The sequence below is a fragment of the Somniosus microcephalus genome, unplaced genomic scaffold, assembly GCF_052327205.1.
Source record: "Somniosus microcephalus isolate GS21.2 unplaced genomic scaffold, FLI_Smic_1.0 unresolved_chr5, whole genome shotgun sequence".
Classification (NCBI taxonomy): domain Eukaryota; kingdom Metazoa; phylum Chordata; class Chondrichthyes; order Squaliformes; family Somniosidae; genus Somniosus; species Somniosus microcephalus.
Window position 1 is genome coordinate 39,850,533 of NW_028225183.1, and position 72,089 is coordinate 39,922,621.

Consider the following 72,089-nt stretch of genomic DNA (forward strand, 5'->3'; position numbering starts at 1 on the left):
AGACATTCTGTTAACTACTCAGGCCCTCAACTCGTTTTCAATAGATTAAAATCAATTTTTGTACAGCCCAGGTACCTGTGGTTATATTCCAGTAAGCCATCCTTGAAATTTACAGGTAGTTCCATGGGAATGGGAGATAAAAACCTGGACTGTGCCAATAGGGTGGTCCCATTCATGGTCCGGTGCTGGCTTTGGGTTGTGTCTGGATGCTGATAACTTACTATAGAACCGTCCAACACAGCTGGTGTAGAGAATCTGAGTGCCGCTGTACTGCAGTGAGGTCAGACAATGACACTGTTAGTATCACGGTTTCTTCTCTCCAGGTACTTTACTTTATTATAAATAGACACATTAATTATAACATCACTTTTATATTCTACCCGCAGCTGTCCATAACTTATAACTAATATTGTTCTCATATTATTATTCTCGTAGCAAGATACTTCAGTGAGGCAGAATAAATGAGATAATTGCTCCAACCTGAACAAAAGGAGCATTGCAGGCAGCTCCTTCTCACACACAGTAAGTACATTATCACTCACAGAACGACAGATTGAGAATGAAACATAATCACTTCCAGTAACAGATTGATGACTGACAGATGCAGAGGAAAACCCACACTCCCACAACAGAGGTAGAAGGTCACAGAGTGAAATCCACACTCCCAGACTACACACAGACAGATAAACAGAAACTTACACTCACATACCAGATACAGACAGGTAGAGAGTGAAATCCAGTCATTCACCAGAAACTCAAAGGTACAGATAAAACCCACACTTGCATCCCGGTTAATGACAGATCCAGAGTGAAATCCACACTCACACACTTGTATAAAACACAAATTCTGACAGAATCTGACAGTTACAGAGGAAAATTCGCATGCACATTCCAGAGACTATATTAACAGAAATAAATCTTCTCTCACATCCCAGAGATTGAAAGCTGTAGAGTCAAACACAACCTCACACAGCAGTGACTGACAGACACAGAGTAAAATCCATATTCTTGTAATAGAGATTGACAGATACATAAAAAACCCACACACACGTACCAGAAACTGACAGATAGAGAATAAAACCACACTCACATCCCAGAGTCTGACAGATAGAGAGTAAAACTCTCACGCACATCCAAGAGATGAGCAGAAATGGGATAACACACACACTGATATACCAGAGAGTGACAGATAATGACTAAAATCTACACTCCCTTACCAGGAACTGGCTGGTGCTTTACTCATATAACACAAACTGAGAGCTACAGCACAAAACCCGCACAAACATACAATAATCAGACAGGTACAGAACAAAATCCACACAGATACCAGAAACTGACAGGTACAGGACAGAACACAATTCACATAGCAGAAATTGACAGGTACAGGACAAAACCCCACTCAGATACCAGAAACTGACAGGTACAGCGTAAAATCACACTCACATGCCAGAAACTGACAGGTACAGGTCATAACCCAAATCACATACCAGAAGCTGACAGGCACAGGATAAAACACACTCACTTACCAGAAATTGAGAGGTACAGGATATAACCACACTCACAAACCAGAAACTGACAGGTACTTGATATAACCAGACTCACAAACCAGAATCTGACAGGTACATAAGAACATAAGAAGTAGGAGCAGGAGTAGGCCATACGGCCACTCGGGCCTGCTCCGCCATTCAATAGGATCGTGGCTGATCCGAATCTAGACTCACGTCCACTTCCCTGCCCTCTCCCCCGTAACCCCTAATTCCCTTATGTGCTAGGAAACTGTCTATCTCCATTTTAAATTTATTCAATATTGCAGCTTCCACAGCTCTCTGGGGTAGCAAATTCGATAGATTTACTACCCTCGGAGTGAAGAAGTTTCTCCTCATCTCAGTTTTGAATGCGCAGCCACTTATACTTGGATTATGCCCCCTAGTTCTAGTCTCACCCGTCAGTGGAAACATCCTCCCCGCATCCACCCGATCAAGGCCCCTGACAATCTTATATGTTTCGATGAGATCGCCTCTCATTCTTCTGAACTCCAATGAGTAGAGTCCCAACCTACTCAACCTTTCCTCATACGTCAACCCCCTCATCTCCGGAATCAACCGAGTGAACCTTCTCTGAACCGTCTCGAGAGCAAGTATAACTTTTCTTAAATATGGAAACCAAAACTGCACGCAGTATTCCAGGTGTGGCCTCACCAATGCCCTGTATAACTGCAGCAAGATTTCCCTGTTTTTATACTCCATCCCCCTTGCATTAAAAGCCAAGATTCCATTGGCCTTCCTGATCACCTGCTGCACCTGCATACTAATTATTGTGTTTCATGCACCAGAACCCCCAGATCACTTTGCAGTTTCTCTCCATTTAGATAATAACTTGCTCTTTGATTTTTCTGCCAAAGTGCATAACCTCACACTTTCCAACAGGTACAGGACAATACCACACTCACGTACCAGAAACTGACAGGTACAGGAAATAACCACACTCACATACCAGAAACTGACAAGTACAGGGCAAAATACCATTCACATACCAGAAACTGACAAGTACAGGGCAAAATACCACTCACATACCAGAAACTGACATGTACGGGACAAAACCCCATTCACATACCAGAAACTGACAAGAACAGGGCAAAATCCCACTAAAATACCAGAATCTTACAAGTACAGGGCAAAATCCCACTAACATACCAGAAACTGACAGGTGCAGAACAAAACCCCACTCACATACCAGAAAATGACAGGTATAGGACAACACCACACTCACATACCAGAAACTGACAGGTACAGGACAAAATCCCACTCACATACCAGAAACAGACAGGTACAGAACAAAATTTCACTAACTTACCTGAAGCTGGCAGGTAGAGGGAAAAAACACTGACATACCAGTAACTGACAGGTACAGCACAACATCCCACTCACATACCAGAAACTGACAATATAGATTCAAATAGACACTGACATACAAGAAACTGAAAGGTACTGATTAAAACCCACTCTCACATAACATAAATTGACAAGTACAGTGCAAAACCTCGAGTAACTCACCAGAAACTGAAAGGTACAGAAAAAAATCCCCCTCAAATACGAGGAAATGAAAGTTGCAGTGTACACACTCACATCCCAGAGCATGAACGATACAGAGGAAAACCACACTTACATACCAGAGACTGAGAGGTACAGAGTGAAATCCATACTCACATACCAGAAACTCACAGGTATAGGGTAAAATCCACAATCACGTACCAGAGATTAAGAAATAGACAGTAAAAACCAGACTCGCATACCACAGATTGAGAGATACAGAGTAAAACTCATACTTACCTAAAAGAAACTGAGAGATACAGAATGAAACATACACTCACATATCATAAACTTACAGATACAGGGAAATAGCCAATCTCACATACCGGAAACCGGCATGGACTGATTAAAACCCACATTTCATAACCAAAACTGACAGATACAGAATAAAATCCCACTCACATAGCAGAGTCTGAATGATACAAATGAAAACACCACTCACTTGGCAGATACTGAAAGATACAGAATAAAGCCACACACACAACAAAGACTGACAGATACAAAATAAGATCCACACTCACATGCCAGAATCTGAAAGAATTTAATACAGAGACGTGTGAGGTGATGCATTTTGGCAGCAGGAACAGGGAGAGACAATATACACTTCACGGCACAGTTTTAAAGAGTGTGCAGGGACAGAGGGACCTGGGAGTTAACGTGCATAGATCCCTCTGAAGGTGGGGGGGGGGGGGGAGACATTTTGAGAGAGTGGTTAGCAAAGCATATGGGGTCTTGGGCTTCATAAATAGAGGTATTCGTACAAAAGTACAGAAGTTATGCTAAACCTTTATAAAGCGCTAGTTAGGCCCAGCTGGAGTATTGCGTCCAGTTCTGGTCACCACACTTTATAAAGGATGTGAAGTCACTTGCGAGGCTGCAGAGGAGATTTACCAGAATGGTCCCCGGGATGGGGGATCTTAGCTACAAGGACAGGTTGGAGAAGCTGGATTTGTTTTCTTTAGAGCAAAGGAGGTTGAGGGGTGAATTGATAGAGGTGTGCAAGATTATGATGGATTTGGACAGGCGAGACGGGATAAGGCTGGTCCCACTAGTTCATGGTACAAGGACTAGGGGACACAGATTTAAGATTTAAGGTTTTGGGCAAGAGATACAGAGGGGATGTGACTAAAAACTTTTTTACGCAGCGATTGGTGAGGACCTGTTACTCGCTGCTGACAGAAGTAGTGAAAGCGGAGGCACTCAGTGTATTCAAGGGGAGACTGGATAGGCGCTTGAGGGAAATAAACTTGCTGGGCTACGGGGATAGAGCGGGGGAATGGGACTGACTGATTGCTCTTCAGATAGCCGGCACGGACTCGATGGGCCGAATGACCTCCTTCTGTGCCGTTTTGACTCCATTAATTTATGACAGCTAAAAACCGCATTCACACACCAGAGACTTCTAATACAAAATAAACCCACACTAACATACTAGAGACTGAGAGCTACAGCATTTTACCCATTGTTCCATGCCAGAAATAGACAGGTACAGAATAAAACCCACATTCACATACCAGAAACTGAGATACAGAAAAAACCCGCGCTCACATTAATGTTCTGTGATTACGATGGCCCGAATGAATTATTCGACTAAATTAATGCTGTTTCAGAGCGTTGTGAAATGTATTTGCAATGGCCTCCGGCATTGTCCCTTCCGACACCCCGTGCTTGGTCAGCTCCCCGGGCAGCACCAGACTCACGGCGGTCTGGATGTGTGGACACAATCCGCACACTCCAAACTATTAGTGGTTGGTGCCATCTCCTGGCTGCCAGCCTGTACTGCAACACGATAACCATTCATCAGCAACTATTTTAAATTGGAGAGAAATAACCTGAACATCTTGCTTACGATCAGATTAAGATGATTGCAAGTGTTCTTCGTCCTGACTAAAGCTCCAAAGACCTTTGGCGAGTGATCTGTAAATACAGAGGCTTTCAATTTAAAATTAGAGCGATGGTGGTACAGTGATGAGCCCAGCTGCCCTTCCTAGCGAGCTGACTCGGGTTCGAATTCTCGGTATCATGGGGTGAGGGCTCAGTCCAAGTGGAATGAACCTCACTCTCACACACAGGACCAGAGACTGACAGATACAGAATTAATTTAACTGTCATACACTGGATCAGAGACTAATATATACCGAATGAATCCCACACTTTCATACAACACCAGAGACAGACAGATACTGAATTAATCTAACTCTCACATATAGAATCATAGACTGACAAAGAGAGAATGAATCTCACACTCATATACAGAACCAGAAAATGATTGAGACAAAGTGAATTCCAATCTGATACAGAGTATTAAAGACATCTGATACAGAATGAATCTCACTCTCAAACATAATACCAGAAACTGACAGCCACAGAATGTACCTCACTGTCACATAGAGCATCAGACACTGACTAATACAGAATCAATCCGCACTGAAACAGATTGTCAGAGACTGACAGGTGCAGGATAAATCTCACACTCACATACTGTATCAGAGACAGACACACAGAATAAATCTCACACTCACATACTGTATCAGAGACAGACACACAGAATAAATCTCACACTCACATACTGTATCAGAGACAGACACACAGAATAAATCTCACACTCACATACTGTATCAGAGACAGACACACAGAATAAATCTCACACTCACATACTGTATCAGAGACAGACACACAGAATAAATCTCACACTCACATACTGTATCAGAGACAGACACACAGAATAAATCTCACACTCACATACTGTATCAGAGACAGACACACAGAATAAATCTCACACTCACATACTGTATCAGAGACAGACACACAGAATAAATCTCACACTCACATACTGTATCAGAGACAGACACACAGAATAAATCTCACACTCACATACTGTATCAGAGACAGACACACAGAATAAATCTCACACTCACATACTGTATCAGAGACTGACACACAGAATAAATCTCACACTCACATACTGTATCAGAGACAGACACACAGAATAAATCTCACACTCACATACTGTATCAGAGACAGACACACAGAATAAATCTCACACTCACATACTGTATCAGAGACAGACACACAGAATAAATCTCACACTCACATACTGTATCAGAGACAGACACACAGAATAAATCTCACACTCACATACTGTATCAGAGACAGACACACAGAATAAATCTCACACTCACATACTGTATCAGAGACAGACACACAGAATAAATCTCACACTCACATACTGTATCAGAGACAGACACACAGAATAAATCTCACACTCACATACTGTATCAGAGACAGACACACAGAATAAATCTCACACTCACATACTGTATCAGAGACAGACACACAGAATAAATCTCACACTCACATACTGTATCAGAGACAGACACACAGAATAAATCTCACACTCACATACTGTATCAGAGACAGACACACAGAATAAATCTCACACTCACATACTGTATCAGAGACAGACACACAGAATAAATCTCACACTCACATACTGTATCAGAGACAGACACACAGAATAAATCTCACACTCACATACTGTATCAGAGACAGACACACAGAATAAATCTCACACTCACATACTGTATCAGAGACAGACACACAGAATAAATCTCACACTCACATACTGTATCAGAGACAGACACACAGAATAAATCTCACACTCACATACTGTATCAGAGACAGACACACAGAATAAATCTCACACTCACATACTGTATCAGAGACAGACACACAGAATAAATCTCACACTCACATACTGTATCAGAGACAGACACACAGAATAAATCTCACACTCACATACTGTATCAGAGACAGACACACAGAATAAATCTCACACTCACATACTGTATCAGAGACAGACACACAGAATAAATCTCACACTCACATACTGTATCAGAGACAGACACACAGAATAAATCTCACACTCACATACTGTATCAGAGACAGACACACAGAATAAATCTCACACTCACATACTGTATCAGAGACACTATTCACACCTTTGATTGCTGTGATTATCATTCTGCCGAGGTGTAATAAAGGGCAGTTAGAAAGATTACCTGTAATCATCTGGCAGTATTCTCTGACTATATATGCTGTGTCTATATGCATTTCTCCTCTTCACCTGACGAAGGAGCAGCGCTCCGAAAGCTTGTGATTTCAAATAAAGCTGTTGGACTATAACCTGGTGTTGTGTGACTTCTTACATTTGTATCAGAGACAGACACACAGAATAAATCTCACACTTACATACAGTACCAGACAGTGACAGACAGAATTAAACTGATATTCACATACAGCATCAGAGATGACAGATACTCAGCATGAATCTCACACTCTCATACATAGAAACTTAGATTTTGGAGCAGGAGTAGGCCATTTGGCCCCTCGAGCCCGCTCCGCCATTTAATGAGATCATGGCTAATCATCCAAATTCAGTACCCTGTCTCTGCTTTCTCCCCATATCCCTTGATCCCTTTAGCCTCAAGAAATATATCCAACTCCTTCTTGAATATATTTAACGAATTGGCCTCAACTGCCCTGTGTGGCAGAGAATTCCACAGGTTCACCAGCTCAATCCCTCCTCAGCTCAGTCCTAAATGGCTTACCCCTTATCCTTAGACTGTGACCCCTGATTCTGAACTCCCCTGTCATTGGGAACATCCTTCCTGCATCTAGTCTATCTAGTCCTGTTAGAATTTTATAAGTTTCAATGAGATCCCCTCTCATTCTTCTAAACTCTAGCGAATATAAGCCTAATCGACCCAATCTCTCCTCATACATTACCAGATAATGACAGAGACAGAATTAATCTAAATCTAGCATACAGTACAGAATAAATCCCGAACTCACATGCCATACCAGGAAATGACAGATATAGAATAAATCTCAAACTCACATACAGTATCACAGATTGGCGGAGAAAGAGAATGAATCTCACACTGACACAGATTATCAGACGGTGACAGACCCAGAATTAATACACACTCCTACACAGTACCAGCAAATGATAGAGACAAAGTGAACCCCACATTAAAGACTGATTGGTGCAAAATGAATCTCACTCTCACATACAGTACCAGAGATTGACAGATATATAATACTCTAGCACACACATACAGAACAGAGACTGACAGACAGTGCATCAGAGGGCCTGGCAGATACAGAATGAGGCCACAATTACATGCAGTACAATTGATTTACATGTAGATTTAGTCCCACACTCACATACAGTACCAGGTACTAGCAGAAATGGAATGAATCTCAAACTAACATCAAGTGGCAGAGACTGATAGATGCAGTACGATTCCCACTTTCATAATCCGAGTGAGTAGCAGATTCATGCAGAATTCTTCGCTGAAAGACAGTACAAGAGACAGACTGATTCCGAACTAATTGGACACTAACATCCAGTACCAGAGATTGACAGATCCAGAATGAGTCCCACACTCACAATCAGTACCAGAGACTGACAGATCCAGAATGACACACACACTCACAATCAGTACCAGAGACTGACAGATCCAGAATGACTCACACACTCACAATCAATACCAGAGACTGACAGATCCAGAATGACTCACACACTCACAATCAGTACCAGAGACTGACAGATCCAGAATGACTCACACACTCACAATCAGTACCAGAGACTGACAGATCCAGAATGACTCACACACTCACAATCTGTACCAGAGACTGACAGATCCAGAATGACTCACACACTCACAATCAGTACCAGAGACTGACAGATCCAGAATGACTCACACACTCACAATCAGTACCAGAGACTGACAGATACAGAATGAGTCCCACACTCACAAGCAGTACCAGAGACTGACAGATACAGAATGAGTCCCACACTGACAATCAGTACCAGAGACTGACAGATACAGAATGACACACACTCACAATCAGTACCAGAGACTGACAGATACAGAATGACACACACTCACAATCAGTACCAGAGACTGACAGATACAGAATGACTCACACACTCACAATCAGTACCAGAGACTGACAGATACAGATTGACTCCCACACTCACAATCAGTACCAGTGACGGACAGATACAGAATGAGTCCCACACTCACACACAGTACCAGAGACTGACAGATACAGAAGGAGTCCCACACTGACAATCAGTACCAGTGACAGACAGATGTAGAATGAATCTCAGACTTGCACACCGTCCTAGTGACAGGCAGATGTAGAATGAATCTCAGACTCACACTCTACCAGAAAATGACAGATTCAGAATCAATAACAACACTGACACACGGTACAAGATAGAATCCCACCCTGACACTTAGTCATAGTCATGGAGTCATAGAGTTATACAGCACAGAAAGAGGCCCTTCGGCCCATCATGTCCACGCCAGCCATCAAGCACTCTCTATTCTATCGCCGCTCCTTCATCGTCACTGGCTCAAAATCCTGGAACTCCCTCCCTAACAGCACTGTGGGAGTACCTTCATCACACGGACTGCAGCGATTCAAGAACCTGTCTCACCAAAAACTTCTCAAAGGGCAATTAGGGATGGGCAATAAATGCTGTCCTTGCCAGCGATGCCCACATCCCATGAACGAATAAAAATAAAGTGACGGACAGGAAACTAAAGGATTCCACACACACATACCTTAACAGAGACTGAGATTGAGAATGATTCCTACACTTACATAAATCAATTCTATTTCAATTTCATTTTATTTGTCACATAACCAAATACAACAAGTGAAATCCAGTCAGTGAAATGTTTTTTTCTTAACGAGCCGAGCGCACCAATCAACAAAGGACACTTAGCTGCCTGGGACGCACGGAGCCCGCAAGGACGGCAGAGACTGAGTGATACAGAAATATCCCCACACACACAGTATTAGAGATTGGCAGATGCAGAACTAAAGTGGCGGAGACCACACCGCAATGCGTGAATATAGTGCACAAATTGGAGGAAGTCTATCTAACTGGCTGTCCCGTCCGGAAGGAGTGTTTGCGGCCATGGAAGATGGTCTGGGAAATGGTGAATGGGCAGATGTCACACACGCACTTGCAGGGGGCGTACTGGTGGCAAACACTCAGTCTGATTGGAAACCTAAAGAAGCCAATCAGAGATATGCAGAAGAATGGAAATTGACATCATTCCTAACCAGCCAATCACAATCATTGCCTTCACCCATCCCTCATTAGCATAGGACTGTGGGGTTGCCTATATATTCCGAGCGCGGAGCATGTTTGAGTCATTTTGTTGCTGAAATCTAGCTTAAGAATGGTGGACGCAAAGAAGACAGCTGCTAAGAAGGGCGCTAAGAAAACCGTCACTAAACCGGCAGCGAAGGGCGGCAAGAAGCGCAGAAAGTCGAGGAAGGAGAGTTACTCCATCTACATCTACAAAGTGATGAAGCAGGTTCACCCTGACACCGGCATCTCCTCCAAGGCCATGAGCATCATGAACTCGTTTGTGAACGATGTTTTCGAGCGAATCGCGAGTGAGGCTTCCCGCCTGACCCATTACAACAAGCGGCACACCATCAGCTCCCGGGAGATCCAGACCGCCGTGCGCCTGCTGCTGCCCGGGGAGCTGGCCAAGCACGCCGTGTCGGAAGGGACAAAGGCGGTGACCAAATACACCAGCTCCAAGTAAAACTCCACGCTGTCCTGAAAGAAGAAACTCCAAACACAACGGCTCTTTTAAGAGCCACCCACCATCTCTCTGAAAGAGCTACACAACGCATCGCCTTGTAGATTCAATTTACTGAAATTTTTAAGAACGTTTGAAGTTCCAGCTGTAGATGTAGTTTTTAACTCTCAGATAAGCAGTTTCATTGACCGGATCGCCCTTAGCGTCGATGTTGTATTTCCCGCCCACTAAAACACAAACACGGTCCTTGGTCGCACTTTGCCTTTGCTCTCAGACCCGTTTATTTGCAGCGCCAGCCGACTAATTAAAAGTTTGTTTTAGGTGCGAGATTCCGATTTCAGTCACCTCGTTCTCTGTCAAGACCTTTGCATTTTTCTAAAGCCAGTTGGGAGTCCATCCGTTTATTAACCGGAGATTTGCTGCATTGTAACAACCCGGAATGGGAGTTCTTAGAGATTAGAACGGGGTCAGTTTGAACACTCTGTCCCTCTTCTCACAGCAGGACTCCCAGATCTGGTTTCACTCCCGCAGCAGCGCCTGTGCAAAGGATCGATCGATAATCTGTGAATCCTCACTTTTACAAAGATTGAGCTGGAATGTGTCCCGTTACAGAATCAATGGGAATTTATTCAGTCACCTCAATCTCTGTAAAAACATTTTCATTTTTTTTCAATGCCAGTTGTGGTCAATCATTTTATTAACCCGAGACTTCCTGCAGTCTAACAACCCAGAATGGGGTTTCTTAGAGACCAGAACGCGGTCAGTTTGAACACTCTGTCCCTCTTCTCACAGCAGGGCTCCCAGATCTGGTTTCACTCCCGCAGCAGCGCCTGTGCAAAGGATCGATCGATAATCTGTGAATCCTCACTTTTACAAAATTTGAGCTGGAATGTGTCCCGTTACAGAATCAATGGGGAATTAATCCCGCCCGTGAAAGTGCGATATTCAACCCGAAATTAATCCTTATTGTAACAGCCTGGAATTTGCAAGGGAGAGATGAAATAAGATAAAATGAATTTTTAAAAACATGGTGAAAACTTTGGCTAATGGTATATTTATTAACTTAATTCGCTCGTTTAGGAAAATAATTGGCGGACTTTTCGAATTTTAAAAATGGTTGGCGGTCTGACTGTTGGGGACAGTTATTTCCACACACTTATCATTGCTGGGAAAACCAGACTGTGATTGGTCACCGGAAAACACCAATGAAATTCACCACAGAGAGACCAATCACAAGTAGGCTGTCTTCATTCCTCCAGAAGGTATAAGAAGGGCCGATGTGGGAGGAGACTTTCATTCTTTCTCTGAACGTGTTGATTGTGAAAATGTCTGGCAGAGGAAAAACCGGCGGTAAAGCTCGGGCCAAGGCTAAGTCTCGCTCATCCCGGGCCGGACTGCAGTTCCCTGTGGGCCGGGTTCACAGGCTCCTCCGAAAGGGCAACTACGCTGAGCGTGTGGGTGCCGGAGCTCCGGTCTACATGGCCGCTGTGCTCGAGTATCTGACCGCTGAAATCCTGGAGCTGGCCGGCAACGCGGCCCGCGACAACAAGAAGACCCGCATCATCCCCAGACACCTGCAGCTGGCCATCCGCAACGACGAGGAGCTCAACAAGCTGCTGGGAAAGGTGACCATCGCTCAGGGCGGGGTGCTGCCTAATATCCAGGCGGTGCTGCTGCCCAAGAAAACCAGCACTGCCAGCTCCAAGAGCAAGTAAAGCGGACAAGATTCAATCTGATAACCCAAAGGCTCTTTTCAGAGCCACCCACAGTTTCCAGGAAAGGGCTGGTTCCTGTTCTTTTCTATGGCTCACAATTATCTCAGATCTAATTTAACATGTTAAATCTTAAATTATACTTTGAAATTCACAGATTTGCCCATTTAGTTATCTATCCACCACTCACCTGACAATCAGACGCTGCCACACAGACAGAGTGACTGATACAATTGCTATCCTGTATGAACGAACACTCCCTCACTCACATGCAGTACCAGTGAGTGAGCGCTAGTGCTTTTCCTATATTCACCTGTCAATCCCACACTGATACAGTACCAGTGAGTGACAGATAAAGTTTCTAGTGTAGCCTCACCAGACAATTAAAAATGTCACATTGTACTAGACAGTGTCAGATACAGTATCGATCGTTTTTCACCAGCCAACCTGCCACTGACAATACAGGCAGTGACAGAGGCGTTGTCTATCATAGGCAGTTTTGTCAATCCCACTGCCACACTGTACAAGAGAGTGACAGATATAGTATCCCATATTCAGCAGTGAATCTCACATTGGCACCAAGAGCCAGAGTGACAGATACAGTATCTATCCCACAATCAATGATCAACCACACTGTTCACACCGGAATCGGGTGAGCGCGTCCATCTGCTTTTAATGGTTCTTTGCAGTTTTCAGCTGGACCAATAAACTATTTGGCAATGGATTTAAGCTGAACATAAACACGGTGCTGAAGTATCTTCTCTCCAAATTAAAATGGTTTCTGCTGAATTATTGTCTCTTGTTGCAGCACTCACTGTCAGTTACTAGATGGCAGAGACCTTTAATAGTTTGGAAAGTGCGGATTGTGTCCACACATCCAGACCGCCGTGAGTCTGGTGCTGTCCGGGGAGCTGGCCAAGCACGGGGTGACCAAATACCTCAGCTCCAAGTAAAACACTACAATTTACTGACAGAAATATAGAAATCACAACGGCTCCTTTAAGAGCCACCCACAGCCTCTCTGAAGGAGCCGTCGGTTTACTGCACTGATTTCGTCAGTTTATTCATTCCGGCTAACGTCATTTCAATCTGGTGAGGAAATGATCAGAACAATAGTATAACTGCTCCAAATTAATGTCTGTCTCAGAAGAATTTTATAATTATAAATAAAAGTCTTTAATTTTAAATTAGGTGGAATGTTTCAAACTTTATTTTAAAATTGATCAATAGAGGCCAATAGTTAGTTCTGTTAAGGAAATGGGATTCCAATCAAGCGACCAATCCAAAGTAGCCTCAGGATAGAGCGGGCACCGACAGTGAGAACTGGAATCTTTACAATCTATATTAACGATTTGGAGGAGGGGACCAAGTGCAACATATCCAAGTTTGCCGATGATACAAAGATGGGAGGGAAAGCAGTGAGTGAGGAGGACATAAGAAACCTGCAAAAGGACATAGACAGGCTAAGTGAGTGGGCAGAAATTTGGCAGATGGAATATAATGTTGGAAAGTGTGAGGTTATGCACTTTGGCAGAAAAAATCAAAGAGCAAGTTAATATCTAAATGGAGAGAAAGTGCAAAGTGCTGCAGTACAAAGGGGTCTGGGGGTCCTGGTGCATGAAACACAGAAGGTTCGTATGCAGGTACAGCAGGTGATCAGGAAGGCCAAAGGAATCTTGGCTTTTATTGCAAGGGGGATGGAGTATAAAAGCAGGGAAGTCTTGCTTCAGTTATACAGGGTACTGGTGAGGCCACACCTGGAATATTGTGTACAGTTTTGCTTTCTGTGAAAAGTCCATTAAATGGAAAAAGGACTCAAAGAGACAATATCGTAGAATTAGCACGAGTACTTTATTAACAACTGGGAAACACGTTTACAGACAGCCTGCATCAGCATCCTGGCATTCCACCTTGTGCTGACCTAACAGGAAGCAAACCTCTGACCTTAGTAGCAGCATTGGCTACAGCACCACCTGGTGGATAATCTTAATCATAACATCCCAGATTACTATATCCATCCCCCCTTAACATTTCAGTATGAATTTCTTAACAAACAACCATTCCTGAGGGTCACATAAGGAGTGTCCATTCATCACGTTCCATACTTGACGAATCTAACAGTTCAGTATCAATCTCTCTGGTGGCTTGCGAGCCCTTTGTGAACATCTAACAGTAAAGTCCCTGCTTGTTTGTGGTGAAGCCACCAGCTGCTCCTGAGCAGTGCTCAGTGTATCTGACTCTGCAACAATGGTTTCCTCTTGATGGATAGGTTCCTGTGGAATTATCTCTGTCCCTGGTGGTGGCACCACAGATGCACTTGGATAACTGGGGGCAACCCTGTCTTCAGTCGTTGCATCTGGAACCTTCATTTCAATTTCCCCTTGTCTGGGAAGTATCTGATCTACATATCTGCATATCTACCATCTCCCAACAAAACCTTGTATGATACTGGACCTGTCATTGAGTCTATGAAGCCAGGAATCCACTTTGGTCCATAACTGAAATTCCTGGTAAGGATCGCATCTCCTTCTCCAAAACTTCGGCTCTTTGTTCTTTTGTCATGGTTCTCTTTTTGTTTGTTTTGTCTGTTTTCCATTTTCCTTTTTAGGTCTGGGTGGACAAGGTCAAGAGTGGAGCGTAGTCTACGACCTAATAACATCTCAGCAGGAGAGAGTCCTGTGGTGGATTGAGGTGTTATTCTGTAGCTGAACAGAACCCGTGACACTTTGGCTGCTAAACTCCCTTTTGCACTTTTTTTCATCAGCTCCTTAAATGTTTGTACGGCTCTCTCCACAAGTCCATTCGAGGATGGATGATATGGAGCAGAGGTCACCTGCACTATGTCATTTTTTCCCAAGAACTATTTTGTCTCTGTACTCACAAAACAAGTGGCATTGTCACTCACCACGATCTCCGGTAGCCCTTGATTGCCGCAGCTCCAACGCAGGCAGTCTATAGTAGTAGTGGCGGAAGCGGAATTTACAGGATAAACATCCATCCACTAGGAATGTGCATCAATGATTATGAGGAACATCTTCCCCATGAATGGACTCGCATAATCTAAGTGCAATCTTCTCCATGGTTTATCCAGCCACTCCCAGGGGTGGAGAGGAGCCGCTGCTGGTGCCTTCCGGTGTTCTCGACAAGTGCTGCATGTCTAGACTAGATTTTTTATCTCCTCATCTAGCTTTGGCCACCACAAGTAACTCGTAGCCTAGGCTTTCATATGCGAGACCCCAGGATGACACTGATGTAGTTGCTCTAGAATAGACTGTCGTGCTGGCCGTGGAATAATCACTTGTGCTCCCCACAACACGCAACCATGCTGCTCACTCAGCTCTGTTTTCCTGACACTGTAGGGTGTGAAGTCAGCCCCTTCCAGATGCTGTGGCCATCCCCTCACCACATATTCTCGAACTCTAGACAGTACTGGATCTTTACCTGTCCATGTTCTTCCTTGCTCTGCAGTCACAAGTGCCGTGTCAGTGTCCTCCAACATCAAAACTCTGTCCTCTGGAGCTGCATGGGTAGGTGTGCCTGGCAGTGGAAGATGGCTCAAGGCATCTGCGTTCCCATGGTACTTGCCTGCCTTGCAGACGATGACATACTCATATGCCCTCAGCGTCACTGCCCACCTCTGGATCCGGGGTGACACCATCTGTGGAACTGCTTTAATTTCATTGAAAAGAGAGAGAAGAGGTTTATGTTCGGTGCATATGGTGAACTTCCTGCCATATATGTACTTGTGGAACCTCTGTAACCCAATCATGACTGCTAACCCCTCTTTGTCTAACTGGGAAAAAAAATTTCCGCTGCTGTTAGAGTTTGGGACATAAACCCTATTGGTCTTTCAGTTCCATCTTCCATGCAGTGTGAAAGAACTGCCCCCACCTCTTAAGGTGAAGCATCACAAGAGAGAATAATGTCTTTCTCTGCATTGTAGTGAACCAGCACATCCGACGACAGCATCAGTTGCTTGGACTGTACAAATGAAACCCCCTGCTCCTCTCTCCACTGCCACTGTGTCTCCTTGCACAGTAGTTTGTGAAGAGGTGCTAGCACAGTTGACAAGTTTGGTAAAAATCTCTTATAATAGTTCAGCAGTCCCAGGTAAGCTTTTAACTCAGCCACATTTGTAGGAGCAGGGGCGTCCTGCAGCGCTTGTACCTTCTCCTTGAGTGGATGGAGCCAGGTGGCATCCATTCTGTGTCCCAGGAACACTGCCTCATTCCCCAGGAAAGTGCACTTACTCCTCTTCAGCCGGAACCCTGCCCTCTCCAATCACTGTAGTACCTCTCTCAGAGTGCTCAGATGCTCCTGGCCGGTTCTTCCCTTCACCAGAATGTCATCCAGATAGATGGAAACAAGTGGAATCCCTTGCAGTACAGCTTCGATTGTCCTCTGGAAGATAGCTGGACAGATGAGACACCAAACGGTAAGCAGTTGTATGTAAACAAGCCCTTGTGTGTATTTATGGTGACACACTTCTTTGATTCGTCATCCAGTGTAATCTGCAAGTAGGCATGACTCATATCCAACTTTGTGCATATCTTTCCTCCAGCCAGGTTTGCAAAGAGATCCATTGTTTTGGGAATAGGATACTGCTCTAGTTTGGACACCCGATTGACAGTCAATTTATAGTCTCCACAGAGTCTTACCAAATTGTCCGGTTTTAACACAGGTACTATGGGAGCTGCCCATTCCAAACATTTCACCGGCTCCAGTATGTTCTCTCTCAATAGACGGTCAAGCTCAGCCTCTACCTTTGGCTTCCTAGCATAAGGCACAGGCCATTGTTTAAAAAACCTTGGCAGTGCCTCCTTGTCTACATAAATCTTAGCTGGGGGCCATTAAATGTGCCAAGTTCCTCCTTGAACACACTCTCATGTTCACTCAACACTTCTTGCAAAGTCAACTGTTTGCCCGTATCTATTTGATGTACTGCTCCCCAGTCTAATTTAAGTTCTTTTATCCAGCCCCGACCTAACAGGTTTGGTCCGGTACCCAATACTATAACTACCGATAGCTGTTCCACTGTGTCTCTGTGTTGCACAGTTACCTTAGCTGTACCTAATCTCGCTACTCATTCACCTGTATATGTTTTAAGATGCAGGGAGCAAGGCTTTAACTCTGGAACTTTTGCACGGTTCCATAATTTTGAGTACTCTGCCTTGTTCATTTATTCACGCCACACCCTGTATCCACTTCAAAGTTCACCTTAGATTCATTTACTCTCAGTTGCAATGTGATAGGAGCCACTTTTGGAAAGTTCTCTAACATGCCATACATTATGAACATGTCCTCTTCTTCCTCAGCATCCCCGCTGATGTGGTGTGCTCCATGTATTTTCACTTCTCTCCCTTGGTTTTGCTGTCTTCCCCCTTTTGGTTTGGATTCCACCACAGGTGATTTCACCCTGCAAGCTCGTTTTATGTGTCCTCGTTTCACACACTTGCAGCACTTTTCCTCCAGAAAACAGCATTCAGTCGCCAGGTGATCGCCCTTGCATCTATAACATGCCTTCACAATTTCACATTGTGGTCTCTGACGCATGTTCAACTTGTGCACAACAACCTGACCTGCAACATGCGTAGCATTAGCGCTTTCTGAACCCTGTACTTCTTTTACATCTCGGTTCACTGTCTCTATGGCTTGTGCAAGTTCCAATGCTTTTTCATAAGTAAGTCCAGTCTCAAATAATAATCTACGTTGCATTCAGTTGTCCATAATTCCGCAAACTAGCCTATCTCACAGCATTTCCTTCAGGTTGTTCCCATAATTGCAATCTTGTGCTAATTTACACAACACCACTACATAGTCGATTATGCCCTCTTCCTCTTTCCTGTTCCTTGAATTAAACTTGAAACACTGTACAATCTCACTAGGCTTAGGGTTGAAATGTTATTTTTAGCAAAACCACTAATTCACCATATGGTTTGTCTCCAGGCTTTTCAGGACTGAGCAGATTTTTTTTATCAAACTGTAGGCTTGGCTTCCCACTGAACTAAGCAGAATGGCTTTCCATTTACCGGCATCATTTATTTCATTTGCTTCGATAAAATAACCCAACACTTCACAGTATTCTTCCCAGGTTTGAGCTTGAATATCAAAAGCAGAAACCGTTCCTATCATGGCAGCCATGCTCTCTTCCAGCTTGTAGCTAACTTTAGCTCGTGATTTTGTTGCTTAAATATCCCGGCAGACTTTTCTTCTTTATGCAGCATCCTTAAGTTGCCTCGTCGCCAAATGTGATAAATCCATTAAATGGAACAACGACTCAAAGAAACAATATCGTAGAATTAACACGAGTACTTTATTAACAACTAGGAAACACGTTTACAGACAGCCAGCATCAGCATCCTGGCATTCCACCTTGTGCTGACCTAACAGGAAGCAAAGCTCTGACCTTAACAGGAAGCAAACCTCTGACCTTAGTAGCAGCATTGGCTACAGCACCACCTGGTGGATAACCTTAATCATAACATCCCAGATTACTATACATTCCATATTTAAGTAAAGATATACTTGCTCTCGAGGCAGTTCAGAGAAGGTTCACTCAGTTGATTCCAGAGATGAGGGGGTTGACTTATGAGGAAAGGTTGAGTAGGTTCGGCCTCTACTCATTGGAATTCAGAAGAATGAGAGGCGATCTTATCGAAACATATAAGATTGTGAGGGAACTTGATCGGGTGGATGCGGTGAGGATCTTTCCACTGATGGGTGAGACTAGAGCTAGGGGGCAGGATCTTAGAATAAGGGGCTGCCCTTTCAAAACTGAGATGAAGAGAAACTTCTTCAGTGGGTAGTAAATCTATGGAATTTGCTACCACAGAGAGCTGTGGAAGCTGCGACATTAAATAAATTTAAAACGGAGATAGACAGTTTCCTAGCTGATAAGGGAATTAGGGGTTACGGGGAGCGGGCAGGGAAGTGGACGTGAGTCTAGGTTCGGATCAGCTATGATCCTATTGAATGGCGGAGCAGGCCCGAGGGGCCGTATGGCCTACTCCTGCTCCTACTTCTTATGTTCTTATGTTATGTTTATCATTACAGTCCATCCAATGACTTTCCTGAAACCCTTGAATTTCACAATCCCCGACAGTATCTGTGCAGGAAGCAAACTTCAGAAGGAGAATAATCTCACAAGTTGGCCTCTTGTCACAGCAGCTCGGTTTAACCTATTGTGAGGTGGAAAGCCCCGGTTCCCCGTCACACCATCTGTCTGATGTATAAAAGCTGAATGGAAACAGGACACTGAGCGCATGGACATCCAGGAAGACTAAAAGAGCATTTCACTGTGAGGGGAGAATACAGGGTCCGGGCCAAAGAGTCACTTGTAACCCCATAGTCCTCATAATTCTGAAACTATTCCCCACCCCAATATATCCCCGCTCCCTTTCCCAGGGCCCTGTTCTCTCTCTGAGGCGGTGGGTGGCTCTGAGAAGAGCCTTTGTTTTGTGCGCTGGATGTTGTCACTAATTACTTTACGGTGGCGCTTGGCTCCGCCTTTTCCCAGTCCTTTGCCTCCTCTACCTCTTCCAGCTATGACGATTCCTCACAGGAATATAAACTGAATGTATTTATGAAGCCAGCCCGGGTCTGATTGAGAAAGGCAGAGTGTGAGAGAGGCTGGGAGGAGACAGAATCAGAGTGACAGGCTGAGCAGAGACAGCATCCTCTGAGCTTCAGCTCCGCCTCCAGCTTTCACGCTTCAGCATTTAAATATTTGCCTGCTCCTCCCCCTCTCCCCGCACAAGCGACAGGAAGGGCCCATGCGAGCTTCCCTCTCCCAGCTCTACCAGCGGGTGCTGTTTGCTTGGTGCTCGGCTGATGATCGCTGAACACATCATAGAGCGGAGATATCACGGGCAGAGTAAGGGAGCAAACAGCAGCCTCTTCACAGCAACACATCGCATTGGGACTGTGTCCGCAGATGGGCTTTGAGTCGGGGTAATTTCAGCGGCAGATTGGAACAGGAACGAGTTCCGCAACATGGAGTGAGTGGGGGAAGGGAGAGGCCATTCTCGGGCTGTGTGTGTACAGTGTAAGGTAACAAAGAAAGTAAATCACCTCGCTCTTTCAAATCATTGCTACTTTCTTCCCCCAAATCAGTAGTGAATGTTCCTGAATCGGTTCAAGTCTCACCGTGGCTGTTGTTCTAGGGCAGCGAACAGTGGAAAGTCAGCCTGACTGTGAGGATGTGGGCAGTTTCACAAAGTGCATTTATTTCAGGCAGCAGGTGAGATGTGTGAAAGATCACATTTCAAAAATCGGTTATTTTTTCGGTGCGTTGTGTTCTCCAGAAACGTATTGCTGGAGATGGGGAGATACATTGTGAGTCCCCCAGATACACCAGGATCCGGGTTCTGTGGCAGTCTGTTAATTACACAGGCCCTCAACTCGCTTTCAATAGACTAAAAACAATTGTTTGTACTGACCAGGTGCCTGTGGTTATATTCCAAGAAGCGTTCCTGAACTTTATATGTCGTCCCTTGGGAGTGGGAGGTATAAACCTGGACTGTGCCAATCGGATGGTGACATTCATGATCCAGTGCTGGGTTTGTGTTGTGTCTGGATGCTGATAACTCACTATAGAACCGTCCTACACACCTGGTGTGGTGAATCTTAGTGCCGCGGTGCTGCAGTGAGGTCAGACAATGTAACTTTGTATCGCGGTTGCAAATAGAGAAACTGACAGGTGCATGACAAAACCCCATTCACGTACCAGAAACAGACAGGTTCAGGAAAAAACACAACTCACATACCAGAAACTAATAGGTACAAGCAAAATCCCACTTACATACCAGAAACTGACAGAAACAGGACAAAATTCCAGTCATATTCCAGAAATTGACAGGAACAGGGCAATACCACTTTGACGGACAAGAAAATGACAGGTACAGGACAATATCCTATTCACATACCAGAAATTGACAGGCTCAGCACAAACCCACTCACATATCAGTGACTGGCAAGTTCAGGACGAACATTCACTCACATATCAAAATCTTATAGTTAAAGGTCAAAACCCCACTCATATAACAGGTACAGATAGGTACAGGGCAAAACTCCACTCATATCAGAAACTGACAGGTACACGAGAAAACCAGTCACATACCTGAAACTGCCAGGTACAGGACAAAGCCCCACTCATATACCAGTTACTGATAGGTACAGGACAAAACTCTACTCACATATCAGAAATAGAGAGGTTCAGGACAAAACTCCACTCACTTAACAGCAACTGACAGGTACAGGTCAAATCCTCACTCACATACCAGAAACTGACAGGTACAGGACAAAACCCCACTCACAAATCAGAAAATTACAGTTACACGTCAAAATCGCACTCTGATATGTGTGAGGTATTGTATCCAGTTACTGTCAGTTTCTGGTACCTGAGTGTGGTTTTGTCCTGAACCTATCAGTACCTGGTATATGAGTGGAGCTTTGTCCTGTATGTGAATGGGCCTTTACCCTGTAACTGTCAGTTTCTGGTATGTGATTGGGCTTTTGTCCTTTACATGTCAGTTTCTGTTATGTGAATGTGGTTTTTTCCTGTTCCTGTCAGCTTCTGGGATGTGTGTGGGTTTTTTTCCTGTACCAGTCCATTTCTGATATGTAAGTGGGGTTTTGTCCTTTAACTCTCAATTTCTGTTATGAGAGTGTGGTTTAGTCCTCTACTTGTCAGCTTCTGGTATGTGAGTGGGGTTTTGTGCTGCAGTTGTCATTTTCTGGTCAAGGGTACAAATTTTAATAAAATGTACTGTCTTAAATTGTGCAAATTTTTCCACAGCATTCCTTGATTCCGGTGTTGTCCACGTGCCGCCCATCTCAAAGCAGCCTTTTGCGGTTCTGGGCACGTTTTAAAACATTGTCCAACCCAGAGGCAATTTAAAAGCACGCACAGTCTCCATCCACGATGTGGATTAATATCTCCAGTATCTTCGGGGCTGAGGGATTTTGCAAACCCTTACGCACACCAAAAATTGACAAGTACAGCACAAAACCCCACTCACATACCAGAAATTGAGAGGTACAGGATAAAACTCCACTCACATACCAGAAAATGACAACTGCAGCACAAAACCCCACTCACATACCAGAAATTGAGAGGTACAGGATAAAACTCCACTCACATACCAGAAAATGACAACTGCAGCACAAAACCCCACTCACATACCAGAAGCTGACAAGTAGAGGACTAAACCACACTCTCATAACAGAAATTGAGAGTTAAAGGACAAAACCCCACTTACATATCAGAAATGGACTGGTACAGGAAAAAAACCCACACACATCCCAGAAGCTGACAGGAACAGGAAAAAACCACATTCACATAACAGAAACTGACATGTAAAGGACAAAAGCCCAATCACATACCAGAAACTGACAGTTACAGGGTAAAGGCCCATTCACATACAAGAAACTGACAGGTACAGGACAAAGCTCCACTCATATACCAGGTACTGATAGGTTCAGGACAAAACCACACTCAGGTACCAGAAACTGACAGTAACTGGATACAATACCTCACACATATCAGAATCTGAAAGGTACAGGGCAAAACCACTCTCACATATCAGATATTGACAAGTACAGGACAAAGACCCACTCACATACCAGAAACTGAGAGTTAAAGGACAAAACTTCACTCTCACACCAGAAAATGACAGGTACAGGGCAAAGCCCCATTCTCATACCAGAAACTGTTACATACAGGACAAAAAACCAACTCACATACCAATTACTCAAAGGTAGAAGACAAAACTCCACTCTTATATCTGAAACTGACAGGTACACGTGAAAACCACACTCACATACCAGAAACAGCCAGGTACAGGACAATGCCCAACTCACATACCAGGAACTGATAGATACAGGACAAAGCCCCACTCAACTACCTGAAACTGAGAGGTAGAGGACTAAACCACACTCAATTATCAGAAACTGACAGGTACCAGACAACACCACATTCACATAGCAGAACCTGACAGGTACAGGACAAAACATCACTCACATAGCAGAAACTGACAGGTAAAGGACAAAAGCCCACTCACGTACTGGAAACTGACAGGTATGGGACAAAATCCCAGTCACGTACCAGAAGCTGACAGGTACAGGACAATACCCCACTCACATACCAGAAGCTTGACAGATACAGGAGAAAACGCCACACACATAACAGAAACTGATAGGTATAGGACAAAGCCCCAATCACGTACCAGAAACTGATGGGTACAGACAGACCCCTGCTGACCCATGAGAAACTGACAGGTACAGGACAAAATCACAATCACATACCAGAAACTTACAAGTACAGGACAAACCCACCACTCACACACCAGAAACTGGCAGGAACAGTAAAAAAACACACTTATATACCAGAAAATTTCAGGTACAGGAAAAATCACAAATAACATAAGGGAAACTGTCAGGAATAGGTAAAAACCTCACTCACATTCCAGAAGCTGACAGGTACAAAACAAAACTCCACTCACATAACAGAAACTGACAGGAACAGGACAAAATCCCACACATTACAAGTCAGAAGCCCACTTACAGACAAGTAAATGACATGTACATGACAAAAACCTTTTCACATACCAGATACTGAAAGGTAGAGCACAAACACAATCACATATCAGTAACAGGCAAGTACAGGACAAAACCCCACTCACACATCAAAAACTTGCAGTTACAGGTCAAAACCGCACTCACATACCAGGAACTGATAGGTAAAGGACAAATTCACACTCACATACAAGAAACTGACATTAACAGGTAAAACTCCAATCACATAGCAGAAATTGAGAGGTACAGGACAAAACCCCATGCACGTACCAGAAACAGACAGGATCAGGATGATACACAACCCACATACCAGAAACTAACAGGTACAGGCAAAATTCCACTTACATACCAGAAACTGACAGAAACAAGTCAAAATTCCAGTCATATTCCAGAAACTGGCAGGAACAGGGCTATACCCCACTTACAGACAAGAAAATGACAGGTACAGAACATTCACATTCCAGAAATTGACATGTTTAGCACAAACCAACTCACAGATCAGTAACTGGCAAGTACAGGACAAAACCTCACTCACATATCAAAATCTTACAGTTACAGGTCAAAATCCCACTCATATACCAGGTACTGATAGGTACAGGAAAACAACCCACACTAATCTATCGGAAACTGACTGGTACTGAATAAAACCAGATAGCATACAAGAGATCGATGGGTACAGAATAGAACCAACATTCACAGACCAGAGACTGACTGGTAGAGTAAAACCTAAAATTCACGTATCAGAAGCTGCCAGTTACAGTGTATCACCCACACTCTCTCATCAGAGACTGACAGGTACAGAGTAAAACCCACATTCACCATCCAGAGACTGACAGGTGCAGGTTGAATTACAAACTGACACAGAGTATCGGAGTGTGACAGACTCAGAATGAATCCCACATACACGTGCAATACCAGAAAATGATAGACACAATTAATCCCACACAGACATTGATTATTAAAGACTGACTGGTTAGGAATGAATCTCACTCTCACACAAAGTCCAGAGACTGACAGAGAATTTACCTCACTGTCATATAAAGGACTAGACATTGAGAAATACAGAATCAATCACACAATGACAGGAGTTTCAGAGACAGATATACAGAATGAGAGGTACAGAATTAATTTAACTCTCACACACTGTATCTGAGACTGAAATATACAGAATGAATCCCACAATTAGACACTCCACCAGAGAGTGACAGATACTGAATTAATCTAACTCTCGCATACAGAATCATAAACTGACAAAGAGATAATTAATTTCACACTAACTCAGGGAATGAGAGACAGACAGATACAGAATGAATCCCGCACTTTCATACAACACCTGAGACTGACAGATACGGATATACTGAATTAATCTAACTCTCACATACAGATTCAAAACGGTAACACTAACTTATTAAATGATCGAGACAAAAGGATACTCACACTGACAGAAAGTAGAACAGACTGACTGATAATCAATGAATCTCACTCTCTCACATAGTATCAGGGACAGACAGATAAAAAAATCTACCTCATTTTCACTTACAGTACCAGACACTGACAATACATAATCAATCACACACCAGCACAAATTTTCAGAGACGGACATACAGATTGATTCTCAGTCACACACATTACCCAGACTGACAGATACAGATTTAATCTGAATCTCAAATGTTATCCAGAGATTGACAGTTCCTGAATCAATCTCTATCTCACATACAGTATCAGACTCACAGGTGCATAATACATCCCAATCAAAGATACCGTACCAGAAACTGCCTGTCTTTGGTATTGTATGTGATTGTTATATGCAATCTTTATCTCTTAGACTTTGATACACTTTGTCAGTGTTTGTTAAATTCTGGATTTGTCAGATTCTGGTTCAGTATGTGACAATGAGGTGCATTCAGTATCTGTCAGTCTCACGTAATGAGTGAGAATGAGAATAATTTGTTATTTCAATCTCTGATACTGTGTATCGGTGTGTGATTGATTCTGTATTGTCAATGTCTGGTGCTGTATGTGACAATTAGGTAGATTTTGTATCAGAGACAGGCAGTTATAGAATGATTCCCAAATTCATATGCCGTGCCAGAACTGAATGATATTGAATATATCTCAGTCTCATATACAGTATCAGAGACTGACAGATACAGAATTAATCTGACACTAACAGAGTATCAGAGTCAAATAGATACAGTACCAGAAAATTATAGAGAAAAATGATCCCCACTCTGACACAGAGTATTAAATACTGACTGATACAGAATGAATCTCACTCTCAAACATATTACCATGGACTGAGAGATACAGAATATATCTCACTGTCACATAGAGTATCAGACACTGACTAACACAGAATCAATCCCACACTGACACAGTTTATCAGAGACTGACAGCTATAGAATTTCATGCTCACATATGGTATCGGAGACTGGCAGATACATTGCATGAATCACACACTCACATACTGTACCAGATAGTGACAGAGACAGAATAAATCCCCAACTGACAGATATAGAATAAATCTCAATCTCACATACAGTATATCAGATTGGCAGAGAGAGAGGATGAATCTCACACTGACAGCGTATCAGATGGCGACAGACCCAGAATTAATACACACTCGCTCACAGCATAAGAAAATGATAGCGACAAAATTAACCCCACATTAAAGACTGATTGGTACAGAATGAATCTCCCTCTCATATACAGCACCAGAGATTGTCAGATATATAATTACTCTAACTTGCAATTACAGAACAGAGGCTGACAGGCAGAGATTGAATCTTACAGTAACACAGAGCATCAGAGGGCCGGCAGATACAGAATGACTACACGATCACATGCAGTATAATTGATTTACAGATAGATTCAGTCCCACACACAGATACAGTAGCAGATACCAGCAGAAATGGAATTAATCTCAGTGCCAGAGTCTGATAGATGCAGTAAGAATCGCACTTTCATAAACCGAGTAAGTAGCAGATTCATGCGGATTTCTTCGCTGATAGACAGTACCAGAGACAGACAGGTTCAGCTCTAATCCAACATTAATATGCAGTCCCAAAGACTGACAGATACAGAATGAATCTCACACTCACACTCAGTACCAGATACTGACATCTTAGACTTAGACTTGCACACCATCCCAGTGAATGACAGATATAGAATGAATCTCAGACTTGCACATCCCAGTGACAGACTGACACAGAATTAATGTCACACACTCGTACACTACCAGAGAATGACTGATTCCAAATGAATTCCAACACTGACACATGGTACCAGATTCTGACCGTAACAGATGGAATCCCGCACTGACACATGGTATCAGTGACGGACAGGAAACAAATGGGTCCCACACTCACATACTGTAACAGAGACTGAGATTGAGAATGATTCCCACATTTACATAAATCACCAGAGAATGAATAATACAGAACTATTCCAATACACACATTCACAGTACTAGAGACTGGCAGATACTGAACTAAAGTGGCGGAGACCACACCGCAAGGCGTGAATATAGTGCACTGGTTGAAGGAAGTACAATTAATTGCTGTCACGTCCGGAAGAAGCGCTTGGGAGCACGGATAATGGTCTGGGATTTGGTTAATGGGAAGATGAAGCTTCCTCTGCTCTTGCAATGACCTTTCTGACTGCAGGGGGCGTGCTGGTGATAAAAACTCAATCTGATTGGATAAATAAAGAAGCCAATCAGAGACCTGCAGAACAATGGAAATTGACAGCATTCCTAAGCAGCCAATGACAATCATTGCCTTCACCCATCCCTCATTAGCATAGGGTTGTGGGGGCAGCCTATTTAAGCCGAGCGCGGAGCGGGATTGCGTCATATTTGTATTTGAAATCGACTTTGAGAATGGTTGACGAAAAGAAACCAGTTGCCAAGAAGGGCGCCAAGAAAACTGTCACTAAACCGGCAGCGAAGGGCGGCAAGAAGCGTAGAAAGTCGAGGAGGGAGAGTTACTCCATCTACATCTACAAAGTGATGAAGCAGGTTCACCCTGACACCGGCATCTCCTCCAAGGCCATGGGCGTCATGAACTCGTTTGTGAACGATATTTTCGAGCGTATCGCGGGTGAGGCTTCCCGCCTGGCCCATTACAACAAGCGGCACACCATCAGCTCCCGGGAGATCCAGACCGCCGTGCGCCTGCTGCTGCCCGGGGAGCTGGCCAAGCACGCCGTGTCGGAAGGGACAAAGGCGGTGACCAAATACACCAGCTCCAAGTAAAACTCCACGCTGTCCTGAAAGAACAAACCCAAAACACAAAGGCTCTTTTAAGAGCCACCCACAATCTCTGAAAGATCTACACAAACGCATCTCACTTTGGAATCAATTTACTGTAATGTTTCTCCTTAACAAGTGTGTTTGAGAACGTTTGAAGTTCCAACTTTAGATTTGAGTTTGAATTTTCAGATAAGCAGTTTCACTGCCCAGATCGACCTTAGCGTCGTTGTTGTATTTCCCGTCCAGTAAACTACAAACACGGTCCCTGATCGCTTTCCCTTTGTTCTCAGACCCGTTCAATTGCAGCGCCTTCCGACGAATTAAAAGCTTGTTTTCGAGATGAGACTCGGATTTCATTCCCCTCAATCTCTGCAAAAACATTTTCATTTTTTTCAACGCCAGTTGGGAGTCAATCCTTTAATTAACCCGAGAATTACTGTAATCTAACAACCCAGAATGGGGTTTCTTAGAGACCAGAACGCGGTCAGTTTGAACACTCTGTCCCTCTTCTCACAGCAGGACTCCCAGATCTGGTTTCACTCCCGCAGCAGCGCCTGTGCAAAGGATCGATCGATAATCTGTGAATCCTCACTTTTACACAGATTGAGCTGGAATGTGTCCCGTTACAGAATCAATGGGGATTTAATCCCGCCCGATAGAGTTTGAAATTGAACCCGAAATTAATCCCAATTGTAACAGCCTAGAATTTGCAAGGGAGAGATGGAATAAGACAAAAGGAATAAAAAACTGTCCGGAAATCTTTGGCGAATAGTTCATTTATTAACTTAATTCGCTGGTTTAGGAAAATATTGGCGGGCTTTTTGAAATTAAAAATCGTTGGCGGTCTGACTGTTGAGGACAGTTATTTCCGCACCCTTGCCATTGGCGGGAAAAACAGACTATGATTGGTCACCGGAAAACACCAATGAAATTCCCCACAGAGCGACCAATCACAAGTTCGCTCTTTTCATTCCTCCAGAAGGTATAAGTAGGGCAGATGTGGGCGGAGTTTATCATTATTTCTTTCAACGAGTGAATTGTGGAAATGTCTGGAAGAGGAAAAACCGGCGGTAAAGCTCGGGCCAAGGCCAAATCCCGTTCATCCCGGGCCGGACTGCAGTTCCCTGTGGGCCGTGTTCACAGGCTCCTGCGAAAGGGCAACTACGCTCAGCGTGTGGGTGCCGGAGCCCCGGTCTACATGGCTGCTGTGCTCGAGTATCTGACTGCAGAAATCCTGGAGCTGGCCGGGAACGCGGCCCGCGACAACAAGAAGACCCGCATCATCCCCAGACACCTGCAGCTGGCCATCCGCAACGACGAGGAGCTCAACAAGCTGCTGGGAAAGGTGACCATCGCTCAGGGCGGGGTGCTGCCTAATATCCAGGCGGTGCTGCTGCCCAAGAAAACCAGCACTGCCAGCTCCAAGAGCAAGTAAACTGGACAAGATTCAATCTAATAACCCAAAGGCTCTTTTCAGAGCCACCCACTTTATCTGTGAAAGGGTTGTTTACTGTTCAGCCGTTCTCGGCTATGAACAGGACATGTAGAACTGTAAATCCACAAACATTACAGCGGGTTTGTTGTTACCGAATATTCAGATCAGCGATTCAATACAGAGGGGGGCTGGCTTCAGAGAAAAACAAAACACACGGAAACTTAACGTGAGACCGGCCCTATTTAAACACATTGGGAGAGCCGAATATGAACGCATGTTAAGAAGCGATTATTAAGCCAGTGAGCGGTTGATGGGCGAACCGTTCCTTATTGGGCCAATAATTCCATATACATCCTGAGCACATTGATCCATACTAACTTTTCCCCTTTTAATTTGCAGACATAGAAACATAGAAGATAGGAGCAGGAGTGGGCCATTCGGCCCTTCGAGACTGCTCCGCCATTCAACGAGATCATCGAACGAGAGCATCGAACCAGAATTACAGCTCTGGTTAATATAAAATATTCCAAATAGTAACTACCTCTCCCCGCAGTAAGAGTTGATTTTAAAAGTGAGCTTCAGACTTCAGGCACCTCGTTCTCTCTCGATGATCAATCCCGGTATGTGGAGTTGGATCAGTGCTCCCACTTATAGTTTCCGATACTGGGCGGGTGCAGTCAGTTTACTGGGCAGATCACTCACATTTAAACCTAGACCATACCCAGACATTCACTGCCCCCACTTTATAAATCCGAATTACATTAACACTGCAAGAGCAGCACGGTGTGTGCACAGTCCAATTTGCCTTGGAGCGATCGTAGCTCTTTCCTTTGCTGATTTGGTGGCTCTTAAAAGAGCCGTTGTTGTATTTGGTGCTAAATTCTGGAGCCGGGCAGGGTGAGTTTAGGCGCGCTCCCCGCGGATGCGGCGGGCCAGCTGGATGTCTTTGGGCATGATGGTGACTCGCTTGGCGTGGATGGCGCACAGGTTGGTGTCCTCAAAGAGCCCCACCAGGTAAGCCTCGCTGGCCTCCTGCAGGGCCATGACGGCCGAGCTCTGGAAGCGCAGGTCGGTCTTGAAGTCCTGAGCGATCTCCCGCACCAGGCGCTGGAAGGGCAGTTTGCGGATCAGCAGCTCGGTGGATTTCTGGTAGCGGCGGATCTCCCTCAGAGCCACAGTGCCGGGTCTGTAGCGATGGGGTTTCTTCACTCCGCCCGTGGCTGGAGCGCTCTTCCGAGCCGCTTTGGTCGCCAACTGTTTGCGAGGAGCTTTCCCTCCGGTCGATTTGCGCGCTGTCTGTTTGGTCCTGGCCATTGTCTGAACCGATCTCAACACAATCTGGAACACACGGACTGTTAATGCGGAGTCTGCTGTGTGTCCGCCTTGTTATACACAGTGAGGGACCGCCCCGAGCACTGATTGGCTGAAGACCAATTCTGACCAATCAATGAAAAGCTGGATACTCAGGCCCCGATTGGCTCAGCTGTGATTAATCGGCCATTTCAAAAAGATCGCCAATTTTAGTGCAGGAAATAAGCGTTTTGAGACAAATCGATTTTATTCTGCACATATTGAGACGATCATTACCAGAATCATTGAAGGTTTTAAATGTACCTTCCTGGGCTTGGTGCTTTAGGGCCCTTCCCATTGCCCGCACTCTGGGCTGTTGATGCTGACAGGAGCGGGGAAAGGGACCCGCGCCAATCTCCCGCTCTTCCACTCGATTCCTCTCCCTCTCCTCTCCAGCCCATTCAGAATTTCCCTCCGCCCGTCCCATTGTGACGTTAGCCGCCGCTTTCAGGGGAGAGGATCAGAATTCAGTCGCTTCTCTCTGTCCCCGTGGAGCCTGTGAGAAGGCCTTGGCCAATAATCTGTCATTGGGTAACTGTGCAGTCAGCGATCTGATACTCGGCACATTTTAGATTGCTGAATGGAGACTTATTGGCGCCGGTTACAGATAAGAGGCTGACAAATTAAACCTGTTCATAGAACAGCGCCAGGAATTACTGACGGTGAACGCAGAATAACAGAACAAAATGACGTAGATTTTAAAATCATTCCATTGAAACTAGACTTTAGATTAATTCGCTTCTTTCCAGCACTGGAATTGGCGGGCTTTTTCAAAATCAAAAAAAATTCAGACATTTCGACAGGCCGACAATGTCAACCAATGATGTGCTTACTTTCTAATCTGTGGCTCTGTGATTGGTTACGAAATGGGATTGTGGAGCGGACCCCCAATCAGAAGTAAGGTCGGGTTAGAGCGGCTCAAACTGCGATAATTTCAGGTCCCCGAATGACTGAACTGAAATTTCACAATTTCACAAACCCTGTCAGTATCAGGGCCGGACACCACCGTCTGGCTGCAAATTCACAAGTTGGACTCTTTTCAGTAACCCACTCAACGGCTCATGTCCGACCAGCCAACTAATTATTAAATTATAATCATTACAGTAAAACTGCACAATGGAGAAATGTGTAGACGCGATGTGGCTTTACACGGAGAGGGAATGTTCCGTCTGAGGAAATAACTCTCCATAAACCTGGTGCAACCGAAAGCGAAATTCAAAGATTACAGAACACGTCACATATCTGTTAATTATATTTCTGACCACAATCTATTTTTGAGAACAATCTACCCCAGCTCCCGTTCCCAGGTCACTGCTCTCTGTGAGGCTGTGTGTGGCTCTTAAAAGAGCCTTTGTGTTGAGTTTGGTTGAAAGGGTCGAGTTGTTCAGCCGCCGAATCCATAGAGAGTGCGGCCCTGCCGTTTCAGAGCGTACACCACATCCATGGCAGTGACCGTCTTGCGCTTGGCGTGCTCAGTGTAGGTGACCGCATCCCTGATCACATTCTCCAGGAAAACCTTCAGCACCCCACGGGTCTCCTCGTAGATCAGACCCGAGATTCGCTTGACACCGCCACGGCGAGCCAGGCGGCGGATGGCTGGTTTGGTGATGCCCTGGATGTTGTCACGGAGTACTTTACGGTGGCGCTTGGCTCCGCCTTTGCCCAGTCCTTTGCCTCCTTTACCTCGTCCAGTCATGATGATTCTTCAGTCAAACTTCTGCTGAATGAGAAACGAACTGTTTCTGGCTGCTCTTATATACAGCCGACTCCGACCTGACTGAGAAAGTGCAGAGTAAGAGAGGCGGGGAGGGGAGGAGACAGAGTGAGAGATTAAACAGAGAGAGCGGGAAGGGAGGAGACAATTTCAAGAGTGACAGACAGAGCAGAGAGCGGCCTCTGATCTTCCAGCTCCACCTCCAGCTTTCTGTACCCGCCAATTTCAAACCGTTTATCGACAGTAGAACAGAAGCACAGCGCTCCGCACAAACCCTTACAGACTCGGACTTCATATTCAAGGGTTTCCTGAAACCAGAATCTTTTAAATAAGGTCCTGTTACAATTAACAATCAGTAATAGTCCCGCCTATATACAGTACCTTCTATCACAAGTCGACCCGTCTCCTTCCATGTCAATCTCGGACCTTATTCCATCTCCCCACACTTCCCCACACAGACGGGTTCAGCAGTTTACAAACACCTTATTCCAGCTGATTTGGAGAATCTCATGTGTTGGGGTACGAGTTGTGATGCGGGGTATCTCCGCCAGTGTCAGAGTCTCACAGAGACTCTCACCCTGAACCTGTGAACTGAAAATGACCCTGAACTGAGACTGGAGCCGAACACACCCCAGTTAGAGTGAGGCCCGGCGCGGACATCCCATTCTCTCTGTGGGGGAGGGGTGGGTGCAGCGAATGTCAGCGAGTCACCAGGAAGCCGAGGTTCATTTGAAATGATTTCAATCTGGAATCTGAGCCCGGCCCCGGGACATGGATCATCAGATTCCGCGATCAGCTCTTTTTGGAAAGACGTGGTGGCTCTGAAAAGAGCCTTTGGGTTCAGATGTTTACAAGTTGTCCTTTTTACTTTCTTTTGCTCGCTGCTTTGGGAGACTTTGCTGATTTGGGCTTGGCCTTCGGTTTTTCCAACTTCTTGGCCGCCTTCACCATTCCGCCTGTGGCCTTCTTGGGGCTCTTGGGCTTCTTCACCGCCGCCTTCTTCCCAGCCGCCGCTTTCACTGTCTTTTTTGACGTTGCTGCCTTCTTGGTGCTCGTTTTCTTGGCTGCTGGTTTCTTGGCTGGAGATTTCGTGGCTGGAGATTTCCTGGCTGCCGGTTTCTTCACCTTCTTTCCCTCTTTCCGCTGGGATTCCTTCTTAGCGAGCCTGAAGGAACCCGAGGCGCCCGTGCCCTTGGTCTGCTCCAGGGAGCCGTTTTCCACTTTCCTCTTGATACTTAACCTGATCTGGGAACGTAACTTCAGCACATCGACGCCGTTGGCAGCCAGAGCCTTCTTTACCGCGACCAGCGACATCCCCTTGCGATCGCTGCCACTCGCCACAACCTTGAGGATCTGCTCGCCCAACGTGGGACCGGCTGGCTTGGAGCGGGGAGCCGCCTTCTTCGTCTTGCTGGGAGACTTGGTTTGAGCGGCGGCGGCAGGAGGAGCCGTTTCGGCGGCTGCAGTCTCAGACATGTCGGCGACTCTGCAGAAAATCTCTCTGACAGTCAGAGCTGGGTCAGGAATGAAACGAGAGGCGGCGGCACAGAGCAACTTAAAGGCAGCGAGCGGACGGGGCGGAGACATCCTGCTGTCAGCTCCCGGCCCCTCCAGCCTCTCTGTGTTTCTCTCTCCTCATTAACTCTCCGATTCCAATTAAACTCGGGCACTCCACATTCCCAGACTGGCCTCTTTCTGTCTCAAAGACCGGGATGTTTGCTGTCGAGAATATTTCATCAGAATCAAAGGCAGCAATTTCGATTTAAAGCCGCTTCATTGCTGCCCTGATCGCTCTCTCACCCCATCGCCGACATGTTCGCTGTTTTCCGGCTGAAATTTGAAATCAAATAAAGCTTCACGTTTAATTCCCACTGCAGGGCTGAGCAGCGGAGCAGGGCGATCCTATGACAGGGAAATCTTTGAATTTTACGCAAGAGTGCCTCTGAAATCCGGCAATGAGAGCGGACACACAAACACAGTGACATTAGTCTAACCCGCCCGTCCCTTTAACACACTCTCGCTGACACAATGTTCACTCTGCTCATTCACAGCACAATCTGTTCCCAGATTTACAGTTCACAGGACAGGTTTTCCTCTCCGCTCGGCCTGTGCTGCCGATTCTCGGGGTTAGTTGGAGTTCCTCACAGTGTCTGTTCCCCAGATTCAGGGGCAGGAGCCAATCACAGCTGTGGCTGTGTTCACTCATATCTGGTTTGACGGTACTATATTGTTTGCAGCCAGAAATATGTTTGATTTATATGAAAATAGAAATGATGATCTCACCGCCCCTCTAGCCTCTCTCTGTCTCTACTCCGAAACTGAGGAACTGAACAGAGCAACTGGTGTCTGATGCATTCCATTCTCAACACCCGGAGACAGCAATGAGAGAGAGAGAGAGAGAGAGAGATGGTGTCAGTCTTAATGTTCTTACTCTGATACAGGCGGCCCAGGCACTCTCAGTTAGAGAGATTTAGGGGCAGGAACGTGTCACAGTTTGTCTGTGTGTATCCTAGCCTGCTTTTAGAATATAGTATTATTCACAGAAATAGTGAGACATTCTGTTTACCACACATGGCTTAAACTCGGATTCAATGGACCGAAAACGGAGAGGTTCAGCATCGATCCAGATATAACTGGCAGGGCTGGGGGATCTGCTGACTGGGGATTGATCCTGTGCACAAGTCACAGAGACAGACACATGGGGTGACAGTCTCACCAGCCCGGGAACTTGTCTGGGTGTCCTTGTGCACCAGTCGCTGAAGGTAAGCATGCAGGTGCAGCAGGCCGTTAAGAAGGCAAATGGTATGTTGGCCTTCATAGCGAGAGGGTTTGAGTACAGGAACAAGGATATCTTGCTGCAGTTGTACAGGGCCTTGGTGAGACCACATCTTGAGTATTGTGTGCAGTTTTGGTCGCCTTATCTGAGGGAGGATGTACTTGCCATGGAAGGAGTTCAGCGAAGATTCACCAGACTGATAACTGGGATGGCAGGAATGATGAATGAGGAGAGATTGGGTCAATTGGGCTTGTACTCGTTGGAGTTTAGAAGAATGAGAGGGGATCTCATTGAAACTGATAAAATTCTGACAGGACTGGACAGACTAGATGCAGGAAGGAAGTTCCCGATGGTCAGGCAGTCCAGAATCATGTGTCACAGTCTAAGGATAAGGGGTAGGCCTTTTAGGACAGAAATTAGGAGAAATTTCTTCACCCAGAGAATGGTGAACCTGTGGAATTCTCTACCACAGAAGGCAGTAGAGGCCAAAACATTAAATATATTCAAGAAGGAGTTGTATATATTTCTTAAGGATCAAGGGGTATGGGGAGAAAGCAGGGACCGGGTACTGAACTTGGATGATCAGCCATAACCGCACTGAATGGTGGAGCAGGCCCGAGGGATCGAATGGCCTACTCCTGCTCCTATCTTCTATGTTTCTATGTCTGGCATCTGTTGCCTACTCACCAAACAGAGACAGGCAGAGACTGATTAAACTCCCCACTTGTAGTGTATGTGCTTTAAGTCAGAACTACTTTTTACAGCTCCTGTATACTGTAGTACCGGCAGTAACCACATCGGTATATAATCTGTGCGCATGCCTCTGTACCCCAGTCTAGAGATGACCCTCCTCCAGTAGAGACCTTTTATTTGTTTATGTGCAGCATCTGTGCAATTATTTATCCACTGAACCAGGGATCTGACAGTGGCGACGAGTGTTGATGTGAATCTACCTGCAACACAAAAAAAAATAGTCGAGTCCAGGAACATGAGCGTCGACCACGAGCAACTGCCCAGCAGTCAGGCAGAGATCCAACTTCACTGGGGAGGCTGTGGAGAGCCGGGCTTGATTCCCCAGCCACAACGAGCAGTAAGAGACTGACGACAGGTCCAGAGCAGACCCTTCCCGAGCAGCGGCGGCTGGAGCCGACCGATGGCAGAGAGAGAGAGCCGGGCAGCGTCGACGGGGTAAGAAAGAGGGTGAAGAGAGCAGGGCGCAGCCGGGGCTTGATCACCGAGCAGTGTCAAGGAAAAATACTGCAAGCCGGAGAGAGAGAGAGGGTAAGAAACAGCCGGGTTCTAGACTGAGCGGCGTCGACAAATATCAAGAGAAGAATGCGCAGAGCAGAGCCAGGGATCATGGGCTGATCAGGGTCCGCGTGGTGAAGCAAGGGGAGATGCCATTGAGGCGCGGAGAAGCAGGGAGAGCGCGGGATGCACCATTGAGCCGCGGAGAAGCAGGGAGAGCGTGGGAGGAGCCATTGAGCCGCAGAGAAGAAGGAAGAGTGCGGGAGACGCCATTTTGCGAAGCCACAGCGGAGAAAACGGGCGAGCGCGGGAAGGAAGGAAAGCACAGGAGACGCCACTTTTTGCCAGCGGAGAAGAAGGGGAAGCGCAGGAGACGCCATTAGGGATACTTAAGGCACAGCCAAGGATGCCGAAGAGTGGCAGTATCTCTACATTCGACAATGAAGTCGAAGATTGGGCGACATATGTGGAACGTATTGAGGTGTACTGCAGGGTGAATGAAGTGCCAGATGCTAATATAGCATTGGTTCTGTTAAGTTCCATGCGTGCAAAAACTTATGGGTTACTGTGAAATCAAATAACCCCAGAAAAGCTGGTAAACAAGAATTTTGAAAGCATAGTAGAAATCCTACAGGACCACTTAAACCCCACACCGCTGCTGATAGCAGAACAATTTAAGTTCCATAAAAGGAACCAACACAAAGACGAAAGCAATGCTGAGTACCTAACGAAACTGCACAAGCTATTGAAATACTGCCAGTTTGGAGCGGGACTAGCAGACACGTTAAGGGACAAGTTTGTGTGTGGGCTACAAAGTGAAGGAACCCAGAAACGGCTTCTGTCAGAAAAGGACCTTACGCTGGACAAAGCTTTCAATATGGCAGTATCACACGAAGCAGCCGCAAGGGGCGTTGCAGAGATACAATGGAGACCGCAAGAATATGGCACCAACGAAATGACCTATGGAACAGGGAAGTGCTATCGCTGTGGCAGAAAAACACATGACCAGAAAGATTGTTGGTTCAAGGACCAAGTGTGCAGACAGTGTGGGAAAGCAGGACACGTAGCAAGAGTCTGCAGGTCTGGGAAGAAAAGGAGAAGTACAAAAATGTACACCAGGTGATGGACAGCGGTTCATATGAACAGAAAAGTGACACAGACTCCAGAAGCAAGGAGCTGGGTTGTCTGAAAGTACATAATGTAACCGAAATGGAGGATCACCAGACTATCTGGATTACACTCAAGATAGACGGAGTCCAAGTGGAAATGGAATTGGACACAGGGTCAGCTCTAACAGTCATAAATCAAAGAGACTACAAGCGGCTATTTTCACACATACCCTTGAAAGCTACAGAGATTGTCTTGAAGATATATACGGGGCAAAAAGTCTACCCCAAAGGAAAAATAAGGGTGAAAGTGACATATAAATGTCAGGAAATACTTGAAATGGATATATATGTATTGCCAAATGGAGGACCACCACTGCTAGGATGTGAATGGATCCGGAAGCTACGTTTAGATTGGCATTCCATACATGCACTGAAGGTGGAGGCCAAAAAGGATGATGATGTCACACCTGGACAACTGTCAAAATGCTAACTGACGCAAAAGAAGTGTTCCAGGAGGGACTAGGAACACTAAAAGGAATAACAGCAACAATTAAAATAGAGGATAATGCCAGCCCAAAGTTTCTGAAGGCCAGACCAGTGCCTTATGTGATCAGACCAGCGGTTGAAGCAGAGCTCGAAGGGTTGGAACGTTCAGGAGTAATGTCCAAAGTGGACTGGAGCGAGTGGGCTACACCCATCGTTCCTGTAATGAAGAGGTTGTTGAGTAATACGCCCGGGGGACCAAAGAAGGTCCGCATCTGTGGGGATTTTAAGGTGACAGTGAACCCAGTCCTTCACACGGTGCAATATCTGCTTCCACGAATTGAGGATATTTTCACCTCGCTATCTGGTGGTAAACGCTTCACCAAAATTGATCTAGCCCAGTCGTACTTGCAAATGGAGGTAGAAGAAGCTTCGAAACATGACCTTATGATCAACACCCATAAAGGTCTCTATCAATACAACCGGCTGGTGTTTGGAATAGCCTCGGCTCCGGCTATCTGGCAAAGGGCGATGGATCAGGTCCTGCAAGGGATTCCAGGGACCCAGTGTTATTTGGACGACATCTTGGTCACGGGCGAAAATGACGGTGATCACCTCGCTAACTTGGAGAAGGTGCTCGCCAGATTAAAGGAATATGGGCTACGAGCTAATCGCCACAAGTGCGAGTTTTTCCAGAAACAGATCTCGTATTGCAGCCACGTCATCGATGAAGAGGGGTTACATAAGTCCCCTGACAAGATTGAGGCAGTAGTCAAGGCTCCAGAACCGGAAAATGTGTCACAACTGAGGTCGTTCCTCGGGCTGGTAAACTATTACCACAAGTTCTTACCCAATTTGTCTATGGTATTACACCCGCTGAACACCCTACTGCAAACAGGGGTACCATGGAAGTGGGATGACGAACGTAGACGAGCTTTCTAGAAGTTTAATGAATTGATCACATCAAAAGAGGTGTTGGCCCATTTCAACCCAGCACTACCAATTCGTTTGGCATGTGATGCATCACCCTACGGCATTGGAGCGGTGCTGTCGCACAAATTCCTAGATGGGTTGGAGAGGCCAGTAGCCTTTGCGTCTCGGTCACTAACCTCAGCCGAGCGCAGCTATGCCCAGATTGACAGGGAGGCCCTCAGCCTAGTATGGGGAGTAAAAAAATTCAACCATTATCTGCATGGGCAGAAGTTCACCTTGCTGACTGACCACCAACCAGTTGTCTCCATCTTTAATCCTAAGAAGGGTGTGCCAGTAATGACTGCACAGCGGTTACAAAGATGGTCCCTGTTTTTTGGGGCAAATCAATATGAAATAGAATATAAAGGCAAGAAACAGCATGGGACCGCTGATGGGCTATCGCGCCTGCCACTGCCTGCGGTGGAGGAAGCACCAGCAGTGGACCCTATCGAGATATTTTATTCATCGATAATTGAAAGATTGCCAGTAACAAACGCGGATATAGAGAAGGAGACCAGCAATGATCCGATGCTGTCACGGGTATATGAATTGACGGTGAGGGGATGGCCAACACATGGTGACTCACTGTTGCCAGCATTCTCATCCAGAAGAGAACAGCTGTCAGTATGGCAGGGGACAGTGATGTGTGGATCCAGAGTGGTGATTCCACCCAAGTTAAGGGAGAGAGTGCTAAAGGAGCTACATGAAGGTCATCTGGGGGGAGTGAAGATGAAAAGCCTTGCTGGGGCTTATGTGCGGTGGCCGGGAATCGATCAACAAATTGAAGACCTAACCAGAAGCTGCTTAGTATGCCAGAAGGTCCAAAATGCAACACCACATGCCCCTCTACACCCATGGGAGTGGCCCTCCTCTCCATGGCAACGGGTGCACATTGATTTCGCTGGTCCATTCATGGACTCAATGTTCTTAATAGCAGTGGATGCTCATTCAAAGTGGCCTGAGGTGATAAAGATGTCTTCAACCACTACAGAGAAAACGATTGCAGTCCTACGGACCATATTTGCCAGAAACGGTTTGCCAGACCAGATCTGCTCTGATAATGGACCACAGTTTGTGTCCAATGAGTTCCAAAAATTCATGAAAAGGAATGGGGTAAGGCATTACACATCTGCCCCGTATCATCCAGCCACCAATGGATTGGCTGAGAGGTTCGTACAAACCTTTAAGAAGGCGATAAAGGCCATGTGCGATGAGGAAATTCCACTACAGCATATGATGGACAATTTCTTATCAGCCTACCGAAACGCGACACATGCAGTTACCAACCAGACCCCAGCCATGATGTTCTTTAATCGAAGGTTGTGATCTCGTCTGGACTTGCTCAGACCAAATGTGCAAACAAATCTTGAGGACAAACAATTCCAGCACATCAACGAGAAGCCGACAAGGAGCTTCAATCTAGGGCAACCAGTCTTGGCCCGTGACTCTCGAACAGAGAAGTGGCAACCCAGAACGATATGTACAAGGCAGCGGCCATTAATGTACACAGTGGATGTCGGGGAGAACATTGTGAGACGCCACGTCGATCAGATCTTAGTGTCACAGGAAGGCGTCAACCCCATGTCTCGAGTACCTGTGGATGAACCCGACATACCGGGAGCATCTACTTCAGACCCAGTAGCAGTGGAACCCGATGAACTACCCGATGAAAAGGGGTCAGAATCACTTCTGCACCAAGAAGAACCACCTCCGGAAAGGCGCTATCCCGAAAGGGATACCAGAAACTCACAGGTATAGGGTAAAATCCACACTCACATAACAGAAACTGACAGGTACAGAGTAAAATCCACACTCACATACCAGAAACTCACAGGTATAGGGTAAAATCCACACTCACATACCAGAAACTGACAGGTACAGAGTGAAATCCATACTCACATACCAGAAACTCACAGGTATAGGGTAAAATCCACACTCCCATACCAGAGACTGACAGGTACAGAGTGAAATCCATACTCACATACCAGAAACTCACAGGTATAGGGTAAAATCCATACTCACATACCAGAGACTGACAGGTACAGAGTGAAATCCATATTCACATACCAGAAACTCACAGGTATAGGGTAAAATCCACACTCACATAACAGAAACTGACAGGTACAGAGTGAAATCTATACTCACATACCAGAAACTCACAGGTATAGGGTAAAATCCACACTCACATACCAGAAACTGACAGGTACAGAGTGAAATCCATACTCACATACCAGAAACTCACAGGTATAGGGTAAAATCCACACTCCCATAACAGAAACTGACAGGTACAGAGTGAAATCCATACTCACATACCAGAAACTCACAGGTATAGGGTAAAATCCACACTCCCATACCAGAGACTGACAGGTACAGAGTGAAATCCATACTCACATACCAGAAACTCACAGGTATAGGGTAAAATCCACACTCACATACCAGAAACTCACAGGTATAGGGTAAAATCCACACTCACATACCAGAAAGTCACAGGTATAGGGTAAAATCCACACTCACATACCAGAGACTGACAGGGACAGAGTGAAATCCATACTCACATACCAGAAACTCACAGGTATAGGGTAAAATCCACACTCCCATAACAGAAACTCACAGGTACAGAGTGAAATCCATACTCACATACCAGAAACTCACAGGTATAGGGTAAAATCCATACGCACATACCAGAAACTCACAGGTATAGGGTAAAATCCACACTCACATACCAGAAACTGACAGGTACAGAGTGAAATCCATACTCACATACCAGAAACTCACAGGTATAGGGTAAAATCCACACTCCCATACCAGAGACTGACAGGTACAGAGTGAAATCCATACTCACATACCAGAAACTCACAGGTATAGGGTAAAATCCATACTCACATACCAGAGACTGACAGGTACAGAGTGAAATCCATACTCACATACCAGAAACTCACAGGTGTAGGGTAAAATCCACACTCACATAACAGAAACTGACAGGTACAGAGTGAAATCTATACTCACATACCAGAAACTCACAGGTATAGGGTAAAATCCACACTCACATACCAGAAACTGACAGGTACAGAGTGAAATCCATACTCACATACCAGAAACTCACAGGTATAGGGTAAAATCCACACTCCCATAACAGAAACTGACAGGTACAGAGTGAAATCCATACTCACATACCAGAAACTCACAGGTATAGGGTAAAATCCACACTCCCATACCAGAGACTGACAGGTACAGAGTGAAATCCATACTCACATACCAGAAACTCACAGGTATAGGATAAAATCCACACTCACATACCAGAAACTCACAGGTACAGAGTGAAATCCATACTCACATACCAGAAACTCACAGGTATAGGGTAAAATCCACACTCACATACCAGAGACTGACAGGTACAGAGTGAAATCCATACTCACATACCAGAAACTCACAGGTATAGGGTAAAATCCACACTCCCATAACAGAAACTCACAGGTACAGAGTGAAATCCATACTCACATACCAGAAACTCACAGGTATAGGGTAAAATCCATACTCACATACCAGAGACTGACAGGTACAGAGTGAAATCCATACTCACATACCAGAAACTGACAGGTATAGGGTAAAATCCACACTCACATACCAGAGACTGACAGGTACAGAGTGAAATCCATACTCACATACCAGAAACTCACAGGTATAGGGTAAAATCCACACTCACATAACAGAGACTGACAGGTATAGGGTAAAATCCACACTCACACACCAGAGACTGACAGGTACAGAGTGAAATCCACACTCACATACCAGAAACTCACAGGTATAGGGTAAAATCCACACTCACATACCAGAGACTGACAGGTACAGAGTGAAATCCACACTCACATACCAGAAACTCACAGGTATAGGGTAAAATCCACACTCACATACCAGAGACTGACAGGTACAGAGTGAAATCCACACTCACATACCAGAAACTCACAGGTATAGGGTAAAATCCACACTCACATACCAGAAACTGACAGGTACAGAGTGAAATCCATACTCACATACCAGAAACTCACAGGTATAGGGTAAAATCCACACTCACATAACAGAGACTGACAGGTACAGAGTGAAATCCATACTCACATACCAGAAACTGACAGGTATAGGGTAAAATCCACACTCCCATACCAGAGACTGACAGGTACAGAGTGAAATCCATACTCACATACCAGAAACTCACAGGTATAGGGTAAAATCCACACTCACATACCAGAGACTGACAGGTACAGAGTGAAATCCATACTCACATACCAGAAACTCACAGGTATAGGGTAAAATCCACACTCACATACCAGAGACTGACAGGTACAGAGTGAAATCCACACTCACATACCAGAAACTGACAGGTACAGAGTGAAATCCACACTCACATACCAGAGACTGACAGGTATAGGGTAAAATCCACACTCACATACCAGAAACTCACAGGTATAGGGTAAAATCCACACTCACATACCAGAGACTGACAGGTACAGAGTGAAATCCACACTCACATACCAGAAACTCACAGGTATAGGGTGAAATCCACACTCACATACCAGAGACTGACAGGTACAGAGTGAAATCCATACTCACATACCAGAAACTCACAGGTATAGGGTAAAATCCACACTCACATACCAGAAACTGACAGGTACAGAGTGAAATCCACACTCACATACCAGAAACTCACAGGTATAGGGTAAAATCCACACTCACATACCAGAGACTGACAGGTACAGAGTGAAATCCACACTCACATACCAGAAACTCACAGGTATAGGGTAAAATCCACACTCACATAACAGAAACTGACAGGTACAGAGTGAAATCCATACTCACATACCAGAAACTCACAGGTATAGGGTAAAATCCACACTCCCATACCAGAAACTGAAAGAATTTAATACAGAGAAGTGGGAGGTGAGGCATTTTGGGAGCAGGAATAGAGAGAGGCAATATACACTTAATGAGACAGTTTTAAAGAGGGTGCAGGGTCAGAGGGACCTGGGAGTTAATGTGCATTGGTCCCTCTGAAGGTGGGGGGACATTTTGAGAGAGTGGTTAGCAATGCATATGGGATCTTGGGCTTCATATATAGAGGTATTGAGTACAATAGTAGAGAAGTTATGCTGAACCTTTATAAAACACTGGTTAGTCTACAACTGGAGGACTGCATCCAGTTCTGGTCACCGCACTTTAGGAAGATTGTGAAGGCCCTTGAGAGGGTGCAGAGGAGATTTACCAGAATGGTTCTGGGGATCGCGGATCTTAGCTACAAGGACAGGTTGGAGAAGCTGGATTTGTTTTCATTAGAGCAAAGGTGGATGTGGTGTGATTTGATAGAGGTGGACAAGATTATGATGAGTTATGACAGGCTAGACGGGGAAAGGCTGTTCCCACTAGTTGATGATACAAGGACTAGGGGAGACAGATTTAAGATTTAAGGTTTTGGAGAAGAGATACAGGGGGGATGTGACCAAAAGCTTTTTTACACAGTGATTGGTGATAACCTGCAACTCGCAGCCGACAGAAGTGGTGAAAGCGGAGACATGCAATGTTTTCAAGGGGAGACTGGATAGGCATTTCTTAATTGGACAATTTACAAATCCTGCGGGAATAATCCACTTGGGGATCTCACAAGGAGCAGGGCGTTTCTCACACAGCGAAATATTTTAATTCTACACGAAAGAGACACAAACACTGCGCTTGCACTCTAAACAGAAGTCTGCTCCTCCCCCTCTCCCCGCACAGTGTTTAAAGCGACAGGAAGCACCATGCGGGCTCCCCTCCCCCAGCTCTGCCAGCGGGGGCCGTTTCCTCTGTGCTCGGCTGATGATCGTTGAACACATCAGGGAATAAGGGAGCAAACAACAGCACATCACATTGGGTCTGTGTCCGCAGAATGGTTTTGGTTCAGGATAAATTCAGCAGCAGTCGGGAGACTGATTGAAAGAGGCAGAGTGGAACAGGAAGGAGTTCTGGAACATGGAGTGAGTGGGGGAAGGGAGAGGCCATTCTCGAGTTCTGAGACATTCTGTTAACTACTCAGGCCCTCAACTCGTTTTCGATAGATTAAAATCAATTTTTGTACAGCCCAGGTACCTGTGGTTATATTCCAGTAAGCCATCCTTGAAATGTACAGGTAGTTCCATGGGAATGGGAGATAAAAACCTGGACTGTGCCAATAGGGTGGTCCCATTCATGGTCCGGTGCTGGCTTTGGGTTGTGTCTGGATGCTGATAACTTACTATAGAACCGTCCTACACAGCTGATGTAGAGAATCTGAGTGCCGCTGTACTGCAGTGAGGTCAGACAATGACACTGTTAGTATCACGGTTTCTTCTCTCCAGGTACTTTACTTTATTATAAATAGACACATTAATTATAACATCATTTTTATATTCTACCCGCAGCTGTCCATAACTTATAACTAATATTGTTCTCATATTATTATTCTCGTAGCAAGATACTTCAGTGAGGCAGAATAAATGAGATAATTGCTCCAACCTGAACAAAAGGAGCATTGCAGGCAGCTCCTTCTCACACACAGTAAGTACATTATCACTCACAGAACGACAGATTGAGAATGAAACATCATCACTTCCAGTAACAGATTGATGACTGACAGATGCAGAGGAAAACCCACACTCCCACAACAGAGGTAGAAGGTCACAGAGTGAAATCCACACTCCCAGACTACACACAGACAGATAAACAGAAACTTACACTCACATACCAGATACAGACAGGGAGAGAGTGAAATCCAGTCATTCACCAGAAACTGAAAGGTACAGATAAAACCCACACTTGCATCCCGGTTAATGACAGATCCAGAGTGAAATCCACACACACACTTGAATAAAACACAAATTCTGACAGAATCTGACAGTTACAGAGGAAAATCCGCATGCACATTTCAGAGACTATATTAACAGAAATAAATCTTCTCTCACATCCCAGAGATTGAAAGCTGTAGAGTCAAACACAACCTCACACAGCAGTGACTGACAGATACAGAGTAAAATCCACATTCATGTAATAGAGGTTGACAGATACATTAAAAAACCCACACACACATACCAGAAACTGGCAGATAGAGAATAAAACCACACTCACATCCCAGAGTCTGACAGATAGAGAGTAAAATTCACACGCACATCCTAGTGATGAGCAGAAATGGGGTAAAACTCACACTGATATCCCAGAGAGTGACGGATAATGACTAAAATCTACACTCCCTTACCAGGAACTGGCTGGTACTGTACTGAATAAAACCTTTACTCATATAACACAAACTGAGAGCTACAGCACAAATCCCGCACAAACATACAATAATCAGACAGGTACAGAACAAAATCCACACAGATACCAGAAACTGACAGGTACAGGACAGAACCCCATTCACAAAGCAGAAATTGACAGGTACAGGACAAAACCCCACTCAGATACCAGAAACTGACAGGTACAGGACAAAACCCAACTCACATACCAGAAACTGACAGGCACAGGATAAAACACACTCACTTACCAGAAATTGAGAGGTACAGGATATAACCACACTCACAAACCAGAAACTGACAGGTACATAAGAACATAGGAAGTAAGAGCAGGAGTAGACCATATGGCCACTCGGGCCTGCTCCGCCATTCAATAGGATCATGGCTGATCCGAATCTAGACTCACGTCCACTTCCCTGCCCTCTCCCCGTAAACCCTAATTCCCTTATGTGCTAGGAAACTGTCTATCTCCATTTTAAATTTATTCAATGTTGCAGCTTCCACAGCTCTCTGGGGTAGCAAATTCGATAGATTTACTACCCTCGGAGTGAAGAAGTTTCTCCTCATCTCAGTTTTGAAAGCGCAGCCCCTTATTCTTAGATTATGCCCCCTAGTTCTCGTCTCACCCATCAGTGGAAACATCCTCCCCGCATCCACCCGATCAAGGCCCCTGACAATCTTATATGTTTCGATAAGATCGCCTCTCATTCTTCTGAACTCCAATGAGTAGAGTCCCAACCTACTCAACCTTTCCTCATACGTCAACCCCCTCATCTCAAGAATCAACCGAGTGAACCTTCTTTGAACCGCCTCGAGAGCAAGTATATCTTTTCTTAAATATGGAAACCAAAACTGCACGCAGTATTCCAGGTGTGGCCTCACCAATACCCTGTATAACTGCAGCAAGACTTTCCTGGTTTTATACTCCATCCCCCTTGCATTAAAAGCCAAGATTCCATTGGCCTTCCTGATCACCTGCTGCACCTGCATACTAATTATTGTGTTTCATGCACCAGAACCCCCAGATCACTTTGCAGTTTCTCTCCATTTAGATAATAACTTGCTCTTTGATTTTTCTGCCAAAGTGCATAACCTCACACTTTTCAACAGGTACAGGACAATACCACACTCACGTACCAGAAACTGACAGGTACAGGAAATAACCACACTCACATACCAGAAACTGACAAGTACAGGGCAAAACCCCATTCACATACCAGAAACTGACATGTACAGGGCAAAATACCACTAAAATACCAGAATCTGACAAGTACAGGGCAAATTCCCACTCACATACCAGAAACTGACAGGTGCAGAACAAAACCCCACTCACATACCAGAAACTGACAGGTATAGGACAACACCACACTCACATACCAGAAACTGACAGGTACAGGACAAAATCCCAATCACATACCAGAAACTGACAGGTATAGGACAACACCACACTCACAACTAGAAACTGACAAGAACAGGGCAAAATCCCACTAAAATACCAAAATCTTACAAGTACAGGGCAAAATCCCACTAACATACCAGAAACTGACAGGTGCAGAACAAAACCCCACTCACATACCACAAAATGACAGGTATAGGACAACGCCACACTCACATACCAGAAACTGACAGGTACAGGACAAAATCCCACTCACATACCAGAAATAGACTGGTACAGAACAGAATTTCACTAACTCACCTGAAGCTGGCAGGTAGAGGGAAAAAACACTGTCATACCAGTAACTGACAGGTACAGCACAACATCCCACTCACATACCAGAAACTGACAATACAGATTCAAATAGACACTGACATACAAGAAACTGACAGGTACTGATTAAAACCCACTCTCACATAACATAAATTGACAAGTACAGTGCAAAACCTGGGGTAACTCACCAGAAACTGAAAGGTACAGAAAAAAATCCCCCTCAAATATGAGGAAATAAAAGTTGCAGTGTAAACACTCACATCCCAGAGCATGAACGATACAGAGGAAAACCACACTTACATACCAGAGACTGACAGGTACAGAGTGAAATCCATACTCACATACCAGAAACTCACAGGTATAGGGTAAAATCCACAATCACGTACCAGAGATTAAGAAATAGACAGTAAAAACCAGACTCGCATACCACAGATTGAGAGATACAGAGTAAAACTCATACTTACCGAAAAGAAACTGAGAGATACAGAATGAAACATACACTCACATATCATAAACTTACAGATACAGGGAAATAGCCAATCTCCCATACCAGAAACCGGCATGGACTGATTAAAACCCACATTTCATAACCAAAACTGACAGATACAGAATAAAATCCCACTCACATAGCAGAGTCTGAATGATACAAATGAAAACACCACTCACTTAGCAGATACTGAAAGATACAGAATAAAGCCACACACACAACAAAGACTGACAGATACAAAATAAGATCCACACTCACATGCCAGAATCTGAAAGAATTTAATACAGAGACGTGTGAGGTGATGCATTTTGGCAGCAGGAACAGGGAGAGGCAATATACACTTCACGGCACAGTTTTAAAGAGTGTGCAGGGACAGAGGGACCTGGGAGTTAACGTGCATAGATCCCTCTGAAGGTGGGGGGGGGCGACATTTTGAGAGAGTGGTTAGCAAAGCATATGGGATCTTGGGCTTCATAAATAGAGGTATTCGTACAAAAGTACAGAAGTTATGCTAAACCTCTATAAAGCGCGAGTTAGGCCCAACTGGAGTATTGCGTCCAGTTCTGGTCACCGCACTTTAGAAAGGATGTGATTCACTTACGAGGCTGCAGAGGAGATTTACCTGAATGGTCCCAGGGATGGGGGATCTTAGCTACAAGGACAGGTTGGAGAAGCTGGATTTGTTTTCTTTAGAGCAAAGGAGGTTGAGGGGTGAATTGATAGAGGTGTGCAAGATTATGATGGATTTGGACAGGCTAGACGGGGAAAGGCTGGTCCCACTAGTTGATGGTACAAGGACTAGGGGACATATATTTAAGGTTTTGGGCAAGAGATACAGAGGGGATGTGACCAAAAACTTTTTTACGCAGCGATTGGTGAGGACCTGTTACTCGCTGCCGACGGAAGTAGTGAAAGCGGAGGCACTCAGTTTATTCAAGGGGAGACTGGATAGGCGCTTGAGGGAAATAAACTTGCTGGGCTACGGGGATAGAGCGGGGGAATGGGACTGACTGATTGCTCTTCAGATAGCCGGCACGGACTCGATGGGCCGAATGACCTCCTTCTGTGCCGTTTTGAATCCATTAATTTATGACAGCTAAAAACCGCATTCACACACCAGAGACTTCTAATACAAAATAAACCCACACTAACATACTAGAGACTGAGAGCTACAGCATTTTACCCATTGTTCCATGCCAGAAATAGACAGGTACAGAATAAAACCCACATTCACATACCAGAAACTGAGATACAGAAAAAACCCGCGCTCACATTAATGTTCTGTGATTCCGATGGCCCGAATGAATTATTCGACTAAATTAATGCTGTTTCAGAGCGTTGTGAAATGTATTTGCAATGGCCTCCGGCATTGTCCCTTCCGACACCCCGTGCTTGGCCAGCTCCCCGGGCAGCACCAGACTCACGACGGTCTGGATGTGTGGACACAATCCACACACTCCAAACTATTAGTGGTTGGTGCCATCTCCTGGCTGCCAGCCTGTACTGCAACACGATAACCATTCATCAGCAACTATTTTAAATTGGAGAGAAATAACCTGAACATCTTGTTTACGTTCAGATTAAGATGATTGCAAGTGTTCTTCGTCCTGACTAAAGCTCCAAAGCCCTTTGGCGAGTGATCTGTAAATACAGAGGCTTTCATTTTAAAATTAGAGCGATGGTGGTACAGTGATGAGCCCAGCTGCCCTTCCTAGCGAGCTGACTCGGGTTCGAATTCTCGGTATCATGGGGTGAGGGCTCAGTCCAAGTGGAATGAACCTCACTCTCACACACAGTACCAGAGACTGACAGATACAGAATTAATTTAACTCTCATACACTGGATCAGAGACTAATATATACCGAATGAATCCCACACTTTCATACAACACCAGAGACAGAGAGATACTGAATTAATCTAACTCTCACATATAGAATCATAGACTGACAAAGAGAGAATGAATCTCACACTCATATACAGAACCAGAAAATGATCGAGACAAAGTGAATTCCAATCTGATACAGAGTATTAAAGACATCTGATACAGAATGAATCTCACTCTCAAACATAATACCAGAAACTGACAGCCACAGAATGTACCTCACTGTCACATAGAGCATCAGACACTGACTAATACAGAATCAATCCGCACTGAAACAGATTGTCAGAGACTGACAGGTGCAGGATAAATCTCACACTCACATACTGTATCAGAGACAGACACACAGGATAAATCTCACACTCACATACTGTATCAGAGACAGACACACAGAATAAATCTCACACTCACATACTGTATCAGAGACAGACACACAGAATAAATCTCACACTCACATACTGTATCAGAGACAGACACACAGAATAAATCTCACACTCACATACTGTATCAGAGACAGACACACAGAATAAATCTCACACTCACATACTGTATCAGAGACAGACACACAGAATAAATCTCACACTCACATACTGTATCAGAGACAGACACACAGAATAAATCTCACACTCACATACTGTATCAGAGACAGACACACAGAATAAATCTCACACTCACATACTGTATCAGAGACAGACACACAGAATAAATCTCACACTCACATACTGTATCAGAGACAGACACACAGAATAAATCTCACACTCACATACTGTATCAGAGACAGACACACAGAATAAATCTCACACTCACATACTGTATCAGAGACAGACACACAGAATAAATCTCACACTCACATACTGTATCAGAGACAGACACACAGGATAAATCTCACACTCACATACTGTATCAGAGACAGACACACAGAATAAATCTCACACTCACATACTGTATCAGAGACAGACACACAGAATAAATCTCACACTCACATACTGTATCAGAGACAGACACACAGAATAAATCTCACACTCACATACTGTATCAGAGACAGACACACAGAATAAATCTCACACTCACATACTGTATCAGAGACAGACACACAGAATAAATCTCACACTCACATACTGTATCAGAGACAGACACACAGGATAAATCTCACACTCACATACTGTATCAGAGACAGACACACAGAATAAATCTCACACTCACATACTGTATCAGAGACAGACACACAGAATAAATCTCACACTCACATACTGTATCAGAGACAGACACACAGAATAAATCTCACACTCACATACTGTATCAGAGACAGACACACAGAATAAATCTCACACTCACATACTGTATCAGAGACAGACACACAGAATAAATCTCACACTCACATACTGTATCAGAGACAGACACACAGAATAAATCTCACACTCACATACTGTATCAGAGACAGACACACAGAATAAATCTCACACTCACATACTGTATCAGAGACAGACACACAGAATAAATCTCACACTCACATACTGTATCAGAGACAGACACACAGAATAAATCTCACACTCACATACTGTATCAGAGACACTATTCACACCTTTGATTGCTGTGATTATCTTTCTGCCGAGGTGTGATAAAGGGCAGTTAGAAAGATTACCTGTAATCATCTGGCAGTATTCTCTGACTATATATGCTGTGTCTATATGCATTTCTCCTCTTCACCTGACGAAGGAGCAGCGCTCCGAAAGCTTGTGATTTCAAATAAAGCTGTTGGACTATAACCTGGTGTTGTGTGACTTCTTACATTTGTATCAGAGACAGACACACAGAATAAATCTCACACTTACATACAGTACCAGACAGTGACAGACAGAATTAAACTGATATTCACATACAGTATCAGAGATGACAGATACTCAGCATGAATCTCACACTCTCTTACATAGAAACTTAGATTTTGGAGCAGGAGTAGGCCATTTGGCCCCTCAAGCCCGCTCCGCCATTTAATGAGATCATGGCTAATCATCCAAATTCAGTACCCTGTCTCTGCTTTCTCCCCATATCCCTTGATCCCTTTAGCCTCAAGAAATATATCCAACTCCTCCTTGAATATATTTAATGAATTGGCCTCAACTGCCCTGTGTGGCAGAGAATTCCACAGGTTTACCAGCTCAATCCCTCCTCAGCTCAGTCCTAAATGGCTTACCCCTTATCCTTAGACTGTGACCCCTGATTCTGAACTCCCCTGCCATCGGGAACATCTTTCCTGCATCTAGTCTGTCTAGTCCTGTTAGAATTTTATAAGTTTCAATGAGATCCCCTCTCATTCTTCTAAACTCTAGCGAATATAAGCCTAATCGACCCAATCTCTCCTCATACATTACCAGATAATGACAGAGACAGAATTAATCTAAATCTAGCATAAAGTACAGAATAAATCCCAAACTCACATGCCATACCAGGAAATGACAGATATAGAATAAATCTCAAACTCACATGCAGTATCACAGATTGGCAGAGAAAGAGAATGAATCTCACACTGACACAGATTATCAGACGGTGACAGACCCAGAATTAATACACACTCCTACACAGTACCAGCAAATGATAGAGACAAAGTGAACCCCGCATTAAAGCCTGATTGGTGCAAAATGAATCTCACTCTCACATACAGTATCAGAGATTGACAGATATATAATACTCTAGCACACACATACAGAACAGAGACTGACAGACAGTGCATCAGAGGGCCTGGCAGATACAGAATGAGGCCACAATTACATGCAGTACAATTGATTTACATGTAGATTTAGTCCCACACTCACATACAGTACCAGGTACTAGCAGAAATGGAATGAATCTCAAACTAACATCAAGTGGCAGAGACTGATAGATGCAGTACGATTCCCACTTTCATAATCCGAGTGAGTAGCAGATTCATGCAGAATTCTTCGCTGAAAGACAGTACAAGAGAAAGACTGATTCCGAACTAATTGGACACTAACATCCAGTACCAGAGACTGACAGATCCAGAATGACTCACACACTCACAATCAGTACCAGAGACTGACAGATCCAGAATGACTCACACACTCACAATCAGTACCAGAGACTGACAGATCCAGAATGACTCACACACTCACAATCAGTACCAGAGACTGACAGATACAGAATGACTCCCACACTCACAATCAGTACCAGAGACTGACAGATACAGAATGACTCACACACTCACAATCAGTACCAGAGACTGACAGATACAGAATGAGCCCCACACTCACAATCAGTACCAGAGACTGACAGATCCAGAATGAGTCCCACACTCACAATCAGTACCAGAGACTGACAGATCCAGAATGACTCACACACTCACAATCAGTACCAGAGACTGACAGATCCAGAATGACTCACACACTCACAATCAGCACCAGAGACTGACAGATCCAGAATGACTCACACACTTACAATCAGTACCAGAGACTGACAGATCCAGAGTGACTCACACACTCACAATCAGTACCAGAGACTGACAGATCCAGAATGACTCACACACTCACAATCAGTACCAGAGACTGACAGATCCAGAATGACTCACACACTCACAATCAGTACCAGAGACTGACAGATCCAGAATGACTCACACACTCACAATCAGTACCAGAGACTGACAGATACAGAATGAGTCCCACACTCACAATCAGTACCAGAGACTGACAGATCCAGAATGACTCACACACTCACAAGCAGTACCAGAGACTGACAGATACAGAATGAGTCCCACACTCACAAGCAGTACCAGAGACTGACAGATCCAGAATGACTCACACACTCACAATCAGTACCAGAGACTGACAGATACAGAATGAGTCCCACAATCACAAGCAGTACCAGAGACTGACAGATACAGATTGACTCACACACTCACAATCAGTACCAGAGACTGACAGATACAGATTGACTCACACACTCACAATCAGTACCAGAGACTGACAGATACAGATTGACTCACACACTCACAATCAGTACCAGAGACTGACCGATCCAGAATGACTCACACACTCACAATCAGTACCAGAGACTGACAGATACAGATTGACTCACACACTCACAATCAGTACCAGAAACTGACAGATACAGAATGACTCACACACTCACAATCAGTACCAGAGACTGACAGATACAGAATGACTCACACACTCACAATCAGTACCAGAGACTGACAGATACAGAATGACTCACACACTCACAATCAGTACCAGAGACTGACAGATACAGATTGACTCCCACACTCACAATCAGTACCAGTGACGGACAGATACAGAATGAGTCCCACACTCACACACAGTACCAGAGACTGAGAGATACAGAAGGAGTCCCACACTGACAATCAGTACCAGTGACAGACAGATGTAGAATGAATCTCAGACTTGCACACCGTCCTAGTGACAGGCAGATGTAGAATGAATCTCAGACTCACACTCTGCCAGAAAATGACAGATTCAGAATCAATAACAACACTGACACACGGTACAAGATAGAATCCCACCCTGACACTTAGTCATAGTCATAGAGTCATAGAGTTATACAGCACAGAAAGAGGCCCTTCGGCCCATCATGTCCACGCCAACCATCAAGCACTGTCTATTCTATCGCCGCTCCTTCATCGTCACTGGCTCAAAATCCTGGAACTCCCTCCCTAACAGCACTGTGGGAGTACCTTCATCACACGGACTGCAGCGGTTCAAGAACCTGTCTCACCAAAAACTTCTCAAAGGGCAATTAGGGATGGGCAATAAATGCTGTCCTTGCCAGCGATGCCCACATCCCATGAACGAATAAAAAAAAAGTGACGGACAGGAAACTAAAGGATTCCACACACACATACCGTAACAGAGACTGAGATTGAGAATGATTCCTACACTTACATAAATCAATTCAATTTCAGTTTCAATTTTATTTGTCACATAACCAAATACAACAAGTGAAATCCAGTCAGTGAAATGTTTTTTTCTTAACGAGTCGAGCGCACCAATCAACAAAGGACACTTAGCTGCCTGGGACGCACGGAGCCCGCAAGGACGGCAGAGACTGAGTGATACAGAACTATCCCCACACACACAGTATTAGAGATTGGCAGATGCAGAACTAAAGTGGCGGAGACCACACCGCAATGCGTGAATATAGTGCACAAATTGGAGGAAGTCTATCTAACTGGCTATCCCGTCCGGAAAGAGTGTTTGCGGCCCTGGAAGATGGTCTGGGAAATGGTGAATGGGCAGATGTCACACACGCACTTGCAGGGGGCGTACTGGTGGCAAACACTCAGTCTGATTGGATACCTAAAGAAGCCAATCAGAGATATGCAGAAGAATGGAAATTGACATCATTCCTAACCAGCCAATCACAATCATTGCCTTCACCCATCCCTCATTAGCATAGGACTGTGGGGTTGCCTATATATTCCGAGCGCGGAGCAAGTTTGAGTCATTTTGTTGCTGAAATCTAGCATAAGAATGGTGGACGAAAAGAAGACAGCTGCTAAGAAGGGCGCTAAGAAAACCGTCACTAAACCGGCAGCGAAGGGCGGCAAGAAGCGCAGAAAGTCGAGGAAGGAGAGTTACTCCATCTACATCTACAAAGTGATGAAGCAGGTTCACCCTGACACCGGCATCTCCTCCAAGGCCATGAGCATCATGAACTCGTTTGTGAACGATGTTTTCGAGCGTATCGCGAGTGAGGCTTCCCGCCTGACCCATTACAACAAGCGGCACACCATCAGCTCCCGGGAGATCCAGACCGCCGTGCGCCTGCTGCTGCCCGGGGAGCTGGCCAAGCACGCCGTGTCGGAAGGGACAAAGGCGGTGACCAAATACACCAGCTCCAAGTAAAACTCCACGCTGTCCTGAAAGAACAAACCCAAAACACAAAGGCTCTTTTAAGAGCCACCCACTATCTCTCTGAAAGAGCTGCACAACGCATCGCCTTGTAGATTCAATTTACTGTAATTATTAAGAACGTTTGAAGTTCCAGCTGTAGATGTAGTTTTTAACTCTCAGATAAGCAGTTTCATTGACCGGATCGCCCTTAGCGTCGATGTTGTATATCCCGCCCACTAAAACACAAACACGGTCCTTGGTCGCACTTTGCCTTTGCTCTCAGACCCGTTTATTTGCAGCGCCAGCCGACTAATTAAAAGTTTGTTTTAGGTGTGAGATTCCGATTTCAGTCACCTCGTTCTCTGTCAAGACCTTTGCATTTTTCTAAAGCAAGTTGGGAGTCCATCCGTTTATTAACCGGAGATTTGGTGCATTGCAACAACCCGGAATGGGGTTTCTTAGAGATTAGAACGCGGTCAGTTTGAACACTCTGCCCCTCTTCTCTCACAGCAGGACTCCCAGTTCTGGTTTCACTCCCGCAGCAGCGCCTGTGCAAAGGATCGATCGATAATCTGTGAATCCTCACTTTTACACAGATTGAGCTGGAATGTGTCCCGTTACAGAATCAATGGGGAATTTAATCAGTCACCTCAATCTCTGTAAAAACATTTTCATTTTTTTTCAATGCCAGTTGTGGTCAATCATTTTATTAACCCGAGACTTCCCGCAGTCTAACAACCCAGAATGGGGTTTCTTAGAGACCAGAACGGGGTCAGTTTGAACACTCTGCCCCTCTTCTCACAGCAGGAATCCCATTTCTGGTTTCACTCCCGCAGCAGCGCCTGTGCAAAGGATCGATCGATAATCTGTGAATCCTCACTTTTACAAAATTTGAGCTGGAATGTGTCCCGTTACAGAATCAATGGGGAATTAATCCCGCCCGTGAAAGTGCGATATTCAACCCGAAATTAATCCTGATTGTAACAGCCTGGAATTTGCAAGGGAGAGATGAAATAAGATAAAATGATTTTTTAAAAACATGGTGAAAACTTTGGCTAATGGTATATTTATTAACTTAATTCGCTCGTTTAGGAAAATAATTGGCGGACTTTTCGAATTTTAAAAATGGTTGGCGGTCTGACTGTTGGGGACAGTTATTTCCACACACTTATCATTGGTGGGAAAACCAGACTGTGATTGGTCACCGGAAAACACCAATGAAATGCACCACAGAGAGACCAATCACAAGTACGCTCTCTGCATTCCTCCAGAAGGTATAAGAAGGGCCGATGTGGGCGGAGACTTTCATTCCTTCTCTGAACGTGTTGATTGTGAAAATGTCTGGCAGAGGTAAAACCGGCGGTAAAGCTCGGGCCAAGGCTAAGTCTCGATCATCCCGGGCCGGACTGCAGTTCCCTGTGGGCCGTGTTCACAGGCTCCTCCGAAAGGGCAACTACGCTGAGCGTGTGGGTGCCGGAGCCCCGGTCTACATGGCTGCTGTGCTCGAGTATCTGACCGCTGAAATCCTGGAGCTGGCCGGCAACGCGGCCCGCGACAACAAGAAGACCCGCATCATCCCCAGACACCTGCAGCTGGCCGTCCGCAACGACGAGGAGCTCAACAGGCTGTTGGGAGGGGTGACAATCGCTCAGGGCGGGGTGCTGCCTAATATCCAGGCGGTGCTGCTGCCCAAGAAAACCAGCACTGCCAGCTCCAAGAGCAAGTAAAGCGGACAAGATTCAATCTGATAACCCAAAGGCTCTTTTCAGAGCCACCCACAGTTTCCAGGAAAGGGCTGGTTCCTGTTCTTTTCTATGGCTCACAATTATCTCAGATCTAATTTAACATGTTAAATCTTAAATTCTACTTTGAAATTCACAGATTTGCCCATTTAGTTATCTATCCACCACTCACCTGACAATCAGACGCTGCCACACAGACAGAGTGACTGATACAATTGCTATCCTGTATGAACGAACACTCCCTCACTCACATGCAGTACCAGTGAGTGAGCGCTAGTGCTTTTCCTATATTCACCTGTCAATCCCACACTGATACAGTACCAGTGAGTGACAGATAAAGTTTCTAGTGTAGCCTCACCAGACAATTAAAAATGTCACATTGTACTAGACAGTGTCAGATACAGTATCGATCGTTTTTCACCAGCCAACCTGCCACTGACAATACAGGCAGTGACAGAGGCGTTGTCTATCATAGGCACTTTTGTCAATCCCACTGCCACACTGTACAAGAGAGTGACAGATATAGTATCCCATATTCAGCAGTGAATCTCACATTGGCACCAAGAGCCAGAGTGACAGATACAGTATCTATCCCACAATCAATGATCAACCACACTGTTCACACTGGAATCGGGTGAGCGCGTCCATCTGCTTTTAATGGTTCTTTGCAGTTTTCAGCTGGACCAATAAACTATTTGGCAATGGATTTAAGCTGAACATAAACACGGTGCTGAAGTATCTTCTCTCCAAATTAAAATGGTTTCTGCTGAATTATTGTCTCTTGTTGCAGCACTCACCGTCAGTCACTAGATGGCAGAGACCTTTAATAGTTTGGAAAGTGCGGATTGTGTCCACACATCCAGACCGCCGTGAGTCTGGTGCTGTCCGGGGAGCTGGCCAAGCACGGGGTGACCAAATACCTCAGCTCCAAGTAAAACACTACAATTTACTGACAGAAATATAGAAATCACAACGGCTCCTTTAAGAGCCACCCACAGCCTCTCTGAAGGAGCCGTCGGTTTACTGCACTGATTTCGTCAGTTTATTCATTCCGGCTAACGTCATTTCAATCTGGTGAGGAAATGATCAGAACAATAGTATAACTGCTCCAAATTAATGTCTGTCTCAGATGAATTTTATAATTATAAATAAAAGTCTTTAATTTTAAATTAGGTGGAATGTTTCAAACTTTATTTTAAAATTGATCAATAGAGGCCAATAGTTAGTTCTGTTAAGGAAATGGGATTCCAATCAAGCGACCAATCCAAAGTAGCCTCAGGATAGAGCGGGCACCGACAGTGAGAACTGGAATCTTTACAATCTATATTAACGATTTGGAGGAGGGGACCAAGTGCAACATATCCAAGTTTGCCGATGATACAAAGATGGGAGGGAAAGCAGTGAGTGAGGAGGACATAAGAAACCTGCAAAAGGACATAGACAGGCTAAGTGAGTGGGCAGAAATTTGGCAGATGGAATATAATGTTGGAAAGTGTGAGGTTATGCACTTTGGCAGGAAAAATCAAAGAGCAAGTTAATATCTAAATGGAGAGAAAGTGCAAAGTGCTGCAGTACAAAGGGGTCTGGGGGTCCTGGTGCATGAAACACAGAAGGTTCGTATGCAGGTACAGCAGGTGATCAGGAAGGCCAAAGGAATCTTGGCTTTTATTGCAAGGGGGATGGAGTATAAAAGCAGGGAAGTCTTGCTTCAGTTATACAGGGTACTGGTGAGGCCACACCTGGAATACTGTGTACAGTTTTGCTTTCTGTGAAAAGTCCATTAAATGGAAAAAGGACTCAAAGAGACAATATCGTAGAATTAGCACGAGTACTTTATTAACAACTGGGAAACACGTTTACAGACAGCCTGCATCAGCATCCTGGCATTCCACCTTGTGCTGACCTAACAGGAAGCAAACCTCTGACCTTAGTAGCAGCATTGGCTACAGCACCACCTGGTGGATAATCTTAATCATAACATCCCAGATTACTATATCCATCCCCCCTTAACATTTCAGTATGAATTTCTTAACAAACAACCATTCCTGAGGGTCACATAAGGAGTGTCCATTCATCACGTTCCATACTTGACGAATCTAACAGTTCAGTATCAATCTCTCTGGTGGCTTGCGAGCCCTTTGTGAACATCTAACAGTAAAGTCCCTGCTTGTTTGTGGTGAAGCCACCAGCTGCTCCTGAGCAGTGCTCAGTGTATCTGACTCTGCAACAATGGTTTCCTCTTGATGGATAGGTTCCTGTGGAATTATCTCTGTCCCTGGTGGTGGCACCACAGATGCACTTGGATAACTGGGGGCAACCCTGTCTTCAGTCGTTGCATCTGGAACCTTCATTTCAATTTCCCCTTGTCTGGGAAGTATCTGATCTACATATCTGCATATCTACCATCTCCCAACAAAACCTTGTATGATACTAGACCTGCATTGAGTCTATGAAGCCAGGAATCCACTTTGGTCCATAACAGAAATTCCTGGTAAGGATCGCATCTCCTTCTCCAAAACTTCGGCTCTTTGTTCTTTGGTCATGGTTCTCTTTTTGTTTGTTTTGTCTGTTTTCCATTTTCCTTTTTAGGTCTGGGTGGACAAGGTCAAGAGTGGAGCGTAGTCTACGACCTAATAACATCTCAGCAGGAGAGAGTCCTGTGGTGGATTGAGGTGTTATTCTGTAGCTGAACAGAACCCGTGACACTTTGGCTGCTAAACTCCCTTTTGCACTTTTTTTCATCATCTCCTTAAATGTTTGTACGGCTCTCTCCACAAGTCCATTCGAGGATGGATGATATGGAGCAGAGGTCACCTGTACTATGCCATTTTTTCCCAAGAAATATTTTGTCTCTGTACTCACAAAACAAGTCGCATTGTCACTCACCACGATCTCCGGTAGCCCTTGATTACCGCAGCTCCAATGCAGGCAGTCTATAGCAGTAGTGGCGGAAGCAGAATTTACAGGATAAACATCCATCCACTTGGAATGTGCATCAATGATTATGAGGAACATCTTCCCCATGAATAGACTCGCATAATCTAAGTGCAATCTTCTCTATGGTTTATCCAGCCACTCCCAGGGGTGGAGAGGAGCCGCTGCTGGTGCCTTCTGGTGTTCCTGACAAGTGCTGCATGTCTAGACTAGATTCTTTATCTCCTCATCTAGCTTTGGCCACCACAAGTAACTACTAGCCTTAGCTTTCATATGCGAGACCCCAGGATGACACTGATGTAGTTGCTCTAGAATAGGCTGTCGTGCTGGCCGTGGAATAATCACTCGTGCTCCCCACAACACGCAACCATCCTGCACACTCAGCTCTGTTTTCCTGACACTGTAGGGTGTGAAGTCAGCCCCTTCCAGATGCTGTGGCCATCCCCTCACCACATATTCTCGAACTCTAGACAGTACTGGATCTTTACCTGTCCATATTCTTACTTGCTCTGCAGACACAAGTGCCGTGTCAGTGTCCTCCAACATCAAAACTCTGTCCTCTGGAGCTGCATGGGTAGGTGTGCCTGGCAGTGGAAGATGGCTCAAGGCATCTGCGTTCCCATGTTACTTGCCTGCCTTGTAGACGATGACATACTCATATGCCCTCAGCGTCACTGCCCACCTCTGGATCCGGGGTGACACCATCTGTGGAACTGCTTTCATTTCATTGAAAAGAGAGAGAAGAGGTTTATGTTCGGTGCATTTGGTGAACTTCCTGCCATATATGTACTTGTGGAACTTCTGTAACCCACACATGACTGCCAAACCCTCTTTGTCTAACTGGGAAAAAAAAATTCCGCTGGTGTTAGAGTTTGGGACATAAAGCCTATTGATCTTTCAGTTCCATCTTCCATGCAGTGTGAAAGAACTGCCCCCACCTCTTAAGGTGAAGCATCACAAGAGAGAATAATGTGTTTCTCTGCATTGTAGTGAACCAGCACATCCGACGACAGCATCAGTTGCTTGGACTGTACAAATGAAACCCCTTGCTCCTCTCCACACTGCCACTGTGTCTCCTTGCACAATAGTTTGTGAAGAGGTGCTAACACAGTTGACAAGTTTGGTAAAAATTTCTTATAATAGTTCAGCAGTCCCAGGTAAGCTTTTAACTCAGCCACATTTGTAGGAGCAGGGGCGTCCTGCAGTGCTTGTACCTTCTCCTTGATTGGATGGAGCCAGGTGACATCCATTCTGTGTCCCAGGAACACTGCCTCATTCCCCAGGAAAGTGCACTTACTCATCTTCAGCCGGAACCCTGCCCTCTCCAATCACTGTAGTACATCTCTCAGAGTGTTCAGATGCTCCTGGCCGGTTCTTCCCTTCACCAGAATGTCATCCAGATAGATGGAAACATGTGAAATCCCTTGCAGTACACCTTTGATTGTCCTCTGGAAGATAGCTAGACCAGATGAGACACCAAACGGTAAGCGGTTATATGTAAACAAGCCATTGTGTGTATTTATGGTGACATACTTCTTTGATTCGTCATCCAGTGTAATCTGCAAGTAGGCATGACTCATATCCAACTTTGTGAATTTCTTTCCTCCAGCCAGATTTGCAAAGAGATCCTTTGTTTTGGGAATAGGATACTGCTCTAGTTTGGACACCCGATTGACAGTCAATTTATAGTCTCCACAGAGTCTTACCAAATTGTCCGGTTATAACACAGGTACTATGGGAGCTGCCCATTCCGAACATTTCACCGGCTCCAGTATGTTCTCTCTCAATAAACGGTCAAGCTCAGCCAAGGGGGGCACGGTGGCATAGTGGTTAGCACTGTTGCCTCACAGCGCCAGGGACCCGGGTTCAAATCTAGTCTCGGACGACTGTCTGTGTGGAGTTTGCACATTCTCCCTGTGTCTGCGTGGGTTTCCTCCGCGTGCTCCGGTTTCCTCCCACAGTCCAAAGATGTGCAGGTTAGGTTGATTTGGCTATGTTAAATTGACCCTTAGTGTTACGGGATTAAATACATGGGGTTACAGGGATAGGGTGGGATATGCGTCGGTGCAGGCTCGATGGGCCAAAATGGCCTCTATCTGCACTGTAGATTCTGTGATTCTGTGATACCTTTGGCTTCCTAGCATAAGGCACAGGTCATTATTTAAAAAACCTTGGCAGTGCCTCCTTATCTACATAAATCTTAGCTGGGGGCCATTAAATGTGCCAAGTTCCTCCTTGAACACACTCTCATGTTCACTCAACACTTCTTGCAAAGTCAACTGTTTGCCCGCATCTACTTGATGTACTGCTTCCCAGTCTAATTTAAGTTCTTTTATCCAGCCCCGACCTAACAGGTTTGGTCCGGTACCCAATACTATAACTACAGGTAGCTGTTCCATTGTGTCCCTGTGTTGCACAGTTACCTTAGCTGTACCAAATCTCGCAACTCATTCACCTGTATATGTTTTAAGATGCAGGGAGCAAGGCATTAACTCTGGAACTTTTGCACGGTTCCATAATTTTGAGTACTCTGCCTTGTTCATTTATTCATGCCACACCCTGTATCCACTTCAAGGTTCACCTTAGAGTCATTTACTGTCAGTTGCAATGTGATAGGAGCCACTTTTGGAAAGTTCTCTAACATGCTATACATTATGAACATGTCCTCTTCTTCCTCAGCATCCCCACTGATGTGGTGTGCTCCATGTATTTTCACTTCTCTCCCTTGGTTTTGCTGTCTTCCCCCTTTTGGTTTGGATTCCACCACAGGTGATTTCACCCTGCAAGCTCGATTTATGTGTCCTCGTTTCCCACACTTGTAGCACTTTTCCTCCAGAAAACAGCATTCAGTCGCCAGGTGATCGCCCTTGCATCTATAACGTGCCTTCACAATTTCACGTTGTGGTCTCTGACGCATGTTCAACTTGTGCACAACAACCTGACATGCAACATGCGTAGCATTAGCCCTTTCTGAACCCTGTATTTCTTTTACATCTCGGTTCACTGTCTCTATGGCTTGTGCAAGTTCCAATGCTTTTTCATAAGTAAGTCCAGTCTCGAATAATAATCTACGTTGCATTCAGTTGTCCATAATTCTGCAAACTAGCCTATCTCACAGCATTTCCTTCAGGTTGTTCCCATAATTGCAATCTTGTGCTAATTTACACAACACCGCTACATAGTCGATTATGCTCTCTTCCTCTTTCCTGTTCCTTGAATTAAACTTGAAACACTGTACAATCTCACTAGGCTTAGGGTTGAAATGTTATTTTAGCAAAACCACTAATTCACCAAATGGTTTGTCTCCAGGCTTTTCAGGACTGAGCAGATTTTTCATCAAACTGTAGGCTTGGCTTCCCACTGAACTAAGCAGAATGGCTTTCCTTTTTCCAGCATCATTTATTTCATTTGCTTCGAAAAAATAACCCAACACTTCACAGTATTCTTCCCAGGTTTGAGCTTGAATATCAAAAGCGGAAACCGTTCCTACCATGGCAGCCATGCTCTCCTCCAGCTTGTAGCTAACGTTAGCTCGTGATTTTGATGTTTAAATGTCCCGGCAGACTTTTCTTCTTTATGCAGCATCCTTAAGTTGCCTCGTCGCCAAATGTGATAAATCCATTAAATGGAACAAGGACTCAAAGAGACGATATCGTAGAATTAACATGAGTACTTTATTAACAACTGGGAAACACGTTTACAGACAGCCAGCATCAGCATCCTGGCATTCCACCTTGTGCTGCCCTAACAGGAAGCAAACCTTTGACCTTAACAGGAAGCAAACCTCTGACCTTAACAGGAAGCAAACCTCTGACCTTAGTAGCAGCATTGGCTACAGCACCACCTGGTGGATAACCTTAATAATAACATCCCAGATTACTATACATTCCATATTTAAGTAAAGATATACTTGCTCTCGAGGCAGTTCAGAGAAGGTTTACTCAGTTGATTCCAGAGATGAGGGGGTTGACTTATGAGGAAACGTTGAGTAGGCTCGGCCTCTACTCATTGGAAATCAGAAGAATGAGAGGCGATCTTATCGAAACATATAAGATTGTGAGGGAACTTGATCGGGTGGATGCGGTGAGGATCTTTCCACTGATGGGTGAGACTAGAGCTAGGGGGCAGACTCTTAGAATAAGGGGCTGCCCGTTCAAAACTGAGATGAAGAGAAACTTCTTCAGAGGGTAGTAAATCTATGGAATTTGCTACCACAGAGAGCTGTGGAAGCTGCGACATTAAATACATTTAAAACGGAGATAGACAGTTTCCTAGCTGATAAGGGAATTAGGGGTTACGGGGAGCGGGCAGGGAAGTGGACGTGAGTCTAGATTCGGATCAGCTATGATCCTATTGAATGGCGGAGCAGGCCCGAGGGGCCGTATGGCCTACTCCTGCTCCTACTTCTTATGTTCTTATGTTATGTTTATCATTACAGTCCATCTAATGACTTTCCTGAAACCCTTGAATTTCACAATCCCCGACAATATCTGTGCAGGAAGCAAACTTCAGAAGGAGAATAATCTCACAAGTTGGCCTCTTGTCACAGCAGCTCGGTTTAACCTATTGTGAGGTGGAAAGCCCCGGTTCCCCGTCACACCATCTGTCTGATGTATAAAAGCTGAATGGAAACAGGACACTGGGCGCATGGACACCCAGGAAGACTAAGCGAGCATTTCACTGTGAGGGGAGAATACAGGGTCCGGGCCAAAGAGTCACTTGTAACCCCATAGTCCTTATAATTCTGAAGCTATTCCCCACCCCAATATATCCCCGCTCCCGGTCCCAGGGCCCTGTTCTCTCTCTGAGGCGGTGGGTGGCTCTGAGAAGAGCCTTTGTTTTGTGCCCTGGATGTTGTCACTAAGTACTTTACGGTGGCGCTTGGCTCCGCCTTTTCCCAGTCCTTTGCCTCCTCTACCTCTTCCAGCTATGACGATTCCTCACAGGAATATAAACTGAATGTATTCATGAAGCCAGCCGGGATTTGGTTGAGAAAGGCAGAGTGTGAGAGAGGCTGGGAGGAGACAGAATCAGAGTGACAGGTTGAGCAGAGACAGCGTCCTCTGAGCTTCAGCTCCGCCCCCAGCTTTCACGCTTCAGCATTTAAATATTTGCCTGCTCCTCCCCCTCTCCCTGCACAAGCGACAGGAAGGGCCCATGCGAGCTTCCCTCCCCCAGCTCTACCAGCGGGTGCTGTTTGCTTGGTGCTCGGTTGATGATCGCTGAACACATCATAGAGCGGAGATATCACGGGCAGAGTATGGGAGCAAACAGCAGCCTCTTCACAGCAACACATCGCATTGGGACTGTGTCCGCAGATGGGCTTTGTGTCGGGGTAATTTCAGCGGCAGATTGGAACAGGAACTAGTTCTGTAACATGGAGTGAGTGGGGGAAGGGAGAGGCCATTCTCGGGCTGTGTGTGTACAGTGCAAGGTAACAAAGAAAGTAAATCACCTCGCTCTTTCAAATCATTGCTGCTTTATTCTCCCAAATCATTAGTGAATGTTCCTGAATCGGTTCAACTCTCACCGTGTCTGTTGTTCTAGGGCAGCGAACAGTGGAAAGTCAGCCTGACTGTGAGGATGTGGGCAGTTTCACAAAGTGCATTTATTTCAGGCAGCAGGTGAGATGTGTGAAAGATCACATTTCAAAAATCGGTTATTTTTTTGGTGCGTTGTGTTCTCCAGAAACGTATTGCTGGAGATGGGGAGATACATTGTGAATCCCCCAGATACACCAGGATCCGGGTTCTGTGGCAGTCTGTTAATTACACAGGCCCTCAACTCGCTTTCAATAGACTGAAAACAATTGTTTGTACTGACCAGGTGCCTGTGGTTATATTCCAAGAAGCGTTCCTGAACTTTATATGTCGTCCCTTGGGAGTGGGAGGTATAAACCTGGACTGTGCCAATCGGATGGTGTCAGTCATGATCCAGTGCTGGGTTTGTGTTGTGTCTGGATGCTGATAACACACTATAGAACCGTCCTACACACCTGGTGTGGTGAATCTGAGTGCCGCAGTGCTGCAGTGAGGTCAGACAATGTAACTTTGTATCGCGGTTGCACATACAGAAACTGACAGGTACATGACAAAACCCCATTCACGTACCAGAAACAGACAGGTTCAGGACAAAACACAACTCACATACCAGAAACTAATAGGTACAAGCAAAATCCCACTTACATACCAGAAACTGACAGAAACAGGACAAAATTCCAGTCATATTCCAGAAATTGACAGGAACAGGGCAATACCCCTTTGAAAGACAAGAAAATGACAGGTACAGGACAATATCCTATTCACATACCAGAAATTGACAGGCTCAGCACAAACCCACTCACATATCAGTAACTGGCAAGTTCAGGACGAACATTCACTCACATATCAAAATCTTATAGTTAAAGGTCAAAACCCCACTCATAACAGGTACAGATAGGTCCAGGGCAAAACTCCACTCATATCAGAAACTGACAGGTACACGAGAAAACCAGTCACATACCTGAAACTGCCAGGTACAGGACAAAGCCCCACTCATATACCAGTTACTGATAGGTACAGGACAAAACTCTACTCACATATCAGAAATAGAGAGGTTCAGGACAAAACTCCACTCACTTAACAGAAACTGACAGGTACAGGTGAAATCCTCACTCACATACCAGAAACTGACAGGTACTGAAAAAATCCCACTCACACATCAGAAACTGAAAGGTACAGGAGAAAACAACACTCACATAACAGAAACTGACATGTACATGACAAAACCACATTCACGTACCAGAAACAGACAGGTTCAGGACAAAACACAACTCACATACCAGGAACTGATAGGTACAGGACAAAAAACCACTCAGGTACAAGAAACTGACGTTAACAGGTAAAACACCAATCACATACCAGAAATTGACAGGTACTGGACAAAAGCCCATTCACATACCAGAAACTGACAGTTACAGGACAAAGCTCCACTCATATACCAGGTAGAGGACAAAACCCCATTTAAGTACCAGAAACTGACACAAACTGGATAAAATACCTGCATATACCAGAAGCTGACAGGTACAGGGCAAAACCCCTCGCACATAGCAGATACTGAGAGGTACAGAGCAAAACCCCACTCACATATCAGATACTGAGAGGTACAGAACAAAACCCCACTCACATATCAGATACTGAGAGGTACAGGACAAAACCCCACTCACATATCAGATACTGAGAGGTACAGAGCAAAACCCCACTCACATATCAGATACTGAGAGGTACAGGACAAAACCCCTCTCACATATCAGATACTGAGAGGTACAGGGCAAAACCACTCTCACATATCAGATACTGAGAGGTACAGGACAAAACCCCACTCACATATCAGATACTGAGATGTACAGGACAAAACCCCACTCTCATATCAGATACTGAGAGGTACAGGGCTAAACCCCTCTCACATATCAAATACTGAGAGGTACAGGGCAAAACCCCTCTCACATATCAGATACTGAGAGATACAGGGCAAAACCCCACTCACATATCAGATACTGAGAGGTACAGGACAAAACCCCACTCACATATCAGATACTGAGAGGTATAGAGCAAAACCCCACTCACATATCAGATACTGAGAGGTACAGGGCAAAACCCCTCTCACATATCAGATACTGAGGGGTACAGGGCAAAACCCCTCTCACATATCAGATACTGAGAGGTACAGGGCAAAACCCCACTCACATATCAGATACTGAGAGGTACAGGACAAAACCCCACTCACATATCAGATACTGAGAGGTACAGGGCAAAACCCCACTCACATATCAGATACTGAGAGGTACAGGGCAAAACCCCACTCACATATCAGATACTGAGAGGTACAGGACAAAACCCCACTCACATATCAGATACTGAGAGGTACAGGGCAAAACCCCTCTCACATATCAGATACTGAGAGGTACAGGACAAAACCCCACTCACATATCAGATACTGAGATGTACAGGACAAAACCCCACTCTCATATCAGATACTGAGAGGTACAGGGCAAAACCCCTCTCACATATCAGATACTGAGAGGTACAGGGCAAAACCCCACTCACATATCAGATACTGAGAGGTACAGGACAAAACCCCACTCTCATATCAGATACTGAGGGGTACAGGACAAAACCCCACTCACATATCAGATACTGAGAGGTAGAGGACAAAGACTATCTCACATTTCAGATACTGAGAGGTACAGGGCAAAACCCCACTCACATATCAGATACTGAGGGGTACAGGACAAAACCCCTCTCACATATCAGATACTGAGAGGAACAGGGCAAAACCCCACTCACATATCAGATACTGAGAGGTACAGGGCAAAACCCCTCTCACATATCAGATACAGAGAGGTACAGGGCAAAACCCCACTCACATATCAGATACTGAGAGGTACAGGACAAAACCCCACTCACATATCAGATACTGAGATTTACAGGGCAAAACCCCACTCACATATCAGATACTGAGAGGTACAGGGCAAAACCCCACTCACATATCAGATACTGAGAGGTACAGGACAAAACCCCTCTCACATATCAGATACTGAGAGGTACAGGGCAAAACCCCACTCACATATCAGATACTGAGAGGTACAGGACAAAACCCCACTCACATATCAGATACTGAGATTTACAGGGCAAAGTCCCACTCACATATCAGATACTGAGAGGTACAGAGCAAAACCCCACTCACATATCAGATACTGAGAGGTACAGGGCAAAACCCCACTCTCATACCAGAAACACTTAGGTACAGGAGAAAAAAGCCACTCACATACGAGTTACTGAAAGGTACAAGACAAAACTCCAGTCATATCTCAGAAACTAACAGATACACATGAAAACCACACTCATACCAGGAACTGCCAGGTACAGGACAAAGCCCAACTCACATAACAGGAACGAATAGATACAGGACAGCACCACACTCAGTTATCAGAAACTGACAGGTACAGGACTAAACCACACTCAATTATCAGAAACTGACAGGTACACCAGAAAACCCATTCACATACCAGAAACTGACAGGTACAAAATAAAGCCCCAGTCACATAACAGAAACTGACAGGTACAGGTCAAAACCTCACTCACATACCAGAAACTGACAGGTAAAGTACAAAACTCCACTCACGTACCAGAAACTGACAGGTACAGGACAAAATCCCACTCACACTCCAGGAAATGATAGATACAGGACAAAACCCCACTCAACTACCAGAAAATGAGGGGTACAGAGCAAAACCCCACTCAATTAACAGAAACTGACCGGTACCGGAAAATACCACACTCACTTACCAGAAACTGACAGGTACAGGAAAAAATACCACTCACATATCAGAAGCTGACAGGTACATGACAAAGCACAACTCACATAACAGAAACTGACAGGTACAGGACAAAATCCCACTCACATAACTCAAACTGACAGGTACAGGACAAAACCCCACTCACATTCCAGAAACTGACAGGTACAGGAGAAAACCCCACTCACATTCCAGAAACTGACAGGTACAGGACAAAACACCACTCACATTCCAGAAACTGACAGGTAAAGGACAAAACACCACTCACATAATCAAAACTGACAGGTACAGCAAAAAAAGGCCACTCGCATACCAGAAACTGACAGGCACTGGAGAGAGGCCACTCACATACCAAAAAGTGACAGGAACAGGACAAAATCCCACACATTACAGAAACTGACAGGTACAAGACAAATGCCCACTTACAGACGAGTAAATGACATGTACAAGACAAAACCTTTTCACATACCAGATCATGAAAGGTACAGCACAAGCAAAATCACATATCAGTAACAGGCAAGTGCAGGACAAAACCACACTCACATCAGAAACTGACAGTTACAGGTCAAAACCGCACTCACATACCAGGAACTGACAGGAAGAAGACATAACCTCATTCACGTACCAGAAACAGACAGGTTCAGGACAAAACACAACTCACATAACAGAAACTAACAGTTACAGGCAAAATTTCACTTACATACCAGAAACTGACAGAAAGAGGACAAAATTCCAGTCATTTTCCAGAAACTGGCAATACACCACTTATAGGCAAGAAAATGATAGGTACAGGACAATATCCTATTCACATACCAGAAATTGACAGGATCAGCACAAACCCACTGACATATCAGTAACTGTCAAGTACAAGACAAAACCTCACTCACATATCAAAAACTTACACTTACAGGTCAAAACCCCACTCATATACCAGGTACTGACATCTTAGACTTAGACTTGCACACCATCCCAGTGAATGACAGATATAGAATGAATCTCAGACTTGCACATCCCAGTGACAGACTGACACAGAATTAATGTCAAACACTCGTACACTACCAGAGAATGACTGATTCCAAATGAATTCCAACACTGACACATGGTACCAGAATCTGACCGTAACAGATGGAATCCCGCACTGACACATGGTATCAGTGACGGACAGGAAACAAATGGGTCCCACACTCACATACTGTAACAGAGACTGAGATTGAGAATGATTCCCACATTTACATAAATCACCAGAGAATGAATAATACAGAACTATTCCAATACACACATTCACAGTACTAGAGACTGGCAGATACTGAACTAAAGTGGCGGAGACCACACCGCAAGGCGTGAATATTGTGCACTGGTTGAAGGAAGTACAATTAATTGCTGTCACGTCCGGAAGAAGCGCTTGGGAGCACGGATAATGGTCTGGGATTTGGTTAATGGGAAGATGAAGCTTCCTCTGCTCTTGCAATGACCTTTCTGACTGCAGGGGGCGTGCTGGTGA

General features: G+C 45.0%; 7 protein-coding genes across 7 annotated transcripts; 5 read left to right on the forward strand and 2 right to left on the reverse strand.

Moving 5' to 3' along the window:
• Window positions 1–10,357: 10,357 nt before the first annotated feature.
• Window positions 10,358–10,758, forward strand: LOC147087953 (histone H2B-like). The gene has a single exon (XM_085977859.1). It carries the CDS (start codon window positions 10,358–10,360, stop codon window positions 10,730–10,732), a length of 375 nt encoding a protein of 124 aa, XP_085833985.1. The 3' UTR covers window positions 10,733–10,758.
• Window positions 10,759–12,054: 1,296 nt separating this feature from the next.
• Window positions 12,055–12,453, forward strand: LOC147087954 (histone H2A type 2-C-like). Its single transcript, XM_085977860.1, has one exon. The coding sequence runs from the start codon at window positions 12,055–12,057 to the stop codon at window positions 12,442–12,444; it is 390 nt and encodes a 129-aa protein (XP_085833986.1). The 3' UTR covers window positions 12,445–12,453.
• A 16,859-nt stretch (window positions 12,454–29,312) lies between these two features.
• Window positions 29,313–29,727, forward strand: LOC147087955 (histone H2A type 2-C-like). The gene has a single exon (XM_085977861.1). The coding sequence runs from the start codon at window positions 29,313–29,315 to the stop codon at window positions 29,700–29,702; it is 390 nt and encodes a 129-aa protein (XP_085833987.1). The 3' UTR covers window positions 29,703–29,727.
• An 872-nt stretch (window positions 29,728–30,599) lies between these two features.
• Window positions 30,600–31,028, reverse strand: LOC147087956 (histone H3). The gene has a single exon (XM_085977862.1). The coding sequence runs from the start codon at window positions 31,014–31,016 to the stop codon at window positions 30,606–30,608; it is 411 nt and encodes a 136-aa protein (XP_085833988.1). The 5' UTR covers window positions 31,017–31,028; the 3' UTR covers window positions 30,600–30,605.
• Window positions 31,029–32,413: 1,385 nt separating this feature from the next.
• On the reverse strand, window positions 32,414–32,748 carry LOC147087957 (histone H4). The gene has a single exon (XM_085977863.1). The coding sequence runs from the start codon at window positions 32,746–32,748 to the stop codon at window positions 32,437–32,439; it is 312 nt and encodes a 103-aa protein (XP_085833989.1). The 3' UTR covers window positions 32,414–32,436.
• A 23,467-nt stretch (window positions 32,749–56,215) lies between these two features.
• Window positions 56,216–56,617, forward strand: LOC147087958 (histone H2B-like). Its single transcript, XM_085977865.1, has one exon. The coding sequence runs from the start codon at window positions 56,216–56,218 to the stop codon at window positions 56,588–56,590; it is 375 nt and encodes a 124-aa protein (XP_085833991.1). The 3' UTR covers window positions 56,591–56,617.
• Window positions 56,618–57,867: 1,250 nt separating this feature from the next.
• LOC147087959 (histone H2A-like) lies at window positions 57,868–58,306 on the forward strand. Its single transcript, XM_085977866.1, has one exon. It carries the CDS (start codon window positions 57,868–57,870, stop codon window positions 58,303–58,305), a length of 438 nt encoding a protein of 145 aa, XP_085833992.1. The 3' UTR covers window position 58,306.
• Window positions 58,307–72,089: the final 13,783 nt, after the last annotated feature.

Coding starts and splice junctions, on each gene's coding strand:
- LOC147087953 (XM_085977859.1), top strand. CDS start 10,358: ATGGTGGACGCAAAGAAGACAGCTGCTAAGAAGGGCGCTAAGAAAACC.
- LOC147087957 (XM_085977863.1), bottom strand. CDS start 32,748: ATGACTGGACGAGGTAAAGGAGGCAAAGGACTGGGCAAAGGCGGAGCC.
- LOC147087954 (XM_085977860.1), top strand. CDS start 12,055: ATGTCTGGCAGAGGAAAAACCGGCGGTAAAGCTCGGGCCAAGGCTAAG.
- LOC147087955 (XM_085977861.1), top strand. CDS start 29,313: ATGTCTGGAAGAGGAAAAACCGGCGGTAAAGCTCGGGCCAAGGCCAAA.
- LOC147087959 (XM_085977866.1), top strand. CDS start 57,868: ATGTGGGCGGAGACTTTCATTCCTTCTCTGAACGTGTTGATTGTGAAA.
- LOC147087958 (XM_085977865.1), top strand. CDS start 56,216: ATGGTGGACGAAAAGAAGACAGCTGCTAAGAAGGGCGCTAAGAAAACC.
- LOC147087956 (XM_085977862.1), bottom strand. CDS start 31,016: ATGGCCAGGACCAAACAGACAGCGCGCAAATCGACCGGAGGGAAAGCT.